The following is a 72089-nucleotide window of genomic DNA, read 5'->3' on the forward strand; positions in this document are numbered from 1 at the left end:
TCCCCTGTCACGAACAGAGCAGGGCAGATAGGGAGGTTGTGGCCCCACCCCCTGTCACACACAGAGCCGCAGGGCGATCAGGGGGTTTGAGCGCTGCCCCCTGTCACGCTGATCCCGATGCCGGGAGGCCACTCGGCTCCGCTGATCCCGGTGCTGGGAGGCATATTACCTTTTTACTATATAGGATAGAAGCCTGGTGCATGGGTGGGTCTGGCTGGTTTGCCCTGAAGGGTATCCTGGATCAGGTTAGGGGTCCCCACTGGGGTGCCTGGCCAGCCTGGGTGAGGGGATGATGGCTGTTTGCAGCTGGTCACACACCCTTCAGGGTGGGGGTCCCCACTGGGGTGCCTGGCCAGTCTGGGTGTGGGGCTGAGGGCTGTTTTCAGGCCGACTGAAGCTCCCAACTGCTCCTTTTTTTCTTTTTTTTTAAAATTCTGGGCCAGATTTAGCTCTGGCTCCAGCTCTGAGGCCTCTGCTGCTGAAAGCAGGTATCTGGTTTGTTTGGGTTCTATAATCGATACAACGTATAACTCCAGCTCTGAGTTCCCGGGTTCGCTGAAAGCAGGTTTCTGGGGTTTTGTTTAGCTTCTATATTTGTTACAATGTTTCTTAAACTGAAACCTCAGAGGCCGGCAAGACAGGCGGGGAACGTTGGAGTCCTCCTTTACTGAAGCAAGCAAGCCTCATGTTAGTTTTACGCTGCCTGGCTGCCGGCGGCCATCTTGGATTGCAGTTAATTTGCATATCACCCTGATTAGCCAATGGGAAGGGTAGTGGTTGTACGCCCTGTGCCCTCTCACAGTCTGGGACCCCTTGGGAGATAAAGACCTGCTGGCTTAGGCCTGCTCCCAGGTGGCAGAGGGCAGGCCCAATCACTAGGTGCAGCCCCTGGTCAGGCTCAAAGCAGGGCCGATTGGGGAGTTGGGGCGCCGCCCCCTGTCATGCAGGGCGGATTGTGAGGTTGCGATGGCACCATCAGTCACGCTCAGGGTAGGGCCGACTGGGGGGTTTGGGCACCGCCCCTGTCACACTCAAGACAGGGTCGATGGGGAGGTTGCGGCACCACCCCCTGTCACGCACAGAGCAGGGCCAATCAGGGGGTTGGGGCGCTGCCCCCTGTCATGCACAGAGCAGGGTCCATTGGGGGTTGGGGAGCTCCCCCCTGTCATGCACAGAGCAGGGCCCATCAGGGGGGTTGGGGAGCTCCCCCCGTCACGCACAGAGCAGGGCCCATAAGGGGGTTGAGGAGTTCCCCCCTGTCACTCACAGAGTAGGGCCGATAGGGGAGTTGGGGCGCCGCCACTGTCACACTCAGGGCAGGGCCAATGGGGAGGTTATGGCTCTACCCCATCACACACAGAGCAGGCCCCTTGGCGGGGGGGGGGGGTGAGGTTGGGGTGCCGCCCTCTATCACCCACAGAGCAGGGCCGATCAGGGGGTTGGGGCACCGCCACTCTCACACTCAGGGCAGGGCCGATGGGGAGGTTATGGCTCTACCCTGTCACACACAGAGCAGGGCCCGTGGGGGTGTGGGGGTTGGGGCGCCACACCCTGCCACACATAGAGCCACATGGTGATCAGGGGGTTGGGGAGCTCCCCCCTATCAGGCGCAGAGCAGGGCTGATCAGGAGGTTGGGGCACCTTCCCCTGTCACGAACAGAGCAGGGCAGATAGGGAGGTTGTGGCTCCGCCCCCTGTCACACACAGAGCTACAGGGCAATCAGGGGGTTTGAGCGCTGCCCCCTGTCACGCTGATCCCGGTGCTTGGAGGCCTCTCGGCTCAGCTGATCCCGGTGCTGGGAGGCATATTACCCTTTTACTATATAGGATAGAAGCCTGGTGCATGGCTGGGGCTGGCTGGTTTGCCCTGAATGGTGTCCTGGATGAGGGTGGGGGTCCCCACTGGGGTGCCTGGCCAGCCTGGGTGAGGGGATGATGGCTGTTTGCAGCTGGTCACACACCCTTCATGGTGGGGGTCCCAATTTGGGTGCCTGGCCAGTCTGGGTGAGGGGCTGAGGGCTGTTTTCAGGCTGGCGGGTGACTGAGGCTCCCAACTGCTCCTTTTTTTCTTTTTCTTTTTTATTCTGGGCCAGCTTTAGCTTTGGCTCCAGCTCTGAGACCTCTGCTGCTGAAAGCAGGTATCTGGTTTGTTTGGGTTCTATAATCGAAGCTCTGTATCAACTCCAGCTCTGAGATCCTGGCTCGCTGAAAGCAGGTTTCTGGGGTTTTGTTTAGCTTCTATATTTGTTACAATGTTTCAAACTGCAGGATCAGAGGCTGGCAAGGCAGGCGGGGAACTTTGGTTTCCTCCGTCACTGAAGCAAGCAAGCCCCATGTTAGCTTGAAGCTGCCTGGCTGCCGGCGGCCATCTTGGCTGGCAGTTAATTTGCATATCACCCTGATTAGCCAATGGGAAGGGTAGCGGTCGTATGCCAATTACCATGTTCCTCTTTTATTAGATAGGGTTATTTATGCCCTAGCTGTAACACGGCGATGAATGTACAAAGAGAGCCAATGGGGTTTTCAGTTAACTTTTTCTTGGACAAAATATCATGGTAATGAAATCACCCCAGGAAAATTTCTAAGCAACCAGCAGGTGAACCCAACTACTGGCCACAGAAGTAAACAAAAGCACAATATGGAAAAAGACATTTGCTTTGAAAAATCTAACCTGGTCCCTGAATCTTGAAGTTCATGCTTTCCCACTGCAATGTGTTTCACTTGAACAGTGCAGCTGAACTTTCCCATTCTGAGTAGAGCTTCCTTGGGCCAGAAACAAAGGCAAGTCAGTTCTGAGGCTGAGATTCAAATAAACATATCACAGGACAGCTGCAAACTGGAAAGCAAAGGAGACAGCTACTGCAGTAACCCAACGAATGAAGGCCCTCCCCCCAAACACCCTGGAGGCCAAAATCTTCTTCCTTTTTAGAAAACAGTGCCTGGTGAACAACTGGAAGGAGGAAGCTCTGTTTATGACTCCCTTTTGAACTCCCGCTTTTCCTTCAGTGGTGAGGAATTTTTTAAAAAGCTCAAAGAATGTTGCTGTTGCTGTTTTTTACAAGACTGTCACACATTATGATGATTTTCAAAATGAACACTGAGATTTACATTCTTTTCCTAAAGAGGACCCATTCCCCAAACATTCTTGTTAACGAACTGGAAGAGACTTCAGAGACTTTTAATGGAAGGGATAGCTACTATGGGACTAAGAGACTGGAGTTAACCATGGCTCCCAATTCCCTTCCCTGTCTGCATAATCATAATCCTTTCCAGGGGAAGGAAAACTTGAGGTATCAAGAGAAGGCCCAGCTGTGCAAATGGAGTTAGTCAGTTAGTTATACTGCAATTCGTTTTTTACCCCTATTTACTAGAGTAAACAAATATCTACTCAATAGGAGACATAGAAAGTCTTTAAAGCTGTTCAAATGAAGGGATAAAGGGATAAAGTCATTGGCACTTCATCAGCTTGGTGAGAGTTTCATGGTTTTTAGAGCTGGGAGAAGCACTAGGGATCCTGTCCAACCCTCATCTTTTTACAGATAAGGCAAAGGGAGAAGGGTATTTACTTGCCCAAATTTGCACAGTGAATGAACAGATAACTCTTGCTCACCTGAGCTATGCCATCATGGGAGTAAGGTGAACAATGAATTGCCCATGTCCACACTCCCTCTGCTTCCTCAAACAGGCTCTCAAATTTCTCACTAATTACACCTTCTCCTCTGCTATAGTTGCCCACCCACTCTCCCATCCACTATCCAGTCTTTGTTTAATATCTCTAGTGCTAACTCTGCTGGTCTTTTCACCAGAGTATTTGCTGTCAATTTTTCTAAGAGTCTTTTGCCCACCAGTGTTGCAGGTGTTTTATTAGGCTCCCAAAGGCTAACGTAAGACACTTTATAGTTTGGAGTTTCATCAGGCATGGAACCTGGAAGAACTTTCTGGAGGTTGGGCCAAAAAGGAAGTGTCAGCAAACTACAACTTGCAGGCTGAGTTTTCCTGCTGTCTGCTTTTGTATGGCACATAATCTAAAATATTTTTTGTTAATTTTTAATTCTGGTAAAAACACATGACATAAAATTTACCATCTTAATCATTTTTAAGTGTACAGTGGTGATAAGTATATTCACATGGTTGTGCAACAGATCTCCAAAGTTATTCATCTAAAAAAAACCACTGAATTCTTTTCTCATTAAACAACAACTCTCCATATTTTAGCCCCTGGTAACCACCATTCTACTTTCTGTTTCTATGAATTTGACTACTTTTCATATTTTATATAAATGAAATCATACACTATTTCTCTTTTTGTGACTGGCTTATTTCACTTAGCATACTGTCCTCAAGATTCATCTATGTTGTAATATGTGACAGATTTCCTTCCTTTTAAAGGCTGAATAATAGTCCATTGTAGGTATATACCACATTTTATTTGTCCATTCATCCATCCATGGATATTTGGCTTGCTCCCATCACTTGGCTAATGTGAATAAAGCTGCTATGAACATCGGTGTGCAACTGTCTCTTTGAGACTCTTCTGCTTTTAATTTTTTGGAAATATGCCCCCAAAGTGAAACTGCTAGATCATATGGTAGGTCTATTTTCAAATTTTTGAGGAACTACCATACTGTTTTCCATAGTAGCTGCACCATTTTATAATCTCACAAACAGTGCACAAGGGTTCCAATTTCTCCACATCCTTGTCAACATTTGTAATTTATGGTTTTTAAAAAATAATAAGCATCCTCGAGGGTGCGAGGTAATATCTCACTGTGGTTTTGATTTGAATTTATTTAATGGTTAGTGATATGCATATTTTCATATGGTTGTTAGCCTTTGTATATCATCTTCAAAGAAATGTTTACTCAAGTCCTTTGCCCATTTTTCAATTGGGTTGTTTTTTGTTGTTGAGCTGCTGGAGTTACTTACATAGTAACCCCTTATCAGATGATTTGCAAATATTTTCTCCCATTCCATAAGCTTCCTTTTTACTCTGTTGATTGTGTCCTTTGATACACAGAATGTTTTTTGTTTGACATAGACCTATTTGTCTATTCTTTTCTTTTGTTCCCTCTGCTTTTGGTGCCATACCCAAGAAATCATTGTCAACTACAATATCATGAAGATTTCTCCCTATATTTTTTCTAGTAAGGATTTTAAAATATTTTAATAGTGGGGGAAAATCAAAAGACAAAAATAGTGTATTTCCTGCCATGTGAAAATTATATGAAATTCAAACTTCAAAGCCCATATATAAAGTTTTATTAATACACTAGAGGCTTGGTGCATGGATTTGTGCACCAGTGGGGTCCCTCAGCCTGGCCTGTGGGGAATGGGCCAAAAACCAGCTCTCCGATATCCCCCATGGGGTCCTGGATTGTGAGAGGGCAGTTCCTGGGTGACATAACCTGGAATCGGGCTCCCTCCTCTCTGGTTCTGGGTGCATCATCCGAGAACCGCAGATGCCAAGTCACCGCAGCTAGGAAGCTCCTATGTTGAGCATCTGCCCCCTGGTGGTCATTGCACATCATAGCTACTGGTCAGATGGTCGAACGGTTGGACGGTCGCTTAGGCTTTTATAGATATAGATAGCCGTACTCATTCGTTCATGTATCATTTCTGGTTGCTTTTGAGCTATAACAGCAGAGTAGTTGCAACAGAGACTGAATGTGGTTCTCTCATATTCGCATTGCTGCTTAGTGCCTTATACAATGTAGTGATGCATTTATAATTCTACAGCATATCTCTATACCAAAACCTTTAAGAAAATTTCCAGTGCATACCTTTCATGTCGAAATAAAAAAAGGAAAGTGGACTTTGATTGTTGTGCTTTTAGGCACACTAGAGTGTGGATTATTTGGTTATCTAATTAGATGGTATACCAGTCAGCTTGGGCTGCCGTAACAAAACACCATATACTGTGTGGCTTGAACAACAGAAATGAATGTCTCACAGTTCTGAAGGTTGGAAAGTCCAAAATTAAGGTGCCAGCCGGGTTAGTGTCTGGTGTGAGCTCTCTCCTTGGGTTACAGATAACTGCCTCTTGCTCTGTCCTCACATAACCTTTCCTCTGTGCATGCGTGTGGGGAGAGATCTTGCTCTCTCTTCCTTACTCATAAGGCCACCATAATTACAGAATTATAAACTGACCTTTGCCCCCTAAAGCTTTATCTCCAAATATAATTTTATTAGGGGTTAGAGCTTTCAATCTATGAGTTTTGGGTCAATATAATACAGTTCATAGCAGATGGCAAAATATTGTATTTATTGTGCATTGACACTATAGCTGTGCTAAAAGAATACAACATACATCAACATTGCCAGACTAAGCACTCATCGCAACATTCCCAACTCAAAGGAAAGCAATGGTCAGAAAAATTGGAACATTTAAAATGAAATATCTCATTATAGCAGATTTCCTTAACAGAAATTAAAAAGAAAAACGCGGCTGCCAGCAAATTAAGTTTCCAAGTGGTACATTTCTTAGCCAAGCAAAGAAAGTCATTTACTGACTGTGGGTTAATTAAATCGTGCTTGGTTGTAACAACTTAAAAATGTGCTTAAAGAAAACAAACTTGTTTAAAACTCTTAGCCTTTTGTTGAGAACAGTTGCTCAAAGAATTGAGGATAGTAGGAACAACATTAATAGTCAATTAAAAATAAGCAGATAATTTTGAGTGGTTTTCTTTGGGTCTTGACGAGTTGACAGTTTTATATAAATATTACTTGTTCATTTGTGGAGGCAACGGTGAGTTTGATGTGATTGAAGAATTAGCTTCTATGAATAGCCTGTGTGTAATAGATATAAGAGAGATATTTTCAAAGAAGTTGAGAAAACACTAACTTAGTATAATTTGAAGCAGAATATTCTAAGATGTGTTACAACTGATGGTAAAACTATGTGCAAAACAGAAAAAGACATAGTTAAACAAATTTACAAACCTTTTAAAATTGTAAGGTGTTTATTGCCTGTGGTTATTCATTGCATTATTCATCAGAAGATATTTTGCAGAAAAAATTTAAGTCTCTTCTGTATTATTGAACCAGTAGTGTCAACAGTGATCTCCGTATACTCTCCAGGATTTAGTCAATGAGTTTTGTACATTTTTTTCAAAGATAGAAACAATATGCTGACTTGTCCTATGATACTGAAGTCTGATGGCTCAGCAGGAGTAAAATTTTACTGAGATATTTTGAGCTCAAGGCCAAGATTGGAATGTTTCTGAATGAGAAGTTCTACCCTCAGTTACTATTATTGAACACTGTATGTGTGGAAATTTGTTCTCGCTCTTGTTATCTAAACACCTAAATAATACCATCAATTTTACATGTTGCACAAAGCCTTAAATGTTTATTATCTGTCCATTTACAGAAAAAAGCTTGCTGACCCCTACCATAGGCATTGGACCGATAGCCAGCTGGGTCTTTTTGGGAAACATTTACCCCTGTAAGCAAAACCCAATGTCTGTGACAAGGCTCCCCAACCCTATTCTTCTTTGGGGTTCCCTGGTCATTCTTTTCATGTTCCCTTAGGTGGGAGCAACTAATGTCCCATTCCTTTGTTTAAGGATCTTAATCTCTGTGTCACAGGAACTTATTGTCAGTCAAAAAGTCATTTTTTTGCTTTATTCCCAAGAGGCCTGATGGGTACTAATTTATACAAGCCAGAGACCTTGTTACTACCTTCTTTTACTGTCACTTTTTTTTTTTAAAGATTAACTACTGTCACTTTTTATTCCTGTACCAAGTTGCATGATATAAAGACTCTCCATAAAGATCACCTAGTGATGAACTGGAATAGACAACTGTCAAGAGAGCTATTAGATTGTGGCTTCCAGTTATCTCTGTATTTGTTTATAAGAGCAGTAATTGAGAAATTGCAGATGTGCTGAGTTACTAAATACTTTTTGAGGGAGTACAAACTTACTAATTCAGCAGTATCTGTTTCAGTAACTATGCTACTCTAAGACCACTTTGGTGAAAATGAATTTAGTGGAACTAGAAAGGGCAAATAACTTGCTTTTATAAGCTTTAGTGGCTTGAGATGCCTTAGACATTGGCTGCATATGTAGCAAATTGCTGTACATCCTTACTGCTTATATAATGCTTATGTATCTGTACTCTAATATTTGTATTCATGGCTAAAAGACAGAAATAAGTGCTACAAAATTATTATTAGGGCAGAGATGAAACTTAGGAATAATTTGTGATCAGGAAATGAAAGCAGATAATTAGTCTCCAGAGTGGATATTATTGTTGTTGAAAAAAGAAAAAACAAAAATCTTCCCAAACAAAAATTCAGATTTTTTTTTTCTTTTGCAGAACACAGACTCACTGAGAGAGAATTTATGGCTTGGTACTTGCAGGGACAGTTGTTTATTTTTATTAGCCTTCTATAGTGGGCATTAAACTGACCCTTAATGGGGTCAGTCATTTTTGAACTACCCAACGTTTTGAAAAATAAAGTTTCACTCCCCAGCCCAATCCCACAACATTACCCAAGGGAACACCTGTTTCATTAAAAGATGTTTTATTTTTGTATTCTTAATTTGGACTCCCCCATTTTAAATTACAAATAACCCACCAACATCCATGTTGACTGTTTGACAAACTGAGTTTATCTTCCAGAAAATTTAAGTGAAGCTGAATATGTAACCAGTGTGTCATCCTTTCATTACCAGCATGTGACTGCACTCTAAGCTGAGAAAACCCCCAAGTTCTTAATGGAATAGTTAATCTGATGATATTCTGGGTCATTGAAGTGTTGATAACCTATCTGATCCATAAACATATTTATAAGCACAGAACAGTTAAAAGATAAAATAAGGCATATTAAAAATTTTAGGAGTTTATCTGAACAAAAATGGATTTAAAATGGGTAGTGCCAACCTGGAAGTGGATAGCAGCACTCTACAGACAGGAGCCAGGAGAAAGAAAGACTTCTACAGAGAGAAGGCAGAAGCCAAGCAAGGAAATGATTTGATTGGCTATAGCTTAAGAGTTTGTCTTATTTGAAAAGCTTAGGTAGCTGTTCGTTGTCCTTAGGCGGTTTTGATTTCTTAACCTTGAGGCAGGTTAAGAAACAGGCTGAGGTTTTAGTTGCTTACACTGACTGCTAAGGTGTTAGAAACACCACAGTCTGATGGCCTCCTTGGACAGTTAATTGAACACGACTGATAATCCATATGTCATTTATTCCTTTCTAGTTTATTATAAAGAGTTTCAAGTCAAAATGTAACTAGCATGTAAGGATTGTCATCATCTTTTTCCAAAACATCCTTTAGAAAAAGAACACTTCCTGATGGAAACCACACAGATGGGGTTGGTTTGGCACATCTCAGGCTGGGTGGACACTATCCAAAAATAGAGCCAAATTTCTTCAAAGACTGTTCAATTAAAGTGGTTTTTGCATTAGCAATAAGCTCAGTTTTCCATTACATGCCACTTCCATTTAAAACAAAGCAAGAGGTTCAGTCAATATTTCCGTGGTTTTGAAGTGTCCGCCTGTTTTTTAATGTAGTAATGGTCTATACCTAAAATCATGACCTTCATTTTGTCAACAATATCGAAGTGGGGAACAACCCTGTATTAATTTCCTTTTGGCAGCTGTAACAAATTATCACAAACTTGGTGGCTTAAAACAACGCACATTTATTCTCTTACAGTTTTAGAAGCCAGAAGTCCAAAATCAGTTCCACTGGGCTGAAATCAAGGCCCCATCAGCAGGGCCATGCTCTGTGGAAGCGCTAGGGGGAAAACAATCTACTTGGTTTTGTGTTTGTTTTTCTTTTCTTTCTTTTTTACTTTTCCAGCTTCTAAAGCTGCATTCCTTCATCTCTCCCTCTCTTCCTCTCTCCTTCTCTCTCCTTACCCCTGCTAAGGTTGTCACATTGCCTTTTTTTTCTATGTCAAATCTAATTTTGTCTCCCTTTTATATGGATACATGTGACTGCATCTAGGGCTTAAATGCATAATCCAGGCTATTCTCCCCATCTCAAGATCTTAAATTTAATCAAATTTGTAATCTCTTGTGGGTAATATCCACAGGTTCCAGAGATTAGGACCTGGATGTTTTATGAGCCACTATTCAGTCTATGACAGACTCCAAATTTACAGTTCAACATTTAGTTTACAGCCTATAGACCTGAGACTATTAACCATGTTGTTATTTCTAGGAGTCCACATATTTCATGTAAATAAATAATAACTAACATGTATAACTACTACCATTTACAAATTTATGTGCATGCCATTGTTATTAATAAAATATAAATTCATTTCATAAAAAGATCTAAGGGGTCTACTTCAGACAAGTTATTTCTAAATGAAACACTTTTTGTACAGCATTCATTCCTTTTTAACAAAAAACTATCCTTGTAAAATGATAACTGATAAAGATATGAAGTATATGTTATGAATAATGTATATAGAGCAGAACATCTGCTATTTAATGAGTTTAATAAATGTCAACCATTATTATTGTGTTGGGTGTTCTGTAAACTGAATGGAAGTATTTCAACACTAAAAATCTAATGGAAGTATGCTTTTCTTTTTACAGGAAAAAGAAAGCAAAAAGATGGAATTCAATCATCTTTTCTTGGCTCATATTTTTTGTTTAAAACTTTGAGACCAGTTACTGCTAGACTGTTAGGGAATGCTAACAGATGACAGAATAAGAAGCCAAAAAATATTAGGGAGAGATTGGGAATCAGTCAATCATGTTTAGTTCAAAAGTTTGTTTTGGTTACATGTGTGCAGGGCTGTGCTTTTATATTTTATACTCAAATCACAGTAGTTGCTTTGGCACTAAAATTGTTCTTAATTTATATGAATCAATCAAATACATCAATATTTTATATTGCTATTACTTGGGTCCTCTCTCTTTGTTTCTTGATGAATCTGGTTAAAGGTTTGTCAATCTTGCTTATCTTTTCAGAGAAACAGCTTTTGGTTTCATTGATCTTTTGTACTTTTTTTTTTTTACTCTATTTCATTTTTTTCTGCTCTGACCTTTATCATTTCCTTCCTTCTTCTCATTCTGGGCTTTGTTTGTTGTTCTTTTTCAAGTTCCTTTAAGTGTAAAGTTAGATTGGTTATTTTGAGTTTTTTCTTGTTCTTAAGATAACCCTGTAATACTGTGACTTTCCCTCTTAGGACTGCTTTCCTGTGTCCCACAGATTTTAGGTTGTTTCATTCTCATTTTCATTTATTTCAAGGTATCTTTTTGATTTCTTCCTTGATATCATTGTTAACCCATTTGTTGTTTGGTAGCATGTTATTTATCATCCATGTCTTTGTGTGTTTTTCAGTTTTGTAGTGGTTCATTTCAAGTTTCATATCATTGTGGTCCGAGAAGATACTTGATATGATTTCAGTCTTCTTAATTTCATTGAGACTTGTTTTGTGTCCTAACATGTGGTTTATTCTAGAAAATGTTCCATGTGCACTTAAAAAGAATGTATATTCTGCTGCTTTGGGGTGAGATGCTCTGAAGATACCAATTAAATCCATTTGATCTAGTGTGTCATTTAAGTCTGCCATCTCCTTGTTGATCTTCTGTATGAAATATCTATCCATTGATGTCAATATTTTATAGTATTATTAAAAGAGCACCATACTTTCAAGTATACCAGCATCTGAACAAGTTTGAGGGTTGCTAATGGAAAACATTTTCTATTATAAAAGAGCTTAACCTTCATTATAGGCTAAAATTATGGTTCTCAATCCTGGATGCTCATCAAGATCTCCTGGGGAGCTTTTAAAAGTCCCCAACTAAGAATATTATGCTAAGTGAAATAAGCCAGTCAAAGAAAGATAAGTTCCACATGATCTCACTCATATGTGGAATCTAATGAACAAAATAAACCGATGAACAAGATAGATCCAGAGATATAGAAGCATGGAACTGTCAAATCTCAGAGGGAAGTGGGGGAGGATGGGTGGGTGGGAAGAGATCAACCAAAGAACTAGTATGCATACATGCATATTCCATGGACACAGACAATAGGGTGGTGAAGGCCTGAGGTGGGGGGCAGGGGCAGACTAGAAGAGGTCAATGGGGGAAAACTGGGGACAAACATAATACTTTCAACAATAAAGATTGTAAAAAATAAATAACACGTTTTCATTCCAAAAAAACAAAAAGTCCCCAACTATAGTCTGTAGCAAAGATCAACTAAATATGAATTTCTAATGGGAGGCCAAGACATGAGCATTTTTAAAGCTCTTCAGGAATAGCATGGGGAATATAATTAATAATGCAATAATTATGCATGATGTCAAATGGGTACTAGATTTATCGGGGTGATCACTTTGTAAGTTATATAAACTTCTTATCATTGTGTTATACACTTGAAGCTAATATAATATTGGATGTCAACTGAAATTGAGAAATAAAAGATTATAAAAAAGCTTCACATCTGTGAAGCACAATAAAGTGAAGTGAAATTTACAAAACAAATAAAGCTCCTCAGGTAGTTCCAGTGAGCAGCCACGGTTGAGAACACTGGACTAAAAGAATACAAGGCACAGAGAGCAAAACAAAGGTTGAGGTAGAAAGTTCCATGGTCAGGATCAGGAATGCAGTGCAAATGCAGAAAAGACAATGTTTTGATTAGTAAAAGAGGAAGAGATGGAAAATGAACTGAGCCCCCAAACGGGTCAATAAAGAGGGAAAGAGCAAAAGAGAAGGTGACAGGCATATGAAGGGTAAAAAGTTCTTGGATAGGGGAAAATTTTAAAAAATCTGAAAAATTTTATTATGGGTTTAAAAAATGGTGGTGAAGTATTCTTCAGTCCATTTGTTTTTCTGGAGTTCCCTCCTCCTACCACAACCCCACCTTAATATCTTTACATAATTAGTGTTAAACACCAAAATGGACTACTGAGGAAGACACACACTTTCTATCAAGAAACAAAGGGATCACTATGAGCACAATACAGAATTACCTACTAGGAATCTTACCAGTTTGAATCAAAAGGCAACTTTATAGTCTGAATTTATGTGTCTAAATCACATATTTTAAAAAATGTTCCAAGTATAGTTTACATTCAATATTATTTTGTATTAGTTTCAGGTGTACGGATAGTGGCTAGACAACCACATACTTTACAAAGTGTTCCCCCTGACATTTCCAGTACCCACCTGACACCATATAGCTATTACAATATTATTGACTATATTCCCTATGTTGTACTTTACATCCCCATGACTATTTTGTAACTAACAATGTGTACTTCTCAATCCCTGCACCTTTTTTAACCAGTTCCAAACACCCCTCCCCTCTGGCAACCATCAGTCTCTGCTCTGTATTTATGAGTCTGTTTCTGTTTTGTTTATTTGTTTATTTGGTTCTTTAGATTCTACATATAAGTGAAATCATATGATATTTGTCTTTCTCTGACTGGCCTATTTCACTTAGTATCTTATCCTCTTGGTAGTTCCATGTGCTCACAAATGGTAAGATTTCATTCTTTTTAAGATGGCCAAGTAACATTCCACTTTTTAATCCACTCAACTATTGATGGGCACTAGGGTTGCTTCCATAGATTGGTTATTGTAAATAATGCTGCACTAAACATTATTTTAAACTAGAGGCCTGGTGCACAAAAATTTGTGCACTTGGGCGGGAGGGGAAGTCCCTCAGCCCGGCCTGTGCCCTCTCGCAGTCTGGGACCCCTCTGGAGATAACAACCTGCTGGCTTAGGCCTGCTCCCGGGTGGCAGAGGGCAGGCCCAATCCCTAAGTACAGCCCCTGGTCGGGCTCAGAGCAGGGCCGATTGGGGGATTGGGGCACCACCACCCCGTCACACTCAAGGCAGGGTCAATGGGGAGGTTGCGGCGAGACCCCCTGTCACGCACAGTGCAGGGCCAATCTGGGGGTTGGGGCACTGCCCCCTGTCACACACAGAGCAGGGCCCATCAGGGGGTTGAGGAGCTCCCCCCTGTCACTCACAGAGTAGGTCTGATAGGGGAGTTGGGGCACCGTCCCCTGTCACACACAGAGCAGGGCGGATCAGTGGGTTGGGGCGCCACCCTCTATCACCCACAGAGCAGGGCCGATCAGGGGGTTGGGGCGCCGCCACTCTCACACTCAGGGCCGGGCCGATGGGGAGGTTATGACTCTACCCTGTCACACGCAGAGCAGGGCCCGGGGGGGGGGGTTTGGGGTGCCACACCCTGTCACACACAGAGCAGGGCCGATCAGGGTGCTTGGGCGCTGCCCCCTGTCATGCTGATCCCGGTGCTGGGAGGCCTCTCGGCTTCACTGATCCCGGTGCTGGGAGGCATATTACCCTTTTACTATATAGGGTAGAGGCCTGGTGCATGGGTGGGTGCTGGCTGGTTTACCCTGAAGGGTGTCCTGGATCAGCGTGGGGGTCCCCACTGGGGTGCCTGGCCAGCCTGGGTGAGGGGATGATGGCTGTTTGCAGCTGGTCACACCCCCTTCAGGGTGGGGGTCCCCACTGGGGTGCCTGGCCAGTCTGGATGAGGGGCTGAGGGCTGTTTTCAGGCTGGGGGTGACTGAAGCTCCCAACCGCTCCTTTTTCCCTTTTTTTTTTTTTATTCTGGGCCAGCTTTAGCTTGAGGCTTGGCTCCAGCTCTTAAGCCTCCCTGGCTGAAAGTAGGTTTCTGGCCTTTGCTTACAGTGTTGCGAATCTGCTGGCTGAAGTTGGGCGGTATTTGCTACAATGTTTGAAACTGCCAGCTCAGAGGCCTGCAGCCGCCAGAGGGGAACGTTGGAGTCCTCCACCACTGAGGCAACCAAGCCTCATGTTAGTTTCAAGCTGCCTGGCTGCCGGCGCCATCTTGGCTGACAGTTAATTTGCATATCTCGCTGATTAGCCAATGAAAAGGGTAGCGGTCGTACGCCAATTACCATGTTTCTCTTTTATTAGTGTAGGTTAGTGCTTTGGGTTTCTTTGGATAAGTACCCAGAAGTGGAATTGCTGGGTCATAAGGCAGTTCCATTTTTTATTTTTTGAGTAACCTCTATATTGTTTTCCATAGTGACTGCACCAGTCTTTTCCCCCACCAGCAGTGCACAAGGGTTCCCTTTTCTCCATATCCTTATCAACACTTGTTATTTGTAGGTTAATTGATAATAGCTACTCTGACAGGTGTGAGATGATATCTCATTGTGTGTTTTTTATTTTTTATTTCTCTGATATTTAGTGATGTTGAGCATCTTTTCATATGTATATTGTATATTTCATATGTATATTGACACTTCTTGGGAGAAGTGTCTATTGAAGTCCTTTGCTCATTTTTAATTTGATTGTTCAGGGTTTTGAGTTGTCTGAGTTCTTTACAAATTTTGGATAGTAACCGTTTATTAGATGTGTCATTGGCAAATATTTTCTTTCATTCAGTAGGTTGTCTTTTCATTTTGTTGATAGTTTTCTTTGCTGTGCAAAAAGTTTTTAGTTTAATGTAGTCCCATTTGTTCATATTTTGTCTCTTTGCCTGAAAAGATATATCAGAAAAAAATATTACTAAGAGAAGTGTCCTAGATTTTACTGCCTATGTTTTTTAGGATATTTATGGCATCAAGTCTTACATTTAAATCTTTCATCGATTTTGAATATATGCTGTAAGAAGGTGATCTAGTTTCATTTTTTGGCATGTATCTGTTTAGTTTTCCTAACACTATTTGTTGAATAGTCTGTCTTTACCACATTATGTGTTCTTGCCTGAACTCTAATTGTTTTTTTCACTCCAGAACCCTGATTAACAGATATATTTATTTCTAAGAATGATTCCTGATTTTTCCAAACCCCTCATGCTAATGACTTATAGAATATTATGAATTAAAACTATCCAGGAAAAGGAAGACATTTTAAAATCATCTACCTTTTTGACTGATAAAATTAACTAATAGTTTGACTCAAACAATTCAGCACTTACTTGTGGGACATGGCGGTAGACAAGAGAACATTGTGCAAGGCATCCGATAAACACTTGTTGAATTATCCTGTACTACACCCTTTCTAGAGATGATAAAGGGAACTATAATTCTGATTCACTTGACTTAGAGAATCAATAGCTTTAAAAAATTGTGCTATGTAGTTATCCCTATTCACCCTATAAAGAGAGAGAGAATCTAAATAAATTAACTGTTTCCTATATTTATATCTCTTTCATTTCTATTTGAAGTTAGACCAGGTCTTGGCAAATTAAATCCAAAACTGCAGAAAGGTACTTGAAAATTTAGATGAAGTTCTGGATCTAATAAGGGCCAAGTATTTGGCCTTTTAACTGATGGAATTTCTTAAGGAAGTAAAGGATTTATAGGTCTGAGCAAATGGCTACATTGAAGTCAGCAGGATTATGGGCACGCACAGACTTTGGCCTTAAAACAGAAACACTCAGTCATTTCTCCTGTCAGACAGGGACTGGTCGTGGTTCCATTGCCTCCTGGGCTGCTTTTAGGACTTGTCTTAAGGTCCTTCAAAAGGTTTTCAACAAGCTTGTAGTTCAGAATTCCTCTATTTTATTTACTTTCAATGAGCTTAGTACTGCATTCTTGTGTGCACATATGTGTTTGAGTGTATGCACATGTGTACATGTGAATGTGCTTTGGGGGAGGGCTGGTAGTGGGATGGAGGCAAAAGAAGAGACTGAATTTATTGGAAGAATTTCGTTTACTTTTTATTCCAAAACAAGAGAAAAATCCTCCAATTTCTCTAAGCCTATACTACTTTTCCACCTCCAGTGCTTGACTCTTTTCCTGTGGTGTCTGTTTGCCTCACCTTAACCTTTGTTCACCATCTACAGACTTGAATCAGATTCCAATATATCCCAAATCAGAGGCCAAAAGGCTAACCCAAAGCATACCCCACAAATATTTAAGCACTTGATGAAATCTTAATCTGACCAAAGGTGACTAGCTTTTCCCCAAAACCAGATGGAGATAGGGAGGGCCCCTTGCCACCATAATAGCTCCTGCAGCCTGAGGGTCTATGGAAATGCAACAGTGACGCCTTGCCTGTCCCAGGTGCTGACAGAATCCTTTGCTGTTGCTTGAGACACTGCAAGGACAGGAACATTCCTGACTAGAACCTTACACACATATAGATAAATAATGTAGAATGATTTTATTTTTAAACTATTCATGCTGATGACTTGTAGAGTATTATGACTTAAAACTATCCTGTTTTTATTGAAAATTGGTCAACTGATTCTAAATTTTGTTCAGAAGTGTAAATGGCCACGAATATTTAGAATTTTTTTCTTTTCCCCACCCCAGGTTTATTGAGATATAATTGACATATAACACTGTGTAAGTTTAAGGTGTGCACATGTAGATTTTATATACTTATTTATTACAAAATGATTACCACCACAGTGTTAGGAACACATACATCACATCGCACAATTACCATTTCTTTTTGTGGTAAAAACATTTAAGATCCATCCTCTCAGCAACTCTAAAGTATATAATACAGTATAGTATTATTAACTACTAGAGGCCCAGTGTAGCTCGCTTCCACTTGCCTCAGCTGGCTGCCCCACCCATCGCTGTTCATAGCTCACTGCCCTGCCCTCTGCAGCTCGTAGCTCTCCACCACTAGTAGCTTGCGCCCTGCCCTGCCTGCCACAAGAGCCACGGCTCGTTTGGTCGTGATGGCATTATGATGTGACGGCCATGGGCCTTTTATATAAGAGACTAGAGGCCTGGTGCACAAAAATTTGTGCACTGGGGGGGGGGGGGTCCCTCAGCCCGGCTTGTGCCCTATTGCAGTCTAGAACCCCTCAGGGGATGACCACTTTCTGGCTTAGGCCTGCTCCCCAAGGGATTGGGCCTAAGATGGCAATCAGACATCCCTCTGGCAGCCCGGCAGCCCTCAGGGGATGTCCACTTGCCAGCAGGGAGCAGGCCTAAGCTGCAGTCAGACATCCTTAGCGTTGCTGAGGAGGCAGGAGAGGCTCCCACCACCACCGCTGTACTGGCAGCCATCAGCCTGGCTTGTGGCTGAGCAGAGCTCCCCCATGTGGGAGTGCACTGACCACCAGAGAGCAGCTCCTTCATTGAGCGTCTGCCCCCTGGTGGTCAGTGTGTGTCATAGTGACCAGTCATTCCCAGTCTTTCTGCTGTTAGGGTCACTTTGCATATTACCCTTTTACTTATATAGGATAGAGGCCTGGTGCATGGATGGGGGCCGGCTGGTTTGCCCTGAATGGTGTCCCGGATCAGGGTGGGGGTTCTGCTTGGGTGCCTGGCCAGCATGGGTGAGGGGCTGATGGCTGTTTACAGGCTGCCTGCACCCCCTTTAGGGTGGGGGTCTCCACTGGGGTGCCTGGCCAGCGTGGGTGAGGGGCTGATGGCTGTTTTCATGCTGCCCACACCCCCTTAAAGGTCGGGGTCCCCACTGGGGTGCCTGGCCAGCCTGGATGAGGGGCTGAGGGCTGTTTTCAGGCTGGCCACACCCCCTTTAGGGTGGGCGTCCCCACTGGGGTGCCTGGCCAGTCTGGATGAGGGGCTGAGGGCTGTATTCAGGCGGGCCAAGCCTGCAACTGAAGCTCCCAGCCTCTCCTTTTTTTCTTTCTTTTTTTTTTCATTCTGGGATTTATTTACCTTCTGTAATTGAAACTTTGTTGTGGCTCCAGCTCCGAAGCTGGCTGGCTGAAAGCAGGTATCTGGGGTTTGTTTAGCTTCTATAATTGCAACATTGTTGCTTAGACTGGAACTCAGAGCCGGGCTGCAGCAGGAGGGAAACCTTGGCTTCCTCCATCACTGGAGCAAGCAAACCTCATGTTTGCTTCAGCTGCCTGGCTGCCAGCCGCCATCTTGGTTGGCAGTTAATTTGCATATAGCCCTGATTAGCCAATGGTAAGCATAGCGGAGGTATGGTTAATTACCATGTTTGTCTATTATTAGATAGGATAATCACCCTGCTATGTATTAGATCCTCAGAACTTATTAATTTTATAACTGGAAGTTTGTACCCTTTGACCAACATCTCCCCATTTCTCTCAACCCTCATGCTCTGGGCAACCAACATTCTACTCTCTATTTCTATGAGTTTGGTGTTTGGGTTTTTTTAAATTCTAAAAATGTTCCGGTTTTAACAAAACACTTGAAGGTGATGGCTTAGTGAAGTGGCTCCAGTATGTGATATATAGCTGAGTAAAATAACTTAAAAAGTGTTTATTGAACTTATTTTCTGCAAAGCCTTCTGCCAGTGCCCCAACATCTCTGGCCCTGGCCTTCTGCTCTTTCTCTATATACAGAATGGGGTAAAAGTAGGTTTACAGTTGTGAGTACACAAAACACAGTTTATTATTTTATTATTTATTAATTATTGTATTATTTTCCATACAAACAACTGTAAGCCTATTTTTGCCCTGCCTATATCCTTTCTTGAAATGTCATCCAGCTTTTTAAATTGATTTTTAGAGAGAAAGGAAGAGAGAAAGAGACATTGATTTGTTGTTCCATTTATTTATACCTTCATTGGTTGATTCTTATATGTGCCCTGACAAGAGATGGAACCTGCAACCTTGGTATATTGTGTCGACACTCTAACCAACTGAGCTACTCAGCCAGGGCCCCCAGCCTTTTAAAAAAATTAACTACAGCCTTGTCGGCCTTGGATGGAAGGTAGGGGAGGGTGGGGATAGGGGGGAGAGATCAACCAAAAGACTTATATGCAAGCATATAGGCCTAACCAATGGACACGAACAACAGGGGGGTGAGGGCATGAGCGGGGGGATAGGGGGTAACGTGGGGATAAAGACACATATGTAATATCTTAATCAATAAAAAAATATATATTAAAAAATTAACTAAAATAAGAATTAGGAGTTATAGGTAAACACTTTTGGACCCAGAAAACTTGCATTCTAATCCCAGGTTCACTACTTAATTAGTTATTTGACCTTGGGGAAAATCACCTATGGTAGGCAAAATTTTAAATATATTTCCCCAAGATTCCCATCCCCTGGTTATTTAACCAAACACTAAAGATGTGTAGGGACTTTGCAGATGTAATTAAGTTGCTAATCAACTCTCCTTAAAATAGGGAAATATGGAGGAAACTTTAGGTGATTGATATATCTATGGCTTTGATAGTTTCACGAGTATATACTTATCCTCAAACTCGTTGAGTTGTATATATTAAATAGGTACAACTTTTTATATGTCAATCATAGCACAGTACAGTGGTTTAAAAATAGGAGAAAGCAGGAGATAAGGCAGAGATGAGGTCAGAGAGATTCAAAGTATGAGAATGACTCCACCCACCATTGCTGGCTTTAAATATGGAGGAAGGGCAGCCTCTAGAAGCTGAGAACAACCCTCAGCTGACAGCCAGCAAAGAGAATGGGACATCAGTCCTATAACCAGAAGGAACGGAATTCTGCCAACGTCCAGAATGATCTTGGAAACTCATTCATCCCCATAGACTCTAGAAATGAACACAGCCCAGCTGACACTTTGATTTCAGCCTTGTGGACTCTTAAGCAGAGACCTAAGTGAGCCAACTGTCTCAGGACTTCCAACCTACAGAACTGTGAACCAGTAAATTCATGATGTTTTAAGGGACTAAATTTTTGCTAATGTTTTAAGGAAGCATTATAAAAATAATACATCATCTATTTTTATTTTTTACTTTTCAGTATCCTCATTTGTAAAATGGAGATAATATAGCTTCAAAGTTTTTTTAAATGAGGATTAGAATGTGTGTGATGTTACTTTAGCACACCACCTGACACGTAGTAAGCTGTCAGTAAATGGTAAATAATATTGCTTCCTAAGGCCTCTGCTACCACCTTGGCTGATGACACCCTAATTGATATCTCCAGCCCAGCTCTTTCATTTGAAGTCTGTTTCTCAGGGCTCCAAAGAGATGCTGGAGTCAGGGAGACTATAGATAAGAGTCATGACAAGAGAAAAGTTATTTGGACCTTGAGTTTGACAGGTACTGATCCTGCTGCGTTATGCAATATAGCCACAGGAAACGTGTCTGGATGGGTATATACTGAGACATAATAGTGATTATCTCTGGGAGGTAGAACTTTTGTTTTCTTTCTCATTTTTTAATATTTCATTGATTTTATGGGAAAATATATTGTTTTTCTATTAAGAATCAAAATAAACTATTCTTACTTTTTAAAAATTACCATATATAGCCTGAGAACCAATCTTATCCAGGATTTAAATGGACAGATCATGGTCCTGGAACCTTCCAGGGCATTATGGTGCAGCTAGTAATAGTCTTGTTACAAATGTAAGCTTACCTGCAATTGAAACCAGAAATCATTTTTGGATGAGCAATGGTGACAGTAAGAATTTCATTAAATTATTGAAAGATGATGCCATGCAGTCAACTATTCCCCACTTGATCTACTGCTAGATTAATGCCACGCCTGGTGAACCTCAGAACCCAAGCTTCAACATTCAGTGGGACTTATCCAAATTTCCTTTTCTTTTCTTGGAAGCCCACACATATTCTCTCTGAACTCGTTACCTGTAGCTGTTGAAACTCTCCTCTTTCTCTCTTGAGGCCCTAAAATACTACAAAACTACGACTGCTATATCCCCTGGACCCCAATCTTGAGAATTTAGAAGTGCAACAAAGTCAGGTCCCAGTAAATTCCAGATTCCAAGTGGGATTTCCCTTGTTTAGAACCCTCACTGACTGATCTGGCTTGCTGATCTAGCTCACTAACTGAACCTCTAGAACTCGGAAAGCCGACTTCCCTTGGCCAGTGGGGAGCCTAGAGTGTTGCCATCTGAAAACTTACAGAACAGCCTCACTGCCTACCTCAGAAGCCCAAGAGATGCTTTGAATTGAAGCAAAAGCTTTCTTAACTGATTCCCAGTGAGGATCCTCCAAGACTGAGCAAGATAAAAATTTCCTGCCTCATTGTGTTTATAGTCTGGCAAAAGAGATTGTCATGAAATAAATGTGCCTAGTAATGAACTGTGCAGTCAGTTGCATTCTCCTCTGATGCCTCAAGAGAACAGGGCCCATGTCTGTTGAGTTCACTATTATACCCATGCCTAGCACAGTGCATGGCTCAGAGTAGGTAATCAATAAATATGTGCCAAATGAATGAATGTATGGGTTAATAAAAGAATTATACAAATACTTATTTAATTACAAGTTTGATGGGTGCTTTGAATGAGACTTTAGGATGCATCGAGAACATGTGAGGGGTGACCTAACCTGTTTTTTGAGTGGCAAGTCATAGAAAACTGCCTTAAAGTGAACATTGGCCTCAGTAGAGGGAAGATATTTCAGTTTATACACTCCCTTGAAACTTGAAGCTGATAGAGGGGAGAGCTCACAACAGTAGGATGCTAATTGTCAAGAAGTAAGAATGATAAACCGGGACGGGTGGGGTGGGGGGCAGAAGCAGCATTCTAAATGTAGTTATCACACCGTGTGTTACTTGCTGATGCCCGGGGGCGGTTGCAGACTAACCAGCTGTTGTTCCTCTCCGTAGTTAACCGCAGTGTGCTAAGCTTGGACCCTGGATATTTGCACATTTTCCTCTTCCATCATCAGCATTCATTTTTCATGCCTGGATGTATCCTTTCTAAGCTGCTTTTTTACTTTTCACATAATCATCCAGCCATGGAAAGGCTTAAGGTGATACACTTTTTACTACCAAGTGAAATTATAGGCCTTTCTCTATATAACCGTATGCTGGATGATTGGATAAGTGAACCATTACTGTATTTTGTTTTAGCTTAAATCATGTTGATGTGTTTTTCCACTCTTTCATCCCTGGAAACAGCCTGAACTCTACTGAGTATTATGGCTTCTGCATTGATGTTTGAGTCAATTCCAGTTCTCACTCTTAATTTGGAAATATTCAAACATTAGGGAGATTGACATAAAAAATGTATGTTGTAACTAAAGCACATCTAGACATCTTTAATGTGCCGTACATTTCAATCTTTAGGTGATTGTGAAGAGAGAGATGGAAACATAAACGTTGTCTATCTATTTTCAAGTCTGCAACAGCATTCTCTATTGTGTTTGCTAAGAAAGAATATTTCAAAGGCATCTCAACTCCTTTCACTCTTATTCATTCTGGGGAACTTTTAGTCACCACCTTTAGCCTCTCCTAACATCTATTTCTTTTTCTAATTTTCTCTATCTCTTTCCCAGGTATATGTGTATGGGAGACAGACAGGATCATAAGAAAGAAAGAAGGAACAAATTAAGAAATAAGCACTTTCAATTCACCTGTGAATGTCTATGAGGACTTAGAATGATATATTTTTATTTATGATCACTAAACTGAACTGCTAGCTTATAGCGAAAGCACAAATACTGTGTAGAATCCAAGCTAACTTTACATAATAGATTTTATTTTCTGAAAAGAAGGAAATTTAATTTGCCAGTTATTTTAATTGTGTCAAGGTTGACTATCATTTGAAGGATGAGATTTTGGAGGTCCAGAGGCATAAGTGATACAGGAAAATAGTTGACTGGATGAACTATGTATAAAATAACTTCCAGCTCAAACATTCTTTGATTTTAATCTAGAATATTAAATATAGGCTTGGCCAAGACAAACCTGAAATGCCTAGGAATGTCAAACAGGGGCCTATGAAAGGAAGATGGTGTGTGGTCCCTTAGGTTTGGAAACAAAAGGTACAGGCAAGGAGAGAGAGTGGGCATGATGCCTGTATGCGTGTTTATGTACTTTCCACTTTGGGAATTGTTCATATTTCCCAGGAACAAACAGACCTCTATCAGATAGGCTCCCACTAGAGTCCAATGTAAGTACATCTCCTTTTTTCAATATGTAGACATTGTTTTCCTCAGAGAACAAAGTGTGCACACAGCCTCATGGTAGAAGAGAAAGTCTATACCCACTTTCTTGTCTGAATAATTACTAAGTACTATATCTACTTGAATAGTTCCAACCAATCAAAAGCATTCTAAATTAGCCTTTCCTTTCTCTAAAATACAATGCCCAGTGCTTTTGTTTTCATTTAATGTACATTTGATGTTTTACAACACATGAAAGGTCAGGATTAGTAGAACTTTGGAGTAAAGGACAATTGTCTGAATAGATTTTCATTTCCCCTTCAATTAAGGCTGCCATGTTCACCTAGGAGGCTTTTGTATTTCATTTGTGTGTGTATGCTGCTTTCTGAAATTGAGCAAAACTTTTTTTTATTGTTAAAACCAATCCAAGTTGAAATAGGAGTCTCTCAGGGTATTAACTGTGGCTCTTTGTTTGACTTTATAGAATTCTAATCCCAGACTGAAGGGCATTCATCAGTAAAATGCAAGTTAAAATTTTTTGCTGTATACCAATTTTAACTAACTGGTCTTCATTTTCCCTGTTTTTAAGTAACTTTCCTCCTCTGCTTCCTCTTGCTTAACTTTACTGATGATTATACCTTTGTGCAACTCGTTTCTTTATTGGATTCTTGGCCCTGCCTGTCTCCCCACATCTCTGTTTTTCCTTCTTTTAGCCCCAAATGGCAACCTGGCTCAGAAATTGAGTTCCAAGATGAAGGATAGCAATTAACGGAAGCGAATTGCTGAACCTTTGCTTTGTTCACTCTTGATTTATATATATATATTTTAAATCTTTGGATTTTCAAAAAGCAAATCTGGAAATGCTGTTGAGGATAGTCTTTGGCACCAGCACGCTCTTCTAAGGCGGCGTTTGTGATGACTTCACCCTTTTGAAATGTGGCTCTTATGATAGCACTCACACATGCCTTAGGTCACTTGAAGGAAACGTCTCTGATATTCAATAAACAATACAAGCTTTCTCCATCCTCCCATCTCCAGACACTTTTTGGTCAACAGAGTATTTATAAAAATGAGCTTCAAGAAGAAGGGCTAAGTAGCTGGATTGTTGGAAGGAAAAAGACAATTGGTGTGTGTGTGGTTCTTTTTTTTTTTTTTAATTTTAATTTTAGAAACATGCATTAGCAGACTAGACAGCTTCATGAAAGCACATAGAGTTGCTCCTTTCACTCTACAGTATTATCACAGCATGTGAAGGTTAATTTGCCAGTTGTAAAGTCTGCCAAGCAATTCAGGATGTCTGCTTGGATAACTTACTTTCCCATGTATTTCTAGTTTTCTAAGTGCCATTTAAGCAATTCTGCCAAGGAGTATGAAAAGAAAAAAAAAAGAGTAAACAAATTAAAATGCAGCAATAATTTTGTGCAAATCTTACTAAGTCAGCCACAAAGTAATCCATTTTGTGTGAGTCAGTTTCTGCATATGCTATTAAGAAGCACAGAATCTGGGTTGGCCACAACTGCCTAACAAAGTAGAAATGGTAAAATAACATGAAACTATTACCAATAATAAATACATGTAAACATGCATACTTTTCAAATCTTAAAAATTCCTTGCTGATGGAGATTAACTTATTTTATTTTCAATTACAGTTTACATTCAATATTATTTTGTATTAGTTTCAGGTGTACAGCATAGTGGTTAGACAATCATATATTTTACAAAGTGGTTCCCCCCCTGATATTTCAAGTACTCACTTGGCACCATACTTAGTTATTATAATACTAGAGGCCCGGTGCACAAAAATTTGTGCACTCGGGGGGATGGGGGGTCCCTCAGCCCGGCCTGTGCCCTCTCGCAGTCTGGGACACCTCAGGAGATAACGACCTGCTGGCTTAGGCCTGCTCCTGGGTGGCAGAAGGCAAGCCCAATCCCTAGGTGCAGCCCCTGGTCAGGCTCAGAGCAGGGCCGATTGGGGAGTTGGGGCGCCGCCCCCTGTCATGCACAGAGCAGGGCGGATCAGGAGGTTGCGATGCCACCCTCAGTCAAGCTCAGGGTAGGGCCGATTGGGGGGTTGGGGCACTGCCCCTGTCACACTCAAGGCAGGGTCGATGGGGAGGTTGCGGCCCCACCCCCTGTCACGCACAGAGCAGGGCCAATCAGGGGGTTGGGGCACTGCCCCCTGTCACTCACAGAGCAGGGCCCATCAGGGGGGTTGGGGCTCCATACCCTGTCACGCACAGAGCAGGGCGGATCAGGGGGTTGTGGCGCCGCCCTCTATCACCCACAGAGCAGGGCCAATCAGGGGTTTGGGGCGCCGCCACTGTCACACTCAGGGCAGGGCCAATGGGGAGGTTATGGCTCTACCCCATCACACACAGAGGAGGGCCTGTGGAGGGGTGGTTGGGGCACCGCCCTCTATCACCCACAGAGCAGGGCAGATCAGGGGGTTGGGGCACCGCCACTCTCACACTCAGGGCAGAGCCTATGGGGAGGTTATGGCTCTACCCCATCACACATGGGGGGGGGGGGTTGTGGCGCCGCACCCTGTCACACACAGAGCCGCAGGGCAATCAGCGGGTTTGGGCACTGCCCCCTGTCACACTGATCCCGGTGCTGGGAGGCATATTACCGTTCTACTATATAGGATAGATGCCTGGTGCATGGGTGGGGGCCGGCTGGTTTGCCCTGAAGGGTGTCCTGGATCAGGGTGGAGGTCCCCACTGGGGTGCCTGGCCAGCCTGGGTGAGGGGATGATGGCTGTTTGCAGCTGGTCACACCCCCTTCAGGGTGGGGGTCCCCACTGGGGTGCCTGGCCAGTCTGGGTGAGGGGCTGAGGGCTTTTTTCAGGCTTGTGGGTGACTGAAGCTCCCAACTGCTCCTTTTTTTCTTTTTTCTTTTTTGTTCTGGGCCAGCTTTAGCTCTGGCTCCAGCTCTGAGGCCTCTGCTGCTGAAAGCAGGTATCTGGTTTGTTTGGGTTCTATAATCGAAACTCTGTATCAACTCCAGCTCTGAGATCCCAGCGGGCTGAAAGCAGGTTTCTGGGGGTTTGTTTAGCTTCTATATTTGTAACTATGTTTCAAACTGCAGGCTCAGAGGCCGGCAAGTCAAGTGGGGAAAGTTGGTTTCCTCTGTCACTGAAGCAAGCAAGCCTCATGTTAGTTCCAAGCTGTCTGGCTGTCGTCCACCATCTTGGCTGGCAGTTAACTTGCATATCTCGCTGATTAGCCAATGGGAAGGGTAGCGGTCGTATGCCAATTACCATGTTTCTCTTTTATTAGATAGGATTATTGGCTATATTCCCCATGCTGTATTTTGTATCCTCAGGACTATTTTGTAACTACCAATTTGTACTTCTTTTTTTAAAGATTTTAAAAATTTATTTTTAGACAGAGAGAGGAAGGGAGGGGGAGAGAGAAACATTGATGTGAGAGAAAAAAGTGTATTGGCTGCCTCCTGCATGCTTCCTATCAGGGATTGAGCCCCCAACCCAGTCATATACCCTGACTGGGAATCAAACCAGCAACCTTTGGGTGTACAGGAGGATGCCCAACCAACTAAGCCAAACTGGCCAGGGCCAATTTGTATTTCTTAATCCCTTTACCTTTTTCACCCAGCCCCATAACTCTCCTCCCCTCTAGCAACTATCAGTCTGTTCTCTGTATCTACCAGTATAAATGTTTTTATTTTGTTTCTTCATTTATTTTGCTCTTTAGAACCCACATATAAATGAAATCATATGTTGTCTTTTTTCTGACTGACTTATTTCACTTAGCATAATATCCTCTAGGTCTCTCCATGTTTGTTGCATGTGTATATATGTCCCACCAGTTTTTTATCCACTCATCTAGTGATGAGCACTTACTTGGGTTGCTTCCATATCTTGGCTATTGTAAACAATGCTGCAGTGAACACAGGGGTACATATATTATTTCAAATTTGTGTTTTGGATTTCTTTGGCTATGTACCCAGAAGTGGAATCACTGGGTCATAAGAGTTTTATTTTTAATTTTTTGTGGAAGCTCCTGTTTGGAGAGTAATTTTAAATAATGATTCTTAAGGAAAAGGAAAAAGGTATGGATATATATTGAGTGACTGCTATGTGCCAAATGCATGACTAGGTGCTTTGCATATTTAAAACTGTTAGAGGCCCACAACAACCCTGTGATATAGGCATGGTTGGCCTCATTTTAAAGAAAAGTAGACTAAGGCTCAGACAGTTCAAGTATCTTGACCAGATTTACACAGCTAGGAAGCAGCAGAGTTGGGAACCTGACTGATATCTGTCTGTCTATATATACTTTATCTTTTGTATATTTTGACAACATAGCTTATGTGTCATTACACAGCAGCTCATTGCATCACTATTTTACTTTTTTCATCTATAAAATTTCCAAAAGAAGTACAAAGTAAAAGATTATATATGTCAGGACTCAAGTTCATGAACTAATGTCATCCTAGCCAACAAAGTAATATACTCTGCCCCAGTTGAACACTTCTGTTCTTAACCTTACTGGCTTATTTAATGGCTCTGTCTTCACTAAGGGCTTCTTAGCATATCAGAAATGCTCCACTTCCCCATAACTGGTCAGTAACCTTTAAACAAAAAAGTAATGTTTCCCATGGGCCTTGAGTTTTTGATATGTGATTTTGTGCATATACATGCCAACTCAAATTTTTATTGCAAAGTGATTATTTACTCCTTTTTCACACTCATAGGCTGTGCTGTCTAATACAGAAAATGAGAGGTGTATAATAATTATTCTGGTTCCTTCCCTTATTAGCTGTGTGACTTAAATTACTTAACATTACTATCTCAGTTTCCTTATTTATAAAACTAGAGGCCCATTGCAGGAAGATTCCTGCAAGAATAGGGCTTCCTTGGGTCTATTCCTGTAAGAATAGGGCTTCCTGCGGCCAGAGTGAAGCAGAGAAGGGAGTGAAGCCCGCCCTCCTCTGCTGCCTTGCTCCCTCCTCTCTCCACTGCCTCGGCTCTGCTCCCGTGTCCGCTGCCTCAGGACACTCCACCGGCAGCGGAGCGGCAAAGCTGGATCGGCTGCCAGAGTGGGTGGATCGTGCCTAGCTGCTAGCCCCCACGGCCCCTGGCCAGGTGACAGGCCCAGATACTCCAGCAGCAATGGAGTCGCAAGGATGGATCCACCTCCTCACCCCCCCCCCCCACCTCCCCTGCCACCTGTCTGGCCAACAAGGCCTGGATACTTCAGCAGCTGGGCTAAGGGGACTGGGCGCTGCCATCTTTGTGATTGAGTGATGGTGTGATGGATAATTTGCATATTACTCTTTTATTAGATTGGATGGGGATAATATTAGTACCTACTTCACAGGTTTTAACAATTAATGCAATAAGGAAGGCAAAGTCATTAGCACAGTGGTCGGTAGATAATAAACACTCAAGATGAACTATTAGTGTTTTTGTAGCTTCAACTACTAGAAAGCAGTGTGCACAGTTGTTAAAAACCTGGACTTTGGAGTCAGACTACACCAGTTTGAGTCGTAGCTTCACCATTTGATATCTATGAAAACTTGGTGATGTTTTTAAACATCTCTAAGATCAATTCTTAAATGTAAAGCAGAACATTGTGATATTTTCCTTTTTTGGTATTGAGAGTATTACATGGAATAATGTACATAAAGTATCCATTAAGTAGTCAATATTCAATTAGTGTTATTTCCCCTCCTTCTTTCCAGATGTACAACCAATCACATTTAGGAACTCATTAAAGATTATTGCTAAGCTAACCTTTAGTGAGGACAATGATCATATATTGAATTTTCAAAAATTAGATTCAGGAGATTCCAGCACTGATATCATCTACACTAATAAAAGAGAAACATGGTAATTGGCATACGACCGCTACCCTTCCCATTGGCTAATCAGGGCAATATGCAAATTAACTGTCAGCCAAGATGGCGGCCGGCAGCCAGGCAGCTTGAAACTAACATGAGGCTTGCTTGCTTCAGTGACGGAGGACTCCAACGTTCCCCGCCTGCCGCTGCAGGCCTCTGAGCCTGCAGTTTCAAACATTGTAACAAATACAGACGCTAAACAAAACCCCAGAAACCAGCTTTCAGCTGGCTGGGATCTCAGAGCTGCAGTTGATACAGAGTTTCGAGAACCAAAACAAACCAGATACCTGCTTTCAGCAGCAGAGGCCTCAGAGCTGGAGCCTCAGAGCTAAAGCTGGTCCAGAATAAAAAAAAAAAAAAAAGAAAAGAAAAAAAGGAGCAGTTGGGAGCTTCAGTCACCCACCAGCCTGAAAACAGCCCTCAGCCCCTCACCCAGACTGGCCAGGCACCCCAGTGGGGACCCCCACCCTGAAGGGTGTGTGACCAGCTGCAAACAGCCATCATCCCCTCATCCAGGCTGGCCAGGCACCCCAGTGGGGACCCCCACCCTGATCCAGGACACCCTTCAGGGCAAACCAGCCGGCCCCCACCCGTGCACCAGGCCTCTATCCTATATAGTAAAAGGGTAATATGCCTCCCAGCACTGGGATCAGCGGAGCTGAGAGGCCTCCCAGCACCGGGATCAGTGTGACAGGGGGCAGCGCCCAAACCCCCTGATCGCCCTGTGGCTCTGTGTGTGACAGGGGGTGGGGCCACAACCTCCCTATCGGCCCTGCTCTGTTCGTGACAGGTGAAGGCACCCCAACCCCCTGATCGGCCCTGCTTTGTGGGTGATAGAGGGTGGCGCCCCAACCCCCCCCATGGGCCCTGCTCTGTGTGTGATGGGGTAGAGCCATAACCTCCCCATCGGCCCTGCCCTGAGTGTGACAGTGGCGGCGCCCAACCCCCTGATCGGCCCTGCTCTGTGTGTGACAGGGGGCGGTGTGCCAACTCCCCTATCAGACCTACTCTGTGAGTGACAGGGGGGAGCTCCTCAACCCCCTGATGGGCCATGCTCTGTGCATGACAGGGGGGAGCTCCCCAACCCACTGATGGGCCCTGCTCTGTGCGTGACAGGGGGCAGTGCCCCAACCCCCTGATTGGCCCTGCTCTGTGCGTGACAGGGGGTGCTGCCACAACCTCCCCATCGACCCTGCCTTGAGTGTGACAGGGGGCGGTGCCCCAACCCCCCAATCGGCCCTACCCTGAGCTTGACTGAGGGTGGCATCGCAACCTCCCAATCCGCCCTGCTCTGTGCATGACAGGGGGTGGCGCCCCAACTCCCGAATTGGCCCTGCTCTGAGCCCGACCAGGGGCTGCACCTAGGGATTGGGCCTGCCCTCTGCCACCCGGGAGCAGGCCTAAGCCAGCAGGTCGTTATCTCCCGAGGGGTCCCAGACTGCGAGAGGGCACAGGCCGGGCTGAGGGACCTCCCTCACCCCCCCCCCGAGTGCACAAATTTTTGTGCACCGGGCCTCTAGTATACTAATAATCCTTTGACACACACTAATTTCCCATGAAGATCAAAGAAGAAGAACATTGTTAACACCAAAATCCGTTAGACCAAAGGAGAATAATAAAATTTTTAGATATTTCATAATGATTTAAAAATTATAAACATAATATCCATCAGTATAAAACTATTCAATGTGGATAGAACAAAATAAAAAGTTCCTATGTCCTAGTCCTGCCTTTTTCATCCTATATCTTTGAGTGATCCTCTAAAACTCTGAGTTTTCTGTCTCACCAAATTAGGAAAATAAACTATGTATTGCCTACTTCACAGAGTGTTGTCAGAATCAATTAAAGTATGGGAGAGCACTTGGTAAAGTATGAATGTAAGACAGAAGCATGAGTTACTTATTCTGGTTACTTATCCCTATGGCATTCTTACCCCCTTTTGCTGTTTATTCATAGCACAGCAACCCAGCTTTTTAAAAAGCAGTATTCAAAGGATGACACACTTAAAAGGAACACTTATCCTTGAGACATTTTAACACAACTTTAAATAGATGGAGTGATGGCGTTTGACTAGCTGGGCAGAGAGTTTGTATGAAAGATCCTTATTCTTTGGATCAGAGTCGAGTTTTATTTCCTGTCAAACCAGCCATCCAGGACCATAGGCTGTTCTTTTCCCTTTAAACATATCACCTGCTCCAAATGCCCTATGAGGCTAATTGAAGTTCAGGGAAGCAGTTCTCTTACTCTTTATTGAAACCAAAATGTCCTTTGTGCAAAGAAATAGGAGCAAGAAATATTTCTGCTTTGGCTCAAATGTGGGTTTATAAACTAAGAAGGATCTCCAGGGGTCTGGGGAAAAATTATGAAACATATCCCCTCACTAGCCAGGCAACTTGGGACAAATCTGGGAGAACTATTTTCTACAGTAACTGTCTTCTTTTGAAAATAATAGGGTAGTATGGCCTGGGAAAGACTTATTTCTGGGTTCCAGTATCAATTCTGTCATTGGATAGGTATATGGCCTTGGGCAAACTATTCCAATCTTTCTAAAGCCCAGGTTTCCTCAACTGTAAAATGAAGGATAATATTAGTCCCATAGGAGTAATTTGATGGTTACATAATTCACATGAATAACTTAGTTCCATGCCAGACACATAGCAATGTTTCAGAAAAACTTTAACTGATTTTAACTTCTCTTACTCGTCATCATCATTATCATTATTATTATATAATTAATAGGTTCTCAGTTTTGAATTTGGTTTTGTCTCTGATTAACTCACAGAGAAACAAAGGTGTTATTAAATATGCCTTTTCCTACATTGTACCTTTTAGCACACGCATCTCTTTAAAGTTCTTTTGGAGGTGTTTCATCTCTGACCCTCACAAATCACCCTTTTCATTTCACTAACTATTACTTATTTGGGGCATGAAGTAATTCACATGCCTAGGCACTGCCTGGAGTCAACTAGCAAGGGGTTGGATTAGACGACCTCTCGGCTTCCTTCCATCCCTGAGAATCTATGATTGTATGAGTCAGTGTTTAGGACAAAAATGAAGGGCTGTTTAAGGATGACTGACAGTTCTGTCCTAAAAGAACAAAGAACGTACTCACTATGCCAGAAGCCATGTTGAAGATCACAGGATCATGAATTATAACTCTACTACCCTCTGGCAGGACAGGAAAGGAATCTCATAGACAAATTGCACTGGGAGAGATTATGGATTAAAGGCTTCAATATTCATGACTTCCAACTAGCCAGTTCATAAGACCATAACAAGTGCCAAAGGCCACCCCTGTACATTTGAAAAAAATAAGGGAAATACTCCTGAAGAGAAGCAGAATGAAAGTCTGGCCCAAACAGTGTTTCTGGCTCTTTCTCCTTCTCTGGCTACAACTATGATAAAGAACTCAAGAGACAACAGAAGCCTTCATCTGTAAACTTGTGGCTTTCAAGAAAAGAACATAATGATGGAATTTAAATGCTACCCTGTCTTATTCCATTTACCATCAACTGGGGGTTGCCCAGCAGGAGAAATGAGATCATTTCCCTCTGAGTGGCTAGCCGAGCTTGCCCACATTCATTCTTCTTCCCACATCATGTTTCAGCAGGCAGCAACACGTCAGCAGGCTCTGAAATGTGCTAGATCTAGGGAAGTGGGGCATTGTCACTACTGTGCTAGCGAACTCCCCACCTCCTGCAGTAGACTCACACCAGTCACATTTTCTCCTGTTTGCTTGTCAAATGGTGGGAGGGGGTTAAAGAGAGGTCCCTCTGGTTTACTGCTTGACATACTGCTTGGCTAAACTTTGGGATCTGTAGCCCACCAGCCAGCCTTCCTGACGGCATTTGAAACACTCCATTTCTCCTTTGCATTAATTTTTAAAATATCCTTTATTTTGATTCTGTTTCTTAGGTGGCTGTGAGCCTAGAGACACTGGTTATTTTGGGATGAGAGAGGAGGACGTTGTCCACCATTCAAAAAATATAAGTGCCCTAAAGTGAAGTCATTTATCATTGTGATACCAGAAGTACTACTCTAAACTTTTTAGCTTCTCAGATGTAATAAGCAGTTGTCTTCTTCGTTTAAAAAAAAAAGGAAAGAGTTTTTTTTGTTTTGTATTTTATACAAGTAGTGCTGGAATACATCCTCATTGTAAAAATTCACATACTGAACTATCTAGAGAGCAATGTGAGTCTCCTTTCACTCTCACCCCTTAATTCTGATCTTATTCTCCTCCCCAGAGGGAACTGCTAACTGTTTCATATATGATCCTCCAGACATTTTTATATGTATCTACAAATTTGCACATAAATTATATACAGCAAGCAGATAACCTTAGGTTTTCCCTATGAGAAGTCTAGTCAATGCAACTGCACCCTCCCTCCACTGCATCTTATCTACCTCCAGCAGTGACCATCCAGATGATTTCAGGAGATGAAGTGAATGGTGTACTAGTAGGCACATGTTTGGATATCTATATCAGACTGCATTCCAAGACCAAACACTATTATTTCTGGATTATTTATTAAACATACTAGAGGCCCAGTGCATGAAATTCATGCACTCGGCAGGTCCCTCAGCCTGGCCTGCACCCTCTCACAGTCCGGGAGCCCTTGGAGGATGTCTGACTGCTGGCTTAGGCCGCCATGGAAAGCGGGCCTAAGCCTGTAGTCGGACATCTTTAGCTCTGCTGTGGAGGCAGGAGAGACTCCCGCCACCACTGCTGTGCTTGCCAGCCATGAGCCCTGCTCAGGGCTTCTGGCTGAGTGGCACTCCCCCTGTGGGAGTGCACTGACCACCAGGGAGCAGCTCCTGTGTTAAGCGCCTGCCCCTTGGTGGTCAGTGTGCGTCATAGTGACTGGTTATTCCACCCTTCGGTTTATTTGCATATTAGCCTTTTATTATATAGGACTAGGGGCCCGGTGCACGAAATTTGTGCACTGGGTGTGGGGGGGGGAGTGTCCCTCAGCCCAGCCTGCCCCCTCTCACATACTGGGAGCCCTCAGGCGTTGACCCCCATCACCCTCCAATCGCAGGATCGACCCCTTGCCCAGGCCTGAAGCCTCTGACAGAGGCGTAGACCCCCATCACCCTCCGATCGCCTGATCGGCCCCTTGCCCAGGCCTGACGCCTCCGCCAGAGGTGTCAGGCTTGGACAGGGGACCCCCATCTCCCCCCGATCACTGGCTCTGACCCCTGCCCAGGCCTGAGGCCTCTGGCCCAGGAATCATGCCTGGGTAGGGGACCCCCATCTCCCTCTGATCGCTTGCTCCACCCCCCGCCCAAGCCTGACACCTCTGACCCAGGCTTCAGGCCTGGGCAAGGGGACCATCATATCCCTCCAATCCCCAGCTCCGCCCCCCACCCAGGCCTGATGCCTCGGCCAGAGGAGTTGACCCTCATCACCCTCCGATCACCAATCACTGGATCGGCCCCTTGACCAGGCCTGAGGCCTCTGGCAGAGGTGTCAGGCCTGGGCAGGGGACCCCCAGCTCCCCGCGGTTGCAGGCTCCGCCCCTGCCCAGGCCTAACGCCTCTGGCCTAGGCATCCGGCCCGGGCAGCGGGGACCCGCAGCTGCAGCGGCCCCGCGATTGTGGGCTTCGCTTTAGGCCCAGGCAAGGGACCCCTAGCTCCTGGGACTGCCAGCTTCGACCGTGCCCAGCTCCCATCGCTGGCTCCACCCCTACTTCCTGCTATCACTGGCCAGGGTGGAAAAGGCACCTGATTCTCTGATCATGGCTGGGGGGCAGGGCAAAGCTGGCCCTGGGGCCCTGGGGCCCAGCTCTTAGCTCCCCCCTGGGTTTCCGATCACTGTCAGTGGCAGGGGGCTTCTTCCTGCTTTCCCTTTCGCCTCCCTGCATTGTGCCTACATATGCAAATTAACCTCCATCTTGTTGGCAGTTAACTGCCAATCTTAGTTGGCAGTTAACTGTCAATCTTAGTTGGCAGTTAATTTGCATATAGCCCTGATTAGCCAATGAAAAGGGTAGCGTCGTACTCCAATTACCATTTTTCTCTTTTATTAGTGTAGATTATCTATTCCTTTCTTTCCAGCAGTAGGTGCTAAGCTTTTCTCTGTCTTTTGCACCTTAAAGTGAATGGAGAATCTGGTAACAAGTTCACCGCACTGAGCCAATGAACTGGGGCAGTGTTCAATATAGACAGGTTGGACACACATTGTTTTTTAAAATATGTTTTTATTGGTGTTAGAGAGAGAGAGGAAGGTAGAGAGAAACATTGAAGAGAGAGAAACATCAATCAGCTGCCTCCTGCATATCCCCTACTGGGGATCATGCCTGTAACCCAGGCATGTGCCCTGACTGGTAATGGAACCAGCGATCTCTCAGTGCATGTTATGATGCACAACCAACGGAGCCATACTGGATAGGGCACATTGATTTTTTGAGCTATAGGGCCCTTCAGGGCCTTCTGGGATTTAGAAAGAGGAACCAAAAGTTGAGACCATAATCCAGGTTTCTTGAGCCTTCGTTTATGTTTTTGCCACCTGATCACCTTGACCCACTAAAATTAGTTTTACCTTCTTCACAATATTAATAGGAGGACAAGTGAAGGGAGATAAGAGTAATGGAGATATAAGTGGTAGGAAAGCAGGCATCACCCACAGAAAAAAGGGGACAGCTGAGGATGAAAGAGCAGCCAGAGATTCAGAATTCCAGGTCCTTCAGAGTTTCACAAGGGCCAACCCACCTACTAGACCACATTCAGATTCTCACCTTGCCATTTGAAGCCCTGAATTAACAGTTTGCTTAACCCATTCAACCCTTCTGGCTGATAACTTTAAAATTAGTATCTCTTACCCAGATATCTCTTGCCAGCCACCTATTTCTACATATTGGATATTTTATGAGGGGAAGGACTCATTTAATTTTCAACGTAAAGCCAAACTCATCTCCCCACCTTCCAAATGCATGCCACCCCCAACCAACTAGAGCAAACCAAATGAGTTGTCTCTTTCCAACAGCTAGGCTTGTAAACTTAGGGTCATCAATGAGATTTCTTTTATTTATCCCTCCTTCCATCTCTGGCCAGTCCCTAAACCCTGTCAAATTTACCCATGAAAGGTTCCCATTATCTGTGTTGTTTCTCCATCTTCACTGCCATTGCTCTTGTCCTAGACCTAGACCATATGATCTGGATCACTGCCACAAACTGCTCACTGACCTCCCTGTCTCCATTCTCACCACTCCCCAATCCAGTTCTATTTATTCCCTTAGACACATTTTCCTTAGGCTCGCCTTTCCTTATGTGTTTTCTTTTCTCCAGTTCAAAAATCTTCAATTATTCTCGATTTCCTGCCATATTTAATCTGTCATGTCAAGTGGAAAAGGGTATCCGCTTATTCTGTGTTACTATCAGGGGCAGAAGTAGGGCAAGTGGGCAAAAGCTACAGGAAGGTTTATTTCAGCTGATCAAAGGAAGTCCCTAAACAAGAGCTATTGTACCATAAAGCAGCTTGCTCAAGCACTGAGCTTCCTGCCCCTGGAAAGGTGTATAATCAGGAGCTGGCAACTACCTGTCAAGGACGATGTAAAAAGGGTTTATGCATTAAGGTGTAGGAAAACGCTGCTGACGTTAAAGATGAAGATAGCTGACAATTTTTGAACACTGGCTCCATGCCATGCACTCTCCTTGTTTTCATATGTTAACATTTTTATCTTCCTAACAACTCTGTGGTTGACACCATTTGTATGCCCATTTTACAGTTGGCTCTACTTTAGTGATTAAGTACATAGGCTCTAGCAGGGGTGGGCAAACTTTTTGACTCAAGGGCCACAATGGGTTCTTAAACTGGACCGGAGGGCCGGAACAAAAGCATGGATGGAGTGTTTGTGTGAACTAATATAAATTCAAAGTAAACATCATTACGTAAAAGGGTATGGTCTTTTTTTTTTTTTTTTTTTTTTTTTTTAGTTTTATTCATTTCAAACGGGCCGGATCCGGCCTGCGGGCTGTAGTTTGCCCACGGCTGCGTCTAGAGTAAGACACAGTTCACATCTTGGCTCTGACCCTTACTGGATGAATGATTTTGCACAAGATGCATAACCTCTTCTGAACTCAGTCTCCTCATCTAGACAACAGAGGGAATAATAGTACCTGCTTGGTTGCGATGTTGTGAAGATTATGTTGTAAGATAACATATGTAAAGCACTATGTGACACAGACAGTACTCAATGGTCACTATTAACCTTGTCTCCACTAGATGATACATTCTTTGCAGAAAGTGGCTACATTTCTGCTATGACCCCCATCTCAACTAGCTCAGATTGGCCATATAGTAAGTCCTCGTGCCACATGTACTTGTAGCCAACAAGGTTGTAGTGAATACTCTCCAAAGCTCTCCAAACACTTAGCACCTTGCTCATCACCAGCAGTGTAATCCTATTGACCATCTTTCTCAGTCAACCCATGGTCAGCCTTTCCCCCCTTTTTTCCTCCCTTGAACTCCACTTTTACTGGTTTCTCTGAGACAGTAAGTAGCGGGTCATGATGAAATGGTGAATATTTTTTCAGCCTGCTATAGGTACAGAGGTGTTCATGCTTCCTTTTTCTAATCCCAGTTACTAATGAAAACATCTTCCCCGGCAACCTCGAGTTGTGAACCAGCCTTCCATTATACAGAGATCCTGCCACGCTGCATGCCTCTCCCACATGGAATCTCATCATTTCTCGTCACCGCTTCTAATAGAGATCATAAAGCAATTCCTTGGCTCCTTGTTCACTTTGTCTGAGAAAGTTGCGTGACGTAACCTAGCGAAGAGAGACGCGTCTGTTGGGAAGCTTGTTTAGAGCCTTTTGATATCAATAACATTTTGGTTTATAAGCTGTACATGAAAGGGTTGGGCTGGGGGAGACTTTCCTTTTCGGCAAGAATAAATGGGTAGCTGGCCTAGAGACTGCGCTTCTGAAGCCAGGTGCCGCCACTTAGCTTAATGTGTCATGATGTGTCAACCAGCAAATTATGAGTTATTTGAATTAATTTCCTCCCAACAGCTGAACTGAAGCCTTTGTTCTATTGATGTTTGTCTCAATTCCTGAATGTGTGCTGCTTCCAGACAGAAAGAAATCATCGCATGTCTTATAAAGAAATGTCATGAACTCACAGAGCCTTGTCTATAATTAGAAGGTTTGAGGGTATGCTTTCTTTTTCATCCAGTGGAGCTACTGTTAATGGATTAAATTCCTTTGTCAGTTCTTTTAAAAATATATTTTTTATTGATATCAGAGAGGAAGGAAGAGGGAGAGAGAGATAGAAACATTAATGATAAGAAGGAATCATGGATGGGCTGCCTCCTGCACGCCCCCTACTGGGGATCGAGCCTGCAACCCGGGCATGTGCCCGTGACCAGAATTGAACCCTGGACCTTTCAGTCCACAGGCCGATGCTCTACCCACTGAACCAAACCAGCAAGGACCCTTTGTCAGCTCTTAATTATTTTTCTATCTCCTTTGAATATATAATATGCCATACCATTATCCTCATATCTGTAAAACAGGTCAGATTGTGTTTCAAAAATAAGAATTTATTTTTACATTAAAACATAATAAATATTGACTGAGCACTTACTATGTGTCTCAGTCAAGCCATTTAGGAAATAGAAGCAGCATGGGTATTGTCCTGGATCTCAACGAATTTCTAATTTTTCTTAGGATCAATGTAAACTTTTATAAAACAATCAGAGACTATCCTAGGTTTTAATATATGTATCAAATGTCCCCCAAATAAGGGCCTCTAGGGGCTCCTTACTCTGCTAGTGAATAGACTAATGGGGTGAAGTGGGCTTTTTTCATTCCATAAGAGAATACTATAGGGGCTGCTCTGAGCAAGCTGGGTCATCCATCTTTCTTACAGTTGTCCATGCAGTTGCACGTGGCTAGGTAAAAGGAGTCACAAGGCATTCTCATGTAGGAATTGTACATCAACCTCAAGCCCCCCCCCCCACACACACACACACACACTTACCTGGGCACTGGAGATTATGAGTATTTCTTTTATTGTTTTTCTTCTATTATCTCATCAGCATGTTTGACCTTTTCGCAAATGGAGTGTTAAGATTTGGAATGGGTTATGGGAGAGAAAGAGAAGTGAAATGGCCTTTTACCCATGCCTGTCTTTTGGGATTGTTTTGTTTTCTCATAGAAAGCCAAGCTTTACTTCAAAGCAACCTCAAAATGTAACAGTCATTAGCACCACAACTACAAACCAGTAGAAAAGAAGAAACACTTACACATGCATATTTGATAAGGTACCAGCCAGAGCCACATCAATTCCTGTTATTCCTCCCACTCCCTGCTCGGCTTCCTTTCTGTTTGAAGATGAAAAGGTAGATTTGAAATTGCTCTTGTCTGTTTTACTCAAACATGCAGCAATTTCAAGAAAGGGGACATCTGTTGGCAACTGTTTTAAGGGATCAGGTAAATTATTAAAACTCATTTCATTACCATGACAGTGAATTTAGTAGTTTTCTTGATTCTTTTTTTCACATTTTAAAATAGGCTACAGAAGTGTCTCATGTCGAAAGTAATGGAGTTGAGAAAAGCCCCACCTCCATTACTTAGGAGACATTCTTTTAATTACTATTCACAAGAGCCGTGTGAAGGATCTGTCCCCTGCTTTTGGAAACACTGGCTGGGTGGGCATTTGTACTACAGGCTAAGAAAGTAGAAATTCAGGGCAGCACATTCAAGTATTGGGAGCACTGGGCAGCAGGCACTTCCTTTCTTACTTTAAGTCTCCCTATTCCACATAGAGCATAGCTAGTCTCTGGACTGACTTCCACCTTACCCTGAAACCACTCCTGCCGAGAGGCAGTTGTCATATCCATGAGGCCTGGTGATTTAATCATTACTGGATCCTCTCGCCAAATACCGTTTACTGTCATATTAATCAATGCCAAATCCTCAACAGACAATGAGTCTTAGGAGATGTAAGGAAGAAATATCAATAAGGATTGCAATGAGTCAGCAAAGACTGCTTGGGAGAGAAGATGAGGCCTTAAAGTATCAGTAAGATTTGGCTGGAGAGAAGACGTGGGCAAGGCAGTGTACAGATGTGCCAGAATGGGTCCAAATGTTTGGTAACGTAAAAGTCCATGCTTATTGCTAGGATACTACAGAGACTTGGCGCTCCTGTCTTTATTCATATTGATGTTGAGCCAAGGAAACTCAAGACTGTGTTTTCCACAGCTGAATTTTAAGTTATTACTAAAGAAAAAGATGTAGGTGGATGCGACAGTGTTTGGAATAAAGAGAATAATGCCCAGGGTCTCTGCTTCAAGTTGTGCAGGTTGCACCCCTGCACAAAGGTGTTGGGTGGACGGGCAGGAGATGAGGAAATCCTGCTAGCTCAGGTGCTTCCGGAAGCTATGCTGTTTTGTAATTGATCCCCTAAAAGGAGACAACTTTTTTCTCAATCTGTCTGCCTACAGGAAGTACTATTTTGTAAATTGCCAGAAGCACTGTATGTGCCAGTACTGGCCCTGGCAATGCCATACATTTGTAGAAGATTGCTTTAGAAAAGATGAATCTGGCCTGCTATCTTTAAGCAGAAAAATTAACCGTCAGTGATTTTCTTCCCTGTTAACACTTTTATGTAGAAGTTTCTGTGGCTTTAATGGGCCACACATTTCAGCCTCTTAATATTTTTCTCCTACTTTCATTTTGTTGGGCTAATAATAACAATCATAATAATTAATAATTTATGCCATACTGGTAGAAAGATTAAAACAAAAATGAAAACTAAGGAACATCCAACTAAAGTCAGTAACTGGTTTTCTGTTTAGTAGTTGGATCTCTTATACAAAGAAGGAAAATTCAAATGGTACTACTTCTAGAAACTTGTCAGGTCATACAATGTTAAATCAAAGTAATGGAATATTTGCCGCTATAATGAGATTCAGAAAATTATATTTCTAAGTCTCAATATTTACTAAGTGTTGATTGTGGGCAACTCATTTTGTTTTTCTGTGTCTCGGTTTACATGACTATAAAATGACTGGGTTGCCCTGGCTGGTGTGGCTCAGTAATAGTGCATCTGTCTGTGTATCTAAGGGTTGTGGGTTTGATTCCTGTTCAAGGTCATGTACCTGGGTTGAAGGTTTGATCCACAGCCCTGGTCAGGGCCTGCTCTCTCCCTCTCCCTCACTCTCTCTCTCCCAGTCTCTCCCTTGCTCTGTGTCTCTCTACCTCCTTCTACTCCAGTGGTTCTCAACCTTCTGGCCCTTTAAATACACTTCCTCATGTTGTGACCCAACCATAAAATTATTTTCGTTGCTACTTCATAATTAATGTTGCTACTTTTATGAATCGTAATGTAAATATCTGATATGCAGGATGGTCTTAGGCGACCCCTGTGAAAGGGTCGTTTGACCGCCAAAGGGATAGCGACCCACAGGTTGAGAACCGTTGTTCTACTTTCTCTAAAAAAAAAAAAATCAATGGAAAAATGTCCTCAGATGAGGATTAACCAAAAAAAGCATGACTGGGTTATTTCTAATGCTCCTTCCAGCTCCAGAATTCTCTGATTCTGTTTTATTATTGTACTCAACTAGAGGCCCGGTGCACAAAAATTTGTGCACTCGGGGGGGAGGGGGGTCCCTCAGCCCGGCCTGTGCCCTCTCGCAGTCTGGGACCCCTCAGGAGATAACAACCTGCTGGCTTAGGCCTGCTCCCGGGTGGCAGAGGGCAGGCCCAATCCCTAGGTGCAGCCCCTGGTCGGGCTCAGAGCAGGGCCGATTGGGGAGTTGGGGTGCCTTCCCCTGTCATGCACAGAGCAGGGCAGATTGGGAGGTTGCGATGCCACCCTCAGTCACGCTCAGGGTAGGGCCAATTGGGGGGTTGGGGTACTGCCCCCTGTCACACTCAAGGCAGGATCAATGGGGAGGTTGCGGTGCCACCCCCTGTCATGCACAGAGCAGGGCCAATCAGGGGGTTGGGGCTCCGTACCCTGTCACGCACAGAGCAGGGCCATCACGGGGTTGTGGAACTCCCCCCTGTCACGCACAGAGCAGGGCTGATAGGGGAGTTGGGGCACCGCCCCCTGTCACACACAGAGCAGGGCTGATCAGGGGGTTGGGGCACCTTCCCCTGTCACGAACAGAGCAGGGCAGATAGGGAGGTTGTGGCCCCGCCCCCTGTCACACACAGAGCAGCAGGACGATCAGGGGGTTTGGACCCTGCCCCCTGTGATGCTGATTCTGGTGCTGGGAGGCATATTACCCTTTTACTATATAGGATAGAGGCCTGGTGCACGGGTAGGGGCCAGCTGGTTTGCCCTGAAAGGTGTCCTGGATCAGGGTGGGGGTCCCCACTGGGGTGCCTGGCCAGCCTGGATGAGGGGATGGTGGCTGTTTTCAGCTAGTCACACACCCTTCAGGGTGAGGGTCCCCACTGGGGTGCCTGGCCAGTCTGGGTGAGGGGGTGAGGGGCTGAGGGCTGTTTTCAGGCTGGCGGGTGACTGAAGCTCCCAACCGCTCCTTTTTTTCTTTTTTTCTTTTTATTCTGGGCCAGCTATAGCTCTGAGGCTTGGCTCCAGCTCTTAGGCCTCCGCTGCTGAAAGCAGGTATCTGGTTTGTTTGGGTTCTATAATCGAAACACTGTTTCAACTCCAGCTCTGAGATCCTGGCTGGCTGAAAGCAGGTTTCTGGGGTTTTGTTTAGCTTCTATATTTGTAACAATGTTTCAAACTGCAAGCTCAGAGGCCGTCAGCGGCAGGCGGGGAACGTTGGAGTCCTCCGTCACTGAAACAAGCAAGCCTCATGTTCACTTCAAGCTGCCTGGCTGCCGGCTGCCATCTTGGCTGGCAGTTAATTTGCATATCGCCCTGATTAGCCAATGGGAAGGGTAGCGGACATATGGCTAATTACCATGTTTCTCTTTTATTACATAAGATTAACTTAATACCGTAAAATAGAACAGAAATAATATTCACCTGATCTAACTACCTTTCAGTATATGAAATAAATACACCCTTGGATTTTTTCTGGTGCGTGTGTTGGTAGTAGTGCTGAGGGGGATAAAGCAACTTTGAAAAAAAGGAATTGTGCTTTACAAATGTCTTACATAATATAGCTGAAGATGTATTTCTGGGATGTGACATTTTAACTTTTTAAAAATCCTCACTCAAGAATGCATTTTGTTTGTTTTTAAATATATTTTATTGATTTTTTACAGAGAGGAAGGGAGAGGGACAGAGTCAGAAACATTGATGAGAGAGAAACATCGATCAGCTGCCTCCTGCACACCCCCTACTGGGGATGTGCCAGCAACCATGGTTGAATCTGGGACCTTTTAGTCCGCAGGCCGAAGCTCTATCCACTGAGCCAAACCGACAAGAATATGTATGTTTTTATTGATTTGAGAGAGAGAGAGAGAGAGAGAGAGAGATCAACTGGTTGCCTCTTGTAAGCACCCTGACCAATCCCACCGTGGGATCAAACCCACAATCTGGTTATGTGCCCTGACCGGGAATCTAACCCTGTGTGTGAGACAATGCTCTAACCAACTGAGCCACACCAACCAGGACGGGACATGAGTTTTTAACGTCATATTGCCAGGTCTTTCCTCAAAATAGCAGCTTGGTTTATAGCCTAATTGCTTAAAAAGTCCCAGATATTCTAACAAATTATACTGGCTTCCCCTTCTGAAACTTTCATTGCATGATAAGGGGACAGATGATGGACCACTCCCCTTCCTCTCACCCATGAAACCTTCCATTATTGTTCCCTTGCCTTGTTCAGGTAGAACTTTCCTCTGGTCAACAGTATCATCATCATGAATTATAGGCAACATTCAGCGATTCCCATTTCTCTTCCAATAAAATCAAGAAAGGAAGAAATAGAAGAAAGGGAAGGAGGGAGAATATTTGCAAATAGTTTTTGTGGGTTTATCCTTTTTTCCCCATCCATTACTATTCCCTCAGATCTCACCTGAGGACATACAAGCCACGTAATTCACTGCTACAGTGGGGCCTTGACTTACGAGTGTCCCGAATAACGAGTTTTTCGAGATACGAGCCGTCTCTGCCGATTTTTTGCTTTGAGTTGCGAGCTAAATTTCGGGTTACGAGCCAGCTTCAGATACCCCACCGCTAGTTGGCACAGCGAACGTCACAGTGAAATCCACAACATCAGCCCAGCATCACGTGTCTCACTCGTTCACTTTAATGATTTGACATACGAGTAATTTGAGTTATGAGCTCCGTCATAGAACAAATTAAACTCGTAAGTCAAGGCCCCACTGTATTCTGGAGTTTGTTTTCAGCTGATGGTACCATTAGGCAGTTGGGCTTTGAAGTATTTTGGATGAGCAATTATTCAATGAATGCATTTTACATTTATTCCCTACTTTATAAATTATGCTATGGAAAAAGTGGTATTGGCGTTTTCGTATAATGAGGCCATCTGGGGTAGAGTGATAGTAAATGACTTGCTCAAGGTCACGGAAGGTATGATTTATCCAAAGAGAAGCCAGAAATAGAAATGAGGTCTGCTGACTTTCAGTTTAGTTTAGCATCCAATAAACCGCATTTTCTTTCCTCTGCACATTTTATCTTCAGTGGTTTGCCATGGGCACAGATATAAGACAGCCTGCAAACCTAAACAGTCATAAAATCATCAGAGGTAGTAAAATAGGCATCATAGGGAACAAAATTTATGTCTCATTATCAGTAACAGAACACAGCTATCAAATTCACATTAGCAGTAGAGACAGTCTACCTTTACTTTGGTGCCTCTTTCTAACAGGGAGCATGATATTTTGTGGTGTGTGTTTTTTTTTCCGAGTCAAAAACATGTTTTGAATGAAAAAGTCATTGCCTTTATATTTGTGCCTGCAATTGAGATAATGAAGTATAGAGCTCATTTGTGAATTTTTTTGAATGACAACATCTCCTTGAAATTCTTTTTGCTGGGAACTCAAACATTCTTTCAAAATAGTCACACTATTGTAATTGGCTAACTGCTGGGATGGTATTTTGGAAGGGAAACAACCTGCAGTTGGAGAGGAATATAAAATTTATAGACTTGCAACCTGAATTATCCATTTCATCTACTATATTTTCCTGTTAAAACCACCTCCAGATGGAAAGACAACATCTTAAAATATTTAATTGTGAAAAAGTTCTACTAATGTTAACACCAGAAGGGCATTACAACTTTTGTGTGTCTTATCTTATTACCTATTTATTCAAAATGTGTTTCATTGCTTTTATCATAAGACATACTGGACTATTTCTAAGGCTCCTTTAAAAGTCTTTTGGAGGAAATAATGGGTTTTGTTCCCCTACATGATCATGACATGCCCCTAGGTTGTGGCTCAGATCTCAAGTCTATTTAAAGATCCTTGCATTACTGAACCCCAAAATTGCTGCCAAACTCCTGCTCAACTTTGGAAATTTTAAATAATTGATTTCAGTAACTAGTCGTATGCTTCATCTACTAATAACAAATGCAATCCACTGGGGACAATCTCTACTAATGATAGAGGGAAATCTTTTAATTATTGGGGGTGGGGGTAGGGAAGGTGAGGTTTACTTCTTAGAAGCACTGGCTATATACAGAAAGATGGACTCTGAAAAGAAGTTGATTACAAAGTGTTAAGTTTTTGCAAATGTTTTTATTAGGCCTCCCCTCCCCCCCCCTTTTTTTTTTTTTACAAAATGCCATCAATTCCTTAAAAAGCAGCTTTCTTCTAACCTCTGGAACTATGCCTCACTGGGGTGGATCCCAGGGGTGACTGCCTGGGTCAGGCTAAGACAACCTAGAGACCACGTGCTGCTGTGAGTTTTTCTAATCGTGCAGAGCCGTAGGAAGAGAGTATGAGCACTTCCACTCAAAGCCAAGTAATGGGGACACACAAAGCGAGTCCAATTTCATTGGAAAGTTAAAGAGAGTTTGGTTTTTCCAAATTAATTTTCCTCACCCAGAGTACATGAATCAAAGTGGGATGTGATATTCCCACAATAACTCTGGTGTGTCAAAGGCCATGAGCCTATTGTTTGCTAGGCTTTAGAGAAAATAGTACGTCTATAATCTCAGAAAATAACATTCTCGATAATGTGCTCAGTTTTCTTCCTTGAAAACTGAATTCAATAGATAGGCTTTTCATTCAAATTTTATTTTTAATGATTTATAGCTTCTTTTTCTAATAACACATTTCATCCCAATGCACTAAAATATTTTCAATCTGCCAGTCGTCATAATATTAACTATGTAGAATGAAAAAAAAGGTACAAGGCTGGTCAAATACTTTGTCCAGTTTAAACAACTTTAGAAAAGTTGGTATAAAAAAGGTATGCTACTTGGCAATATTTCTCAAAATTGTCCTCATTTAGGGCTACTAGCAGATCAAAAGAAAATTTATTGAACTTAGCAAATAATAATTGTGCTTGTGTTTACTCTCATGATCTATGAAGCGAATTTCAGTAGAACTATAATATTTAGTTTCACTGATGAAAGATTTTAATGACCAACTTAAGAAGAGAAGTGCCAACCAGATTAATACTAGACTATTGATTATCACTAGCTATTAGTGATTGCCGACACCAGTTTTTTGCTACATATATTGTGGAATTGTATAACATATGTATTCTTCGCTCTTTTTATTTTTTTCCTTACAGGTCACAGTTACAATCAGATTTCATTATATATTTTGTTACTTTCTCTTATCTGCCATCTTTATTTTTTACATTTTGTTTTATTTTTATTTATTTATTGTTTTGTTCTGTTTTTTGAATTATTTTTTAATTTTTCTGTTACAGTTGATGTACAATATTATATTAGCTTTAGATGTACAACATAGTGATTAGACATTTATATGACTTACAAAATGGTCACCCCAGTAAAACTAGCACCCATCTGACACTATACATAAGTAATACAATATTATTGACAATATTCTCTATGGTGTACTTTACACCCCGTGACTATTCTGTTAACTACTAATCTGTACTTCTTAATCCCTTCTCCTTTCCACCCAGTCCCCCATTTCCCTCCCCTCTGGCAACTGTCAAAATGTTCTCTGTATCTATGAGTCTGTTTCTGTTCTGCTTGTTCATTTATATTGTTTATAGATTCCACATATAAGTGAAATCATCTGGCATTTGTCTTTCCTGTCTGACTTATTTCACTCAGCACAATACCCTCTAGGTCTATTCATATTGTTGCAGATGTCTAGATTACATTATTTTAAGTAGATGAGTCATAGTCATATTCCATTGTATATATGCACCACTTCTTTATCTATTTATTTCTTTTTTAAAATCTGTCCCCGAGGATATGTTTATTGATTTTTAAAGACAGAGAGGAAGAGAGAGAAAGAAGCATTGATGTGAGAAAGAAACATCATTTGGTTACCTCCTGCACATGCCCCAACCAGGGATCGTACCTGCAACCTAGGTATGTGCCCTGACTGTAAATCAAATCCACAACTTGTTGGTGTACAGGATGATGCTCCAACCAACTGAGCAACCCAGTCAGGGATGTCCATTTATGCTGGGGTCCAACCCCAGCGGGTCCAGGGGTCCCCAAAGGTGTGGACAGAGTCAGCGAAGAAGGAAGGACATGGAGACAGGGTTCAGTTGATCAGCAGCCTAGCCAGGATCTCCAGCCACAATCTCCAGCCAAGTTCTGTGTCCATGCTCTCCTGCTAGGCTCTCCAGCCAGATTCCGTCTGAGACCTCCAGCCAGGCTCGGTCACCAGGCTCCAGCCAGGCTCCCCTGCCATATCTCTGTAGTCAGGTTCAGTCCAGGATCCTCTGCCATGTTCTCTCCAGCGAAGCTCCTCTGTCTCTAGAGAAAGTTCTGTGTAGGTTCTGTGCCTAGGCTCTGTCTCTCTTGGTCCTGTCTTCCAAGCCCTGTCTCCTAAGTTCTGTGCTCTGAGTTCTGTCTTTCTCTGTCTGGTTACATCTGTATTTATACCAGTTGATTCAATCCTATCAATCTCTATTACAAAGGTTAGGGCGTTTCTTATCTCCATTCCAGGGAGTAAAGATTATGTAGCTTAAGCATGATTGTTCGTAGTTAAAGTGATTAATTACCCACCTGGCACTTAATTGAGGGGTTTTATTCCCTCCCTAACTTCAGGGGAAAATCCCTACCTGGGGATTCAACCTTTCTCTGAGAGGTGACCTTGGTTAAAACACAGCACCAAGAAGGTGAGCAAACATATTAAGAACCATATGCCATATATGCCAGGTTCAGGTTCAGTCACCAGGTTCTAGTCAGGCTCTCCTGCCAATCTCCGCAGTCAGGTTCAGTCCAGGATCCCTGCCATGCTCTCTCGCCAGGCTCCGCCTCCAGGCTCCCAGGCCAGTCCCTCTCCAGGATCCTCCGGCATGCTCTCTCCAGCGAAGTTCTTCTGTCTCTAGGCTCCGTGTAGGTTCTGTCTTCTTGATTCTGTTCTAAGTTCTGAGTGTTTCTGTCTTGTTACAACTGTATTTATACCAGTTGATTCAATCCTATCAATCTCTATTACAAAGGTCAGGGCGTTTCTTATCTCCATTCCAGGGAGAAAAGATTATGTAGTTTAAGCTTGATTGTTCGTAGTTAAAGGGATTAATTACCCGCCTGGCACTTAGTTGAGGGGTTTTATTCCCTCCCTAACTTCAGGGGAAAATCCCTACCTGGGGATTCAACCTTTCTCGGAGAGGTGACCTTGGTTAAAACACAGCGCCAAGAAGGTGAGCAAACATATTAAGAACCGTATGCCATATATGCCAGGTCCCTTGAAACAGCAAGGATGGACCGGCTCCCGGCACATTTATTCCTTGATGGATGCTTATGTTGCTCCCATATCTGGGTTACTGTAAATAATGCTGAAATGAATATATGGGTTCACATGTCTTTTCAATTTAGTGTTTTAGATGTCTTCAGATAAATACTCAGAAGTGAAATTGCTGGATCCTTTTTTATCTTTTGTTATAGCCTTTATTTTAAAGTCTATATTGTCTGACATAAGTATTGCTATTATAGCATTTTTGGTTTGTTTCCATTTTCATAAGATACCTTTTTCATCTCTTTATTTCCAGTCCGTGTGTCTTTCGATCTGGAGTGGATCTCTTGTAAACAACATATGTAAGGGTCTTGTACTGCTATCATTCAGCTACTATATATCTTATATTGGAGCATTTAATCCATTTGAATTTAAAGTAATTGCTGATAGATATGTATTTATAGCCATTTTATTCTTTTAGCTATGTTTCTCTGGTTTCTTCCTCTTCTCCTTTTCCTTTTCCTTCTTAAAGAAGACCCTTTAATAGTTCTTGACCACAGTGTATGAGCTACCGTTCAGGTGCTGACCACACAAAGCGGAATTCGCCTCTGCAGGGTCTGATATTTGCTGAGACTATTCTTTGGCTTTGCCGTGTGCTCTGATGGGTCCTGCTCTGATGTTTTCTGAAGTTCACCTCTGGATGTGTTGATTCTGGGGCCTCTTAGAGGCACTCTGGTGCAGGTCAATGTCAGAGGCTGTCTGTGACTGTCCCTGGGCAACCTGTTCGGAGCTACAAAGTGATCCAAAGTTTGTGGCTCCGTCTGCTGGGCCTTGGTGTGCATGGGCAGGACCAGGGTGCAAACCAAGGCTGGCTTCCACCTGCACCAAGCTCAGGGGAAGGTCAGCAAAAGGTCCCAAGCATCCTGAGAAATGCCCCTGCCTGCCTCTGCTTGCATCTGTCTGCTGGCTGCCTGTTAGGCTCAGTTACTGAAAGAGCCTCGGGTGGTACTAGAGTAGCATGAGGCATATTCCCAGTGAGTCACCAAGTAGGGGCAAGTGGTGTTCACCAGATTATTTCAGGTTCAAACTCAGTGCCAGTGCTGGGTCTGAGGCCACTCAGCCAAAGTCCCAGGGTATACCAAGTCTAGCTGCCACTGGCCAGGTGCCCACAGATCTTTGTGGTATGACAGTCTCAGGGAGTCATCGGGGTTAGGCCAGCAGTTATCAAGCCCAAACAGATCAAGATGTGGCTGCATGAGGGGAGGGCTCCACACCAGTTGGGTGTTCAAGGGAAAAATAGCCACCATCCCAGAACCACACAACTCACTCTGTCCAGGACTTTGCCTGGACCTTCTAGAAAGCCTGACCTTGGCAGGGCAAGGCCAGAAGGAATCCAAAGGGTGTGGCTAGTAGAGCTCCCATAAGGGGAATGTGCCCATCAGGCTCACGGGAAGATAAGGGAATGGCCTTTAACACAGAGTCCCACTACTCAGTCACTGAAACCCCATGAGTCTGCCGGAACTTCAGGCAATTGATTCATCCACAGGGTGTGAGCTTCACAGGGTGAATCAACATGGAGTCCAGAGGGTGGGGCTATTGAATTCCACCAGGTTGATGACTTAAGGAGAGCAGTGCTCCACCCAAGAAAGATGGAGTCTGTGGTATGGGCGAGGGACTCAGTACAGGGATCTTAGCAGCTGTCCCTCCAGCTCTCTCCCCAAAGCCACAAACCCCAGTCTCTCCTCACATGACTCTAGTCCACTTTGCCTTCCCTCCGCCAGAGCCCAGGGTGAGTGGCTGTGAATGAGATTTTGTGCATTGGCTCTTTAAAAGGGTACCTGTGTCTCTAGTAGACTCCCATCTCTTCCTGGCAGACAATCCCTGCTGACTTTCACAGACAGATGTTATGTGGGTGCCTCTTCCCAACTCTGGTGATCTGGGCTGGGGAGTTAGGTTTGGGGTTGAGAACCCATGCTTTTCAGGGGAAACTTTGCAGCTGAGATATCTCTCTTGAACCTCAACCACCACCCATGGGAGTGGGCCCAGCCCTTTTCTCATCTCTGCCCATTCTACCAGTCTTCATGTGGCTTCTTCTGTAAATCCTTGGTTCAGCTAGTCTTCCATTGGTTGTTCAGGTTGATTGCTTTATATTTTAGTGTGATTCCAGTTTGGTCCTGGGAGGAGGTAAGTTTACCTCCCACCTATTCCGCCTCCATCCTGGATCAGTACAACAGCTATTACTTGTTGATTAATTTCCGGACTGAACCAAGGTCAGTGTCAGGACCAACCTCCATGCACAGGTTTCTATATCTTTCCTTACAGGGTACTTGCTTAGGGCCATAAGAATGATAGTATTTGAGTAGGCTGTCTTGGTTACTCCCAGTGATTGCCAACAGTACTGCAGTCATAAAATTGAGGCACATAATTTAGTGAAGTGATACTATACTGGCTTAAGACCTTTGCTGGTTAACTAATTAATTAATTCCTAAGCAAACATGTATTGAGTACTATGTGCTAAATCCTCAAATCTAAGAATAAATAAGACAGTTTAGGTCCCAGTTCAACTGTTGACTCCCAAGGTTTAAGGTGGGACTCTTCTTTGAATATTACAGAGGACCATGTCTTTATCCTCAAGGATCTCAATCTTGGGAGACCACAGACAAATGTAAATAGGAAGAACACTATAGTAGCTACAGCTGGTAACTGTTGCTTATAAGCCCTTCTATCCCAACATGTAATGAATGTTGTGATCCAAGGTAATTTGACACCGGCCTTGGCTCCATCCAGGAGTGGCACTGGGGAATGGTAAGGGAAACTTGCTTTTCATCATAAATTATTCTGCATGGCTTGATTTGTTATTCGAGAACGTTTATAGAAAAATTATTAAAACATGAAACTGACTTCAAAAATCGAGAACCTATCACTTTCTATTTCCGTTTTGACCAACCATTTGCTAAAACTAGAGTTTGGGAGAGGCAAGCCTCGGGAAAAATAACATAGCATGGGAAAACATATTGGGCAAAAGATATGGTCTGCTTGACAATATTTTATTTAAGCTGAAGGGGTTATTTTGTTCATTTGTTCTTATGGCCAAAATATTTTTACATCAAAATATCTGAATTAAAACAACCTACCTAAAGTTTATTTATCCTAATTCAGAGATTTTTTTTTGTCCAATAAAACATCTTTGCCTATCTCCTAATTGGAATTGCTAATACATAAGAAAAACACATTGCTATGTTGTGTGTGGTGTATGCTTTCTAGTCCCAGCTCTCCCTCTATGAATTGGATGACAGTAGGCAAGTTCCTTTCCTTCTCTGAATATCAGGCCCATCTGAACATGAAGATGTGGATTATATAAGTGATTTTCAAATGGAATTTCTGTGAGAACTTACAGTTCTAATCAGGGGGCACATGGGACTTTCTGAGGGTAAAGAAGAGCAGAATTAGCAGGGAATTGAGAACACCCACCTTTGTTTCCACTAAATCTTGCTTCCTGGTTTTACTTATTGCTATTTCTAATAAGATTTCTATTGAAATAAGGGTTTTATTTCTAAAATGTTTTTCTCATCCCTGAAGTAGATATAGAAGACCCATTTCTATGCTACAATTTTATGGTTTTAAAGTAATTCTCTAAAATATTGAATGCAATATATTTCTAAAGAGAAATAACTATCACTTTGAAATCATTATCTAATTCGGTACCCTCATCTGTAAAATTGGGATAAAACCTCATAAGGAGCATTCAAAAAGGGGTAAGTGAGATAATTCACGTGAAGCTCCACTGCTTGCTGTAGATGCACTTAATTTCTCTGTGACATTCTTTGAAATATAGACAAAACTAACCACTTTGTAGAATTAATTTCTATTTTTTAGGCTTGGCATGATATTTCAAATATTTAACAACTGGTAGATCACAGGCATCGACCAATCACATCAACACCTGTGGAAAACAATTGGCTTGGCCATACTGCTGCATAATTGCTACACAGCCAAACATCAGCCTTCATCTGGAAATCAAATTAAATGACATAGAATGTAATGGATGTGCATTGAATAATATACTAGTATTTAAGTATCTTTTCTTTCCCGTTTTGTACTTTTACTCCTCCTCCTATCACATCTGGCTATAAACAGAAACATCTAGCTTCTCCCTCATGTGAATTACATAAATTATGTTTGTCTTCCTCATTTAATAATTTTTTCTTGGGCTCCTTATTTGATAATATAGTCTTGATGTTTCCATGTAATAAATTTTATACTCTGGCGATTTGACATTCACATTTCCATAAATTCAAAGTGATCATACTAACTAGTCTAAGGAATATTGGGAGAGCAAGTTAAACCTCTTGCAAAGCTGCAATATAGTACAAGTGAGTTTACTTGAAACATCTTTGAGGAAAAGGATCCTCTGTGATGTGAAAAGACTGATATTTCTTGGAAAAGAGCTAAGTCCAAACCTAGGGTGTGTACTGACTTAAAAAGCCATAAACAGAGTTGGAAATAGTAAGAAAAGAAGATGTTTACAGACCTCTGGATTCACAAATTAGTAAATAATGGTGCCTAATATGATTGCCAATAAATACCTTAGAAAGGAAGTGAAGGTAAGAAGTGATAAATAATGTGTGATTAGGGTGTAAGTGGTTTAGAAAAGGAATTAATAAGCCAACTGATGGACCAGTTCACCCAAAGTCAAAGAAAGACCTGTTGCATACCCAGCACTGGGTGAGCTGGACACTTCCAGGTCCTCTTATAAAGTTGTTGCTCTCTTAGGAGTCCCTACTAGTTCTTTCATCTCTGCCTATTTCTCAAGTTCAGGTATAAGTTCAAAAAGGAACCACTCTTTGCTCAATTAATAATATGTCTGTTTACATGAAGTATTTTCAGCACTTTCTAGGGAGAGGATGATCTGACTTTAGATAAAAGGACACAGCTCTGACAAGAAATATTTAGGTGGTAGAGGTTGTTCGATTAGGAGATGACAAGACCTCTTAGACTACCTTAGTATCTTCATTCTGATTTTATATCATTACATTATACTGTGATGTCTAATCTATACAGTAAGCTGTTTCTCTGAATTTCCCAACCAAGGAGGTAGACATACCCTATGCAGAAAACAGGCAGTGGATTGTGGTGCAGTTCAGATTTGGAATGGTATAAGCCAGTTATCCGGGGCTCAATCATCCTTAAGGATCTTGACTTTCAAGGTTTTGGACTCACAGATATGAAAGGGTAGACCGTTTATTTCTAAGAACCAATTTCCTCTTCTTCCACCCCACTTGGGTAAATGCAACTGTCTTTAAAGCCTCTGACAAGATAAGCCTTGCTCTTCTTTCAACCAGTGCCAACAGGCCTGCTTTTGCTATTTCCACCGCAGCCCAGCAAGCTTTACTTTGCACCTCAGATTGGTTTTGGAAATTGACTCATAGAAATCTCTCTACCAGAACAGTCTACTTGGTATTCTGTTGTGCCTTATAGATAACTACTAAGAATTAAAGCCCCGTCCGGCTTGGCTCAGCAGTTGAGCATTGACCTATGGACCAGGAGATCATGGTTTGATTCCCAGTCAGGGCACATGCCAGGGTTGCAGGCTGGATCCCCAGTGTGGGGTGTGCAGGAGGCAGCCAATCAATGATTCTCTCTCATTATTGATGTTTCTATCTGTCGCTCCATCTCCCTTCCTCTCTGAAATCAAATATATATATAAAAGAATTAAAGCCCATTAATTTAAGTGACTATTAAAGTATTGTTCACTGATTTTAACTGTTAAAATGCTAAGAATCCACTTTATAGTATTTCACTGTTCTTATGTAGTAATAGAAAATGCATCCTGCACATATTTTTGTTTCCTTCTTGAAAACTGAAAAATAGTGACTGCTAATGACTGTGTCTGTAGGAAGCAAGGCAGGGCTTCTAAAAGGGGTTAACTGTGTCTCTATCTTCTCAGACCTGGTGAAAATGTCAAAGATGAAGGGGGCGAGGACAAGGGAGTTGAGAAGGGCCTGGGGAAGGCAAAATTAACCCTTTGAATGCCAACCAATACCCTAGGAACTATGCTAAAATTGCCAAGGCATTTTTGCTGATTTTACAACAGTTTAGGAAAAAAATTATGAATCGCAAGTAAATGAAGTTACATATTCAAAAACTTAAGGAAACCTTTACTACATTGACATATTTAGCAACATCATCATCACTAATAAAAGCAGACTTAGAACTGGACGCCATTGCGAAGCTTTGATAGTGCTCCCAGCACTTTTGGCGAAAGACAGGAGGAGCACGATCGCGCTCCCCAGCACTCTAGGGGTTAACCAGACATCAGAAATGCTCTTAAAGCTGCTTTAAAACCACACTAAAATTAAGAAAGAGAAAGGAGAGAAATAGTTTGGACTTTGCAGAACTACAGTCATATGCAAGGGTGTTCCTCACCAGGACTTACATGTGTCTTTCTGTAGATTTGAACAAAAAGTTAGGTTACAATTCTGTGGAGACAAGTTCTCCAGGGACACACTAAATCATTCTTTGAAAAATCTGCCTCTAGTTTCTTTTCATGCCCCAAGATAGAGCTGAACTATCAAACTCAGTGTGTTTATTGCTTGAAGAGCAGGAGAAAATATGCTTTTTTTCTGCATGTTCACATAGCAAGTGCAGGAAAAAGGAGAAGACATCCTGTTCTCTTCTTCTAAAACACGGGGTGGGGAGCCTTTTTTTCCCTGCCAAGCGCCATTTGGATATTTATAACATCATTCATGGGCCATGCAAAATTATCAACTTAAAAATTAATCTGCTGCCCGGCCAGCGTGGCTCAGGGGTTGAGCATTGACCTATGAAGCAGGAGGTCACAATTCAATTCCTGGTCAGGGCACATGCCCGGGTTGCGTGATTTTCTCTCATCATGGGTGTTTCTATCTCATTCTCCCTCTCCCTTCCTCTCTGAAATCAATACAAATATATTTTTAAAAATTAGCCTGCTATATTTGGTCAAACATTTAATTCATTCACCCCGAATGCCTTGGCAGGGTCAGACTAAATGATTTCGTGGGCCTTATATGGCCCAAGGGCCGGATGTTCCCCACCCCTGTTCTGAAGCATGATGTTCCCAGCTGAGGAACATGCTGGAGCATGAGAGAAGTAAATAATCATTGCAACTGTTTGGACTGGCTACATTTCTCAGCAAGTTCACACTATCTTCTCTGCAAATCACTGTCCATGCCAAGTCACAAGTAAGGTTTTGGGGGTCAGGGATTTGTTTCTCTCCCTTATTATAGTTGCCACTCAAGTTTTCACCATTCAAGAGTAATAAAGGATAGGTTGAAAGATTGTGAGTGTGCCAAAAGTCTGACAACCCACATTTTCATAAAATGAAGGAGTTAGTTTGGTAATTGCCCATGTACTCTGGTTTTGCTGCCAGCTGGTTCCCTTTTCACCTGACTGGCCCAAGTAACTATTGAGACCATTAAACCATGTAAGAGTTAAGGAGAGAGAATCCACTTTCCATTTCCTACTATGTTTTATTTTCTCCATTTTACAGATGGAGAAATGAAGGATAATGGAGGTTAGATAACTCAAGTCCAACGAGCAAGTAAGTGGTGGAAGTAAGATTCAAATCCAAGACTATCTTACTGAAATAGTTGTGTTCTCAGTCACTGCCACACAACACAGAAAAGGTGTTGGCTAGAATACCTTCAGGGCTTTAATAACATTAATAATTAACACTATTATTGAGGGCTTATATGCTAGGCCCTATTCTAGGCATTCTCCATGTATTAACTCATTTTCCTCTAAATCTCACAACCCTATAAAGAAGGTACAGTGGGGCCTTGACTTACGAGTTTAATTCCTTCTGAGACCAAGCTCGTTAAGGAGCTCGTTAAGGAGCTGGTTAACTCAAATTACTCTATCAACTCAATGCAAAAAATCGGCCGAGAGACAGCTGGTATCTCAAAAAACTCGTTAGTCGGGACACTCGTAAGTCAAGGCCCCACTGTACAGTGATTTCACTGATAAGAAAAGTGAGGTACAGAGAACTAAATGTCTTATGTACATAGAACTAATAAGTGGTGTAGCTGGGCTGCACATTCAGGCAGTCCGACTCCAAAGGCCATCCTCTTAACCGATAAGCAATGTTGAAGGTAATATGTTTATGTCTGAGTGAGGCAGCCCAGTCCACTTTGAGGATCTGCTTTCTGTGTTAGAAAGTTGGGCATGCAGCTCTAAGGGACCTTTCAGAAGCAAACAGCACAGTTCAAGAGTCCAGCCTACAGTGGAGGATCTTGCTCAATCCCTTCCCAAAATGTGTATCTCCATTACCCTTTAACCTGCATCTTTGAACAAACTGATATATGGGGAGTTCGGCAATGGCAGATCTCAGCTGTGCCTTTAATGTCTGATGAGTTTGCTAGTACACTATGTTTTTCATTTGATCTAAAGGAGATCTAATGAGAGATCATTTCCTGATAACGCATTGTCTGCTTTCAACATCCCTAGGCCAACTACTTTGCTGCAAACAATCCCTATTTTGGTATAATTGCCTTTGAAAAGGGGGCACAAGAGGCAGCCTAAACTCCTCAGAGTTTGGGTCTGATTTCCTGAGGTGTTTCATTTCAGAAGGGGCCCCTGACAACAGGCAGAGAATAAAAACAAGTGTGGTCTGGGGCAGACAGTGTTTTTCAAACAGTTGGCCAAATTTCTCCTGGCAGCCGGCAAGCAGCTGAATCATCAAACGCTAGGCCTTTAAGGAGATGGAGGCTGGGCTGTATTGAAGTGCATTCCAGACTGACTGTGAAACCCAGAGCTGCTGCTGCTTTACCAGCGCTGGCTCCCTTCCAAGAGGCTGGCCGGGCTGAACTGCTCCTCAAAGCCTGATTTCATCTCTTCTCTCTCTTTTTTCCTTCTCTTTGTGACTTCCCATACAGCATTTGCCTGCCCTTGGATGGAATATTTGAATGTCTTTTGGGGTCACCTCAGGTACAGCCTCTCCCCGCAAGCTAAAGCTAATGAAATCCATTTCCTGGTTAGAAAGTCAAAATAGCAGAGGAGAAAGTCACTGAGATGGAGCTCAGGGAATTGACAAGAATGGGTAGACATTCTTTTCTGAGAGAAATGACCTAGGCATTCAGAAGTTGAAAGCCAGATGTTTGGACACAATCCTAGACCCAATTTGAATCTTAGATATGTTGAAATCCATTATGAAATCCTTTGAGTAAGACTTAAGAGAGTGGAGGGTAAGGAAGAGGGACTAAATACGGTAATGCATCTTGAAAATAAAGGGATCCCCTGTTTATATCAGAAACAAATGTTTGGACTCATTAAGCATGAAGAATGAACAATATTTTCTGTGTCTTTTAAGTTGACTACCTGTGACTACATGTACCATTTCTGCACCCAATTATGAATGAGAACAAAAATATGTTTTACTTCTTCATTTCTGCTAATATGCAGATAAGTATTGTTCAATTACATTTGCCCTAATAACTAAGGGGAAAGGTGATGTGTCTTATAGTCTGACAGTGCTGTGTTGGTCACCAATCAGAACGTGGAGCTGACCTCAACCTATTAGATTTTTCAACTAAAGGAATATTATGGGAGAGAGGGGCCTTCTTTCACTGTTAACAGTAAACTGTGAATGCATGAAGGAGGGGGGAGGTTGTGACTTGGAAAGAACTTTGAAAAATTCCACAATACTACAATCCATTGTCTGGACTCTGATGGGAAAAGGAAAGAAACTAGATTCTTTTCCCTTCAGTCCTTGCCAACAGCATTCCTCCTGTCTGTTCTCCCTGACCCCACCAATAATAATAATAATAATAATAATAATAATAATAATAATGTGTGCTATTTTTATAAAACTCTAAAGAACTTTCACACCCATTTATAGTTGATCTATACAACTTTGAGAGGATAAAAATGAGATTTGTCCCTTTTTACAGATGAGAAGACTGAGGTTCAGAGATATTAATTGATTTGCCCAAAGTCACACAGGAAATTAGTTGTAGAGCCAGGTCCACTAGGTCATTAGTTCCTCATGCCATTCCTTGTATACACTAAACCATGCTGATTTGGACTGCAAGTTCTCAAATTTCCAGGTGCATCAGAATTACCTGGGAAGCCTTTTACAAATGTAGATTGAGGAACTCTACCTTCAGAAATAGAGTAGGTCTAGGATAGGTGTCTGGAATCTGCATTAAAAAAATATATATTTTTTTATATTGCCCTGACTGGTTTGGCTCAGAGGATAGAGCGTCTGCCTGCGGACTGAGGGGTCCCGGGTTCGATTCCGGTCAAGGGCATGTACCTTGGTTGCGGGCACATCCCCAGTGGGAGTTGTGCAGGAGGCAGCTGATCGATGTTTCTCTCTCATCAATGTTTCTAACTCTCTATCCCTCTCCCTTCCTCTCTGTAAAAAAAAATCAATAAAATATATATTAAAAATATATATATATTTTTATTGATTTCAGAGAAGAAGGGAGATGGGGAGAGAGAAAGATAGAAACATCAGTGATGAGAGATGATTATTTTTTTTTTAATTAAATCTTTATTGTTCAGATTATTACATTTGTTCCTTTTTTTTTCCCCCCATAACTCCCCTCCTCCCAGTTCCCGCCCCACCCTCCGCCCTCACTCCCCACCCACTGTCCTCATCCATAGGTGCACGATTTTTGTCCAGTCTCTTCCCACATCTCCCACACCCCTTTCCCCCCCAAGAATAGTCAGTCCATTCCCTTTCTATGTCCCTGATTCTATTATAATCAACAGTTCATTCTGTTCATCAGATTATTTATTCACTTGATTCTTAGATTCACTTGTTGATAGATGCATATTTGTTGTTCATAATTTGTATCTTTACCTTTTTCTTCCTCTTCCTCTTCTTAAAGGATACCTTTCAGCATTTCATATAATCCTGGTTTGGTGGTGATGAACTCCTTTAGCTTTTCCTTATCTGTGAAGCTCTTTATCTGACCTTCAATTCTGAATGATAGCTTTTCTGGATAAAGTAATCTTGGTTGTAGGTTCTTGGTATTCATCACTTTGAATATTTCTTGCCACTCCCTTCTGGCCTGCAAAGTTTCTGTTGAGAAATCAGCTGACAGTCGTATGGGTATTCCCTTGTAGGTAACTGAGTTTCTTTCTCTTGCTGTTTTTAAGATTCTCTCTTTATCTTTTGCTCTTGGCATTTTAATTATGATGTGTCTTGGTGTGGTCCTCTTTGGATTCCTTTTGTTTGGGGTTCTCCGCGCTTCTTGGACCTGTAAGTCCATTTCTTTCACCAGGTGGGGGAAGTTTTCTGTCATTATTTCTTCAAATAGGTTTTCAATATCTTGGTCTCTCTCATCTTCTGGCACCCCTATAATTCTGATGTTGGTACGCTTGAAGCTGTCCCAGAGGCTCCTTACACTATCCTCGCATTTTTGGATTCTTTTTTCATTTTGCTTTTCCGGTTGGATGTTTTTTGCTTCCTCGCATTTCAAATCATTGACTTGATTCTTGCGCTCCTCTGGTCTGCTGTCGGGCGTCTGTATAATATTCGTTATTTCAGTCTGTGTGTGCTTAATTTCTAGTTGGTTCCCCAATATAAGATCGAGGGTCTTATTAGTTTTCGTGTAGATCTCATTAAGTTTATCGGCAGCTTCTAAACAGTTCTTGAGAGACCTTAAAAGTGTGGTTCTGAACTCTATTTCTTCCATTGACAATTTTGTCCTGTTTCTTTGTCTCCGCATTTTGTTATGCTTCCTTGGTGCACCCCCTAGTGGTCTTTGTTCGCAGTCTTATAGATAAATCTTGATTGTTGTAGCTAATTCCAGGGAGGGTTTGACCTCCAGGCCAATTGGCTATGAGAATCAGCTGTGTCAGCAGTGAGAGAACTTCTGTCCTCTAGGGAGGTGCTAATCTAGCCTTTGCCTGAGGCTATCCGGCAAATGCCTTTGCCTGAGGCTATCCGGCAAATGCCTCTGTGCAGGGCTTGGGCGGGGCGGGTCGCACAGGATCAACAGGGTGGGCCGGAGAGAGCAGTTATGGCGGCTCTCAGTCCTGTCCCAAGGGGCTCTGCCTCTCTGAGTCCCAGCACCCGCTGCAAAGCTCGGAGAGAAAGCTGCACTCGCTCTGACCGAAGCCAGACAGTCCCGCTTCTCCCGTTTGAGTCTGGGTCCCTAAAGACTCGCCCGGATCTGGTGCTCAGAGTCTGCGACTCCCTCCCGATTGAAAACAACAACCGCGCCCTCCGCCACCAGCCCGCTCCGCGCACTCCGCACCTCAGAATTTGACTTCAGCACTGCGCCTCCTCTGAGTGTCCGTATGCATTTCTCTTTCCTCCTAGTTGTAGGACTTCCACTCAGCCAGCGTTCCTGTGGTTCTGGGTGATGTCCCTTCCGTTTTTTGGTTTCACTTTTGAAGTAGTTGTTCAAAGCAGCAAACTCCGGCGTTAACCTATGCCGCCATCTTGGTTCTCCGAGAGATGATTATTGATCAGTTGCCTCTTGCATGCCCCCTACTGGGGATTGAGCTTGCAACCCAGGCATGTTTCCTGACCAGGAATTGAACCGTGACCTCCTGGTTCATAGGTCGATGCTCAACCACTAAGCCACACCCGCCAGGCTGGAATCTACATTTTTAACAAGGTCCCCAAATGTTTCTGATGCAAGTGGTCTTTGGGTCATACATCAAATGAAAGTGAATCCATAAGCCCTGAGCTGTTCAGAGATTTTATTTAAATTTCTATAGATAATCTTTTAAATTAAAAGTTCACACAAGAATAGAAGAAAACTAAATGGGCTATTTATTCTTAAAAGAGCTATGAGATGAGAGATTAAAGCAGAATAGATGTTGTCTTTGGCAAAGGACACTTGCTGCCCCAAAGTCTCTTTTCCACATGAAGATGGAGTTAAATGAACATCAAAGGAAGTTTTGAAGATAAGGATATCTTGCTAATGGCTCCTGAACACATGGCCCAATAGCTGGAAAGAGGAACTTAGCAAACATGGCATCGGGGAAGCACTAGGTTAATAAGGTAAATGTACTTGAACCTTATTCAGAACAGTTAGTAGGGTCTTTTTTTACTCTGGAGACAAACCTCGTGGGTTTGAATCCTCCCTCTGCCAATTATTAGCTGTGTAAACTTAGGCAAGTCACTTAACCCTTCCATGTCTCAGTTTCCTCATCAGTACATGGGAATAAAATTACTATATATTTCATAGGATTGATGTAAGGATTAAATGAAAGAATGCATGTACATTATTTAGAACGATGCTAGCATCTAATAAATAGTAGTGATTTTTTTAAAATTTAAATTATTTATTGTTTAAAGTATTACATAAGTCTCCTTCCCCCCCCCCCATTGACCTCTCCCAGGCTGCTCCCACTCCCCAGCACATGCCCTCACCACCCTACTGTCTCTATCCATTGATTATGCGCATATGCATGCATACAGTCCTTTGGTTGATCTCTTACCCTCCCCCCACACCTCCTCCCCTGCCATCCTTCTTAGGCTGGACATTTTTTGGATGCTTCTGGTTCTATTTTTGTTCATCAGTTTATGTTGTTCATTATATTCCACAAACGAGTGATATCATGTGATATTTATTTTTCTCCGACTGGCTTATTTTGCTTAGCATAATGTTCTCCAGATCCATCCATGCTGTTGTGAATGGTAAGAATTCCTTCTTTTTTACAGCAGCGTAGTATTCCATTGTGTAACAGTTTTCTAATCAACTCATCTGCTGATGGGCACTTAGGCTGTTTCCAAATCTTAGCTATCGTAAATTGCGCTGCTATGAACATAGGGGTGCATATATCCTTTCTGATTGGTGTTTCTGATTTCTTGGGATATATTCCTAGAAGTGGGATCACTGGGTCTAATGGGAGTTCCATTTTTAGTTTTTTGAGGAAACTCCATACTGTTCTCCACAGTGGCTGCACCAGTCTGCATTCCCACCAGCAGTGCATGAGAGTTCCTTTTTCTCCACATCCTCTCTAGTACTTGTCATTTGTTGTTTTGTTGATGATAGCCATTCTGACAGGTGTAAGATGGTGCTTCATTGTCATTTTGATATTATTGTTAACTAGAGGCCCGGTGCACGAAATTCATGCACAGAGGGGGAGTTCCCTCAGCCCAACCTGCACCTTCTCCAATTGGGGACCCCTTGGGGGATGTCCAACTGCCGGTTTAGGCCTGACCCCACAGGGATCAGGCCTAAACCGGCAGTTGGACATCCCTCTTGCAATCTGGGACCTCTGGCTCCTAACTGCTCACATGCCTGTCAGCCTAATCACCCCTAACTGCCCTCCCCTGCTGGCCTGATCTCGCCCCCATCTACCCTCCCCTGCTGGCCTGATCTTGCCCCCAACTTCCCTCCTCTGCTGGCCAATTTGGTTCTGATTGGTCAGTTTCAATGCCAGTCAGCATCAAAACCTCTGCTTACTAGGCAGCCATTGGCTCCCCACAGCACCCAGATTTGGCTCTGATTGGTTGGTTTCTATAACAGTCAGCATCAAAAGCTCTGCTTCCCAGGCAGCCATTGGCTCCCACAGCACCCACATTTGGTTCTGATTGGTTAATTCCTATGCCAGTCAGCATCAGAAGCTCTGCCTCCTAGGCAGCCATTGGTTTTCACAGCACCCACATTTGGTTCTGATTGGTTAGTTCCTATGCCAGTCAGCATCTCCAGTTCTATCTCTGGGCCTGATCAGAGAGGCGGGGCTGAACAGCAGCCCCCACTGGAGGCCAAGAGAGAAAGAAAAGCCAGCTGATAGCAAAGCTCAGAAAGAAAGAGGGAGAAAAAGAGAGAGGCAAGTACTGATCAACAGCTGCCATTGAGGCTGTGGATCAGACCCTGTCTCTCTCTCTGGGTCTCAGCCCCCTGGGCAGTCAGTGCTGGGTTGCCTCGGCAACCCAGTTGCTGACTGAAGTCCAGGTTGGTTAGCCTTGGTCTTGATTGGTGGTTACAACCCTGGCCTTTTATATATTAGGATTACAATTCTGAGTCATTGCTGAGCTGCAATCAATAAAGGATGGCTTGCACCTCAAATCAGTCATTTCTATGGTTTTCATGCCTGTGCCTCAGTATGAAACAAAGGTGCTCTGAAGAGCCATTGATGACACTGCTGTGGTGGTCTGCTAAGTCCCTTTTCCAGACTAAAATACAAAACCCATTGAGACATAGGGCTTCAAGTGTTTTCTATGGCAGCACCACAGGGCAAAGAGACAGTTGACTACCAAACACCATTCTATTTAACTCCTCTTAAAAATTATTCAGTGGGCCCAGTGTGGTTCAGTTAGTTGGGCATCTTCCCGTGCACCAAAAGGTTTCTAGTTCAATTCCCAGTTAGGGCACATGCCTGGGTTGCGGACTCAATCCCTGATAGAAGATGTACAGGAGCCAACATTTTCACATTGATGTTTCTCTTTCTCCCTCTCCCTTCCTCTCTCTCTAAACATCAATGAAAAATCTTTCAAAGAATTATTCAGTGGAGTTTAACAAAAATCTGGCAAGTGTTGCTAAATAGCAAAGTACATATTCAAAACACTGTGGTGTAATGCTATTATATTATTCCTCTTTGAACTTTTCCAGCTCAAGACCATTCCATACATGACAAAGGATAATGATGATTGTGATGGTGATGATGATGATGAGGAGGATAATGATAAAAATAACAGGGTACTAAGGCTCCTGTAAGAGTATTAGGAAGGCCTACAGGGGCACAGGTCTCAATCAATTGCACACTGTGGCATATGGCATAGTGGGAAGTTATATAAATTATACCCAGGGACTGTCTTCCCAAAAGACACCAGCCAGCCAGAGAGGCGTCAGAGTACCAGCAAGTAGCCTAGGTTGAAGTGCAAAGGAAACACTGACAAATTTGCTGATGGGTAATATTTTGGGATTTGGGGAAGGTTTTGTTGGTAGATTTATGGGAAACATATTAGGTGTCTACAGAACCCAGTATATAGGTGTGTGGGTGGGAGAGAGAGGGGGAGAGGAATGGAGAGAGAGAGAAGTTGATAGAGACAGAGGCAGAGAACAATTATGTGAATGCATGTTGGGTGAAAGTAAGAATTAATGGGGGGAAAAAACAAGAGAAAATAATTTTTGAAAAGGGGTGGGAGGAGACAGGGAGGGTTCTAACACTGTGTCCAGAATCTCCTAGAAGCTTCTGGAGTACATCATATATCAAAGGGAAAGCAGAGTTTTATTCCAGCCTGAGCCAGCCCACCTACGAGCAGCTTTGCTCCCTGCTGGCTGTTCTGTCACTCATACTCACAGGCACATCTGCTTCAGTGCTCCCAAGCCATTTTATGGTATAATCATCTGTACATTTACTGCTCATGTGACCACCAGCCAGCCAGAGAGGCGTCAGAGTACCAGCAAGTAGCCTAGGTTGAAGTGCAAAGGAAACACTGACAAATATAAAATACTTATATTCATGAGTATCTGGTACCAATTACAGCCAGTTAGCACTTAAAAAATTCAAGAGACTAGGAGCAGGAGTATCAATATAGAGGTACAAAGGCTTGTGTCTTTGATTATGTGCATATGTGCATCTAAAGAACACACTTGCACATAGAAATCTTTCAGTAACTGGTGATTTTTATGAAAATGATATAAGAAGGATAAATCCACTCCTGGCTTTCTCTTTCAACAGGTTCAGTTACATAGTGCAAACTGTTCACAGATCAGACCATTTATTTCCTCATGAGTGTCTGTTTGGCCTGGACCCAAGGCCTGCTGGGCTACAGGGTGATGGCGGCTATGGGAGCAGGTTGGCTACTGCACTTTTGTGCACATCTAACTCCCACAATCACCTTTGGAATTGGATAGTCCCTTGCAGAGTACATTGAACTTGGAAGATTTTTTTCCATAAATTTTGCAGCCTCCAAAAACACCCAAGGCTTTTCTTGTAATCACAGTTCAGTTGAACTTTGACAAGCTTTTATACAGACACAGTTTATTTTAATCACTTAAACAGAAGGACATCCTGAAATATGTTTTCATTCTGATTACTTTGCACCTAACTGGAAGACAACCACCAAATAAAAAGACTTTGAGGATTTTTTTTTCTTCTAGATTATTAAGTCTTTTTAATTCTTTGACAGATGTACAGTTTGAGTGAACTAAAGCCAGGGTGTAGAGAAGGTATGAAAGTAAGTTAGAAATAATATAAATGAATAGTTTTGCCTTTTGGAGACAAATCAAATAGGACAGAACTATTTATCCAGAGCCATGATCTTAAAAATACCCAATGAAACAGAGAATAAAGGCACATCTTTTCACACTTCATTCTAAGAACAATTATGAAACTAGCTTTGGTGATACATACTTTGTTAAGACATAATCTTCAGCAAGTTACATATACTAGTATGGTTTGGAAAAGTAGATCATCTACTGGTATGTTTTGTGTCCAAGACGTACATTTCAGAAATCCTGATTGCATATTTCAGGCCAGTTATGAAGATATGCACTGGCCCTGGTTTACAGAGATTTTTGTTAAAAGTTGGTGAGGCTTGAGTTCCAGAAACCTTCCCTGAACCGCTCCCCCCACCCAGTTGGATGAAACGTCCGAAGATATATTACTAAGTACTTATGTGTTTGTTTATTTATTTATAAGTACTTTTTTTTATATGTCTGTTATTCATAGTGCACTGTAAGGCCCTTGATGACAGAGATCATATTCTATCCATATTTAAAACATCATTAGCAACATGCCTTATGATATAGAATATGTTCTAAATAAATATTTGTTAAATAGTTGATGAAAGTCAGGGAGTGGGACAAATGTAGATTGAGCAGCAGAGAGGGTGATCTAAAATGAACCTTTAAAATATGGTCTACTGCCCGGCTAGCGTGGCTCCGTGGTTGAGCATTGACCTATGAATCAGGAGGTCACAGTTCAATTCCTGGTCAGACACATGCCCAGGTTGCAGGTTTGATCTCCAATGTGGGGCATACAGGAGGCAGTTGATCAATGATTCTCTCTCTCCCTTCCTCTCTGAAATCAATAAAAATATATTTTAAAAATAATAAAATAAAAGTCTGCTTGCCATGATTTATATAAAAAAAAAATGTTGCCATTTTCAACAACATGGATGGACCTTGAGGGTATTATGCTAAGTGAAACAAGTAAGATGGAAAAGGACACAAACTGTATGATTTCACTCATATGTGAAATGTAAACAAAAAAGAAACAAATAAACAGACAAGCAAAACAAAAGAAAAACCTTCATAGGTACAGATAACAAATTGGTGGTTACCAGAAGGGTAGGGGATGGGGAGAGGGTGAAAAAGTAAAGAGGATCAAAAGTAAAGGGTGGAATCTAGACTTTTGGTGGTGAGCATGCTATAATTTATACAGATATTTAATTATAATGTACACTTGAAACTTACATATTATTATCTTATGTTACCTCAATTAAAGAAATAGGGAGGAATCTGTATTCTGAATCTGAGTCCACGTGTATGACAGGGCCAGGTTTACATAATATGATGAAAGATCTGCCTTGCCAAATCTCTATCTTCTAAACTTCATTATGTTATTCTGTCATTTTGCATGAAATCCCAGAATAATAAAATCCCTTTTGTAAAGCTTGAGAATCCTTGAGAACTTCCCGGTGATCAGTATTTCATAGTTTAGTATGAAAATGTTGGAACAGATTGCTCTGCTTTTAACACCTAGCTGAGATCAGCGCTGAGGAAAAAGAGTTTTGATTAAGGAGGTGGGAGGATGAGAGATGGTGCCAAATTAATATAGAGGAGAGTGTGCTGGAGCATGGGGGAAATAGAAAGGAAATCCAGTCTGGATAGATCACTGCAGATCCAGGTCCTGGGTGATGTAGAGGCTGGCAGTGAAATATAGGTGCAAAAAAGGGTTTGGTAAGTGACAAAATACAATTTAGAATAAAGTCATAGATTGTGAGATTTAGGAGGATTATTACATGTCCTTAATTCCAATAGGATGTGGAGATATAGAAAAAGTTAAGTTATTTTCCCCAGGTCGCATGACTGTTTCTTGGTTGAGGTAGAAATAAAACCAACAGAACTTTAATTTTTTTTATTGAACCAACAATTAAATTCAGTTAAAGTGCTTGTTAAGCATGCACTCTATAGTCAGTCCTGTAAAGTGCTATGAGTTCAAATCCCATTTATGATCTTTCACCTTCATGAAGTCTTCAATTTTCCTTTCTGTATAATAAGGACTTCCTATTGTGATCATGAAAATACATGAGCAATACTGCCAAATTTGTGCTGTGATATTGGAAATTAAAGATAATAAGTGAGCATAGCCAGGTGTAGCTCAGCAGTTGAGCGTCGACACAGGAACCGAGAGGTCACGGGTTCGATTCCCGGTCAGGGCATATGCCCAGGTTGCTGGCTCAGTCCCCAGTGGGGGGCGTGCAGGAGGCAGCCGATCAGTGGTTCTCTCTCATCATTGATGTTTCTATCTCTCTCTCCCTCTCCCTTCCTCTCTGAAATCAATAAAAATATATTTAAAAAAAGATAATAAGTGAAATTCTCTGCCTTATGGCAGACTTAAACCAATAAGGGTAACAAATATAATAAAATAAATCATAATAAGGACATACCTATCAATAATCAGTTTAAAGGTAAGCGGCTTAGATGGTCCAATACATAAGACAGTTTAATGGATAAAAAAACAAAACCCATATACATGTTTTCTACAAGAGAACCACCTCAGAATGAAAGACGCACAGAGACTAACAGTAAAAGAGATGGAAAAAGATATTTCAAGCAAATGGCAATTTTAGAAAAGCTGGGAAAGCTGGAATAGCAATACTTATATCAGACAAAGTAGACTTTAAAACAAGGACCATAATAAGAGACATAAAAGGACACTACATGATGATAAAGGGATCAATCCAATAAGAGGGCATAATGCTCGTAAACATTTACGTACCAACATAGGAAGACAAATATATAATGAAAATATTCATGGATATAAAGGGAGAGATCAACAGTAATAGAGTCATAGTAGGGATATTTATTGCCCCATTGACATCAGTGGATAGATCCTCCAGACAGAAAATCAACAAGGAAACAGTGGCCTTAAATGACACACTAGATCAGATGGATTTAATATCTTCAGAGCATGTCACACCAAAGCAGCAGAATGTACATTCTTTTCAAGAGCACTTGGAACATTTTCTAAGATAGATCATATTTTAGGGCACAAAACAAGTCTCAATAAATTTAAGAAGATTGAAATAATATCAAGCATCTTCTCTGACCATAATGGTATAAAACTAGAAACCAATCATAAGGAAAAAGTTAAAAAACACACAAACACCTGGAGGCTAAATAACATGTTACTAAACAATGAATGGGTTCACAATGACATCAAGAAAGAAATCAAAAGATACCTTTAAACAAAAGAAAATGAGAACACAACAGCCCCAAATCTGTGAGACACAGAGAAAGCAGTCCTAGAGGGAAATTCATAGCATTACAGACCTACCTCAAGAAACAAGAAACATCTCAAATTAACGATCTAACTTTACACTTAAAGGTACTAGAAAAGAACAACAAACAAAGCCCAAAGTGAGTAGAAGAAAGCAAATAATAAAGATCAGAACAGAAAAAACAAAACAAAATAGAGCCTAAAAAAACAATGAAAAAGGATCAATGAAACCAAGAGTTGGTTCTTTAAAAAGATAAACAAGACTGACAAACCTTTAACTAGATTCATCAAGAAAATAATCAAAGAGGACCCAAATACATAGAATCAGAAATGAAAAAAGAAGTAACAACTGGCACCACAGAAATACAAAGGATTATAATAAAATATTATAAACAATTATATGCCAACATATTGGACAATCTGGATGAAATGGATAAATTCCTAGAAACATACAATGTCCAAAAACTGAATCAGGAAGAATCAGAAAATCTGAATAGACCAAGTATGAGTAATAAAATTGAAGTAGTAATAAAAAAACTCCAAGCAAAAAAATGTCCTAGCAGGATGGCTTTACAAGTGAGTTTTACCAAACATTCAAAGAAGAACTAACACCTATCCTTCTCAAACTATTCCAAAAAATGAAAAGGACAGATGACTCCTAAGCTCATTTAATGAGGCCAGAATTATCCTAACTTCAAACCAGATAAAGACATTATCAAGAAACAAAATTATAGACCAATATCCCTGATGAACATAGATGCTAAAATCCTTAACAAAGTATTAGTAAACCAAATCCAGCAATACATTAAAAAGATCATAAAACATGATCAAGTGGTACTTATTCTGGAATGCAAGGTTGGTACAATGTCCACAAATCAATTAACATGATACACCACATAAACAAAATGAAAGATAAAAATAATATGATCATATCAATAGATGCAGAAAAAGTATTTGATCCAGTACTCATTGCCGGGGTCCAACCCCAGCAGGTCCAGGGGTCCCCAAAGGCGTGGACGGAGTCGGCGAAGAAGGAATGACACGGAGACAGCGTTCAGTTGATCAACAGCCTAGCCAGGATCTCCAGCCAAGTTCTGGTCTCGATCTCCAGAGAGGTTCTGCTCAGGTTCTCCAGTCAGGTTCAGTCACCAGGTTCTAGTCAGGCTCTCCTGCCAATCTCCGCAGTCAGGTTCAGTCCAGGATCCCCTGCCATGCTCTCTCGCCAGGCTCTGCCTCCAGGCTCCGAGGCCAGTCCCGGTCCAGGATCCTCCGGCATGCTCTCGCCAGCGAAGTTCTTCTGTCTCTAGAGAACGTTCTGTGTAGGTTCTGTGCCTAGGCTCTGTCTCTCTTGGTCCTGTCTTCCAAGCCCTGTCTCTGAAGTTCTGTCTTATAAGTTCTGTCTCTTGCTGTCTTGTTGCATCTGTATTTATACCAGTTGATTCCAATCCTATCAATCTCTATTCCAAAGGTTAGGGCGTTTCTTATCTCCATTCCAGGGAGTAAAGATTATGTAGCTTAAGCATGATTGTTCATAGTTAAAGTGATTAATTACCCGCCTGGCACTTAGTTGAGGGGTTTTATTCCCTCCCTAACTTCAGGGGAAAATCCCTACCTGGTGACCTTGGTTAAAACACAGCGCCAAGAAGGTGAGCAAACATATTAAGAACCGTATGCCAGGTCCCTTGAAACAGCAAGGATGGACCGGCTCCCGGCAACTCATTGATGGTAAAAACTCTCAGCAAAGTCAGAATAGAGGGAACATACCTCAACATACTCAACATAATAAAGGCTATATATGACAAAGACACAGCCAACATCCCGTCTGCCCCACCGCCATCTGGGCCTGCTATCTGTGACCCGGGGTGGCGGGCGTCCGTGTGCGACCCGATCTGGGGCGGCCTGGCGGGGCAGCAGCGATCAGCCAGCCCACCTGGGTGTCCCATGTGCGACCCGCCCTGGGTGTCCCATGCGTGACCTGTCCTGGGGCAGCGCCCCAACCCCCGGATCGGCCCTGCCGTGTGCGCAACCCGGGGCAGGCACCGAGGGATCAGGCCTGCCATCTGCCACTCGGGGAGCAGGCCTAAGCCAGCAGGTGGTTATCTCCCGAGGGGTCCCAGACTGGGAGAGGGCACAAGTGGGGCTGAGGGACCCCCCCCCCACCAGTGCACAAATTTTTGTGCACCGGGCCTCTAGTATAGATATAATTATTTATTTCAGAGAGGGAGGGAGAGAGAGAGAAACATCAATGAGGAGAGAAAATCATTGATGGGCTGCCTCCTGCATGCCCCCTACTGGGGATCGAGCCTGCAACCCAGGCATGTGCCTTTGACTGGAATCAAACCTAGACCCTTCAGTCTGCAGG

This window comes from Myotis daubentonii, chromosome X, assembly GCF_963259705.1.
Source record: "Myotis daubentonii chromosome X, mMyoDau2.1, whole genome shotgun sequence".
Classification (NCBI taxonomy): domain Eukaryota; kingdom Metazoa; phylum Chordata; class Mammalia; order Chiroptera; family Vespertilionidae; genus Myotis; species Myotis daubentonii.